The sequence below is a fragment of the Lolium rigidum genome, chromosome 6, assembly GCF_022539505.1.
Source record: "Lolium rigidum isolate FL_2022 chromosome 6, APGP_CSIRO_Lrig_0.1, whole genome shotgun sequence".
NCBI classification, from domain to species: Eukaryota; Viridiplantae; Streptophyta; class Magnoliopsida; order Poales; family Poaceae; genus Lolium; species Lolium rigidum.
Window position 1 is genome coordinate 6,681,567 of NC_061513.1, and position 72,089 is coordinate 6,753,655.

General features: G+C 46.7%; 2 protein-coding genes across 2 annotated transcripts in view; one reads left to right on the forward strand and one right to left on the reverse strand.

Moving 5' to 3' along the window:
- Positions 1-4,003, reverse strand: part of LOC124659448 (wall-associated receptor kinase 4-like) — a 5,336-nt gene extending 1,333 nt beyond the window's left edge. Inside the window, exons 1-4 of the mRNA XM_047197319.1 lie at positions 3,676-4,003; positions 1,681-2,214; positions 1,113-1,577; positions 43-88 (exon numbers count right to left, since the gene is read on the reverse strand). Of these exons, the coding sequence (XP_047053275.1) occupies positions 43-88; positions 1,113-1,577; positions 1,681-2,214; positions 3,676-4,003 (1,373 nt within the window). The remainder of the gene's footprint in view (positions 1-42; positions 89-1,112; positions 1,578-1,680; positions 2,215-3,675) is intronic.
- A 22,461-nt stretch (positions 4,004-26,464) lies between these two features.
- On the forward strand, positions 26,465-31,718 carry LOC124665357. The gene is made up of 2 exons (XM_047202768.1): positions 26,465-26,528; positions 31,235-31,718. The coding sequence occupies exon 2, from the start codon at positions 31,244-31,246 to the stop codon at positions 31,451-31,453; it is 210 nt and encodes a 69-aa protein (XP_047058724.1). The 5' UTR covers positions 26,465-26,528; positions 31,235-31,243; the 3' UTR covers positions 31,454-31,718.
- The last annotated feature ends 40,371 nt before the right edge of the window (positions 31,719-72,089 follow it).

Sequence of the window (72,089 nt, forward strand, 5' to 3'; positions counted from 1 at the left end):
AATCTTACAGTATTGTATTCAGTTCCACGAGGGCACGCGGTGCAATAGTAAGTTCCATTAGTGTTTTCGCATATGCCTTGACATTTGCCTGGTGGCTCACACTCATTAATATCTACAGGACAGAAAATAATAAGTTAGAAAAGATAAAACATGAGATTTTTCTTCACAAGCCAAGAAGAACAATGCTACTGTTCAGTACGTAACACATATGTTGAGTAGAGTGAGCAGGACATATGGCTACCGAGGTATAAAGAGCTCATTATTAAAAAAAGAACTCAAAATGAAATTTAAAGTATACAAAATCAGCTTTTATACACATAGTGGTGATCTTTTCTATGAACTTGAAAAATATAGTTGAAAAATACATCTTATTTTAGGCTACACAAATATCACAAAAATGTGCCTCTATGTAAAGTTTAAAGAATAAGTTTTGGTCTTCACATTTGTCTTTTTCATGTAGGTCACAAATCAAAAAATAATTTGATGAAATTTTACACGTACGTATGTACATTTATGGTTTTTCCTGAATTTTTATGTGAAAACAAGATGTTTTGATTTTCTTAAAGGCTACATGGAGAACAGTTCCAGCTGAAGTTTTAGTAAGATGTACTTGACACTTGCTTCAAAAACAAAGTACTAAATGAAACAGTTTTGTACATTTATACTACAACTAGTTAAGAATAGAAAACTTGACACTTGCTTCAAAAACAAAGTACTAAATGAAACCGTTTTGCTGGAAATCAAGAGCCTGGTTTTTATTAAGTCGCAGTCAACTATTTTAGCCTTTAGATTATCCTCGTGATTCATGCTGACAGATGCAAGTGGGTTGCAACTCAAAATTGTTTACACAGTAAAAACTAACTGTTCATGACGTAAAAAATTGGTCATCCAAATTTATTCATGAGGTAAGAAAATGATCGTCCAGTACAATTTTTTCTTGTTCACGAAAAAAGTTCAACGTGTCACAAATAAAGTGAGATATCTAGGTGTGCCCTAAACCAAAATATATTGTTAAATTTCCCTTTCTATGCAGATACGAGATAGGAGTATAACAAATGGTGTAATCTGATGGAGAACAAGACGAGAGAAAATGAGAGGGGAGGTGGGCATACCATTACAGCCACCGGGGCCAGTAATATATGGATTTCCATCATATCCATCCCTGCATTTACAGTGGTAACCCATGCTTGTGCCACTGGGGAACACACACTTGCTGTCGGAGCTAACACATGCATATGTGGATATATTTTGACGGGCCTCTTCGCAAGTAAGATATGCGACGACCCATTGCGCTCTGACCAAGTCTCGAAAATCAATGAAGATTGGACGATTGCCAGCGATTCCATTATTTACATCAGAGCTCTCTCCCGTGTCCATGTACCCCTCATTTGTTCGTATGTATGTGATACACACATTTTGTTGTTCTTGTACTAGCTTCGAAGTTGACGGGTCTGAGCAGTTCAGTGTAAGTTCCTTCCTTGCAGAACAGCCATCTTCCAGGCCAAATGGAAATGGAACTTCGATCTTACCACAACGGCGAGAACATGCCACATTTCGTCGAGCCGATGGATTGTATCCTATTTTTTTTTTGACCCAAAAAGAGTGTAATACAAGTTAAAATGGTCAAGAAGTGAGCATTATTTGTAGGTACTCCTAATAAACAGGAGAAAAGAATATTACCGTAATCACGCGAGCAGCCATTGAGTACATACGGATTACCCATGTACCGACCATCACAATGGCATGAATAACCAAAACTGAAGGTAGAGTATGAGCAGGAGCTGTGGTTGCTGGTGCAGGCAAAGGTGGCCTTATCTAGGGAAGCAGCCGCGCATGACGGTTGGTCATATATACTCCAAGACACCAAACCCGTCAAAGTGAAGACCTCCACGTTCTGGCGCTGCTGCGCCTGGGCCTCCTTGTGGCGGACAAACTTGAACTGGAGCCTACTGCTACCAGAAATTATGCCATCCGACCCGTAGCATCCCTGCCCGTACAGCGTGTCCGAGCCTAGGCTATCGCAGCCAGTGCAAAAAGGAATTTCTGGATTTACGGTCGGATCTCCGATCAGGTGGGTGTAGAAGTCACACGACGTGAAGCTCATGCCGGATGAATGATCGAGCAAGAAATTCATGGCGGGGGCCTTCCACGTTGCACTGTACACATCAACAGCCGGACTTGTTGAGATGGTCCATGAGATGCTGACACTAATACCTGTAAGGATTCACACAAAAAAAAAACACTAATACCTGTAAGGAAAAAAAAACTTGTTTGTAAGCAACAGTTATTCAACACATGAACCTGTGAACAAGCGTTTGCTTGTACATGTGGAAAAAAAAATTCTTCTAGACCCTAGTTTTTGGAGCGACCCTCTGCCCCCGCATCACCGTAACACTAGGCGGCTCAGGCGGCGATCACCTCGCCGGCGTGTGCTCCCCTACCCTCTCTCGCCCCATCTCTCCGCCACCGCCAGGGTCACGCCGGGCAAAACCCTGAGGATGACGCCGGCGGCGGGGCCCTCTCCCTAGCGCGACGGTGGCGAGCTTCTCTGTGGCGGCAACGCTTGGGTCGGCGGTGGTGCGGGGGCGTGGGGCTAGACACAGGCCCACATATCTGGCGTTGTGGCGACAGGAAAGCGCGGTGGTGCCTGTCAACGCCGGCTGTTTGGCCCCGTGGTAGTGGCGGTGGTCGACTAGCGGCGGAGAACTGGATCCTCACCATCTAGTCACGTCTGATGGTGGTCTTAGTGGGCGGTTGTCGACGCCTCCGGCTTGCCTCTCAGCGCGTGTGTGGCCATCTGCTGGGTCCATCTGCTCGGTTTAGCCGAACCTTGGGGCTGACAGTCGGGCCGAGAGAAATCCTCGCCTTTTTCCGACAACGGCGACACCCGTGGATGTTTTCTTCCTCCTTGGAGGCTTCACCTTGGGCCATCAAAACAATTAATATAACTATCCTATTTTAAAAAAAAAAGTGCTTTCTTAGCAGAAGGTCAGGGCTTTGTGATATCAACCGGTTTCAAACCCCCGCTCAGATGTAGTTATTTTTCTAGATTTAGCCATAAACTGTGCAAAAATTAAATATGTTGCGAGTTGAACTCGAATCCGCGCACATGTAGGCCGACCCAGATCCACTTACCACCAGAACAGTGGAATACTTGCGTAGTAAAGTGTACTCTACATAACCTCGTTTCTGAGGTTTAAATTTCAATTTTATTTGAGGTTGTTTTGACCGGTAGCAATGTTCATCAAAGGGGGACAAGAATTTCGGTTTTCAGCGTGATTTTGTAATCTCGGCCGAGAAAAAAAAAATCCTTGGGTGAACTATGGAAGGTGATGGAGGTTGGTGACCTACCGACCTAATTATCATAGGATAGCCTAGAACTCCAGATGAGAATACAATCATGAGCTGACTTATCATACAATAGTCTAGAACTCAAGATGAACACAAGCATAAACTTATTAACCATCTTCCACAAGTTTTTCACCTCTCATGCATCGGTGCATGTAACTCCAGATGAACACAGAGCAGTCATGAGAAAATAGAGAAGCCCGTCAGAAATAACAAAGAAAAAGATAAAATAGCAAAAGCGAACCAATTTACGAACTAATAAGGGTGTTTAGTGAATTAAGCCAGTAGATATGCAAATACATGTAGAGAAGTAGTAGTAGCTCTTACTTCTATATGAAGCTTGGATGCCGCCATCAACAACCTCGGTGAGGCCGTCCTTGAGAAACAGCCTTGGAGGGCTCGTGGTTTTGTTGCAGATGACGGCCAAGTCAGGGTGCCGGAAGCAGTCCGGGCCAATGCCAAAAGGAAACTCGATTAGCAGATCACCGCATTTGTTTGGACATTTGGCAGATGGGGTTTGCCTTAGCCTAATGCCCTGTTTGTTTCTTGGAGCTTCCAAACTGGATGGTCGCCATGCTAATGGAGTGGTAGCCGTGATTCTGCTGCTGCTGCAAGCAAGCAGCAGGAGCAGCTGAAGCACCGTGTGGAAGGCCATCTGCCAACCGAGTCTGAAACTTCAGCAAGCAAAAGCACAAGCAAGACAATGGCGTGGGTGTGCAACGCTGGTTTTGCCTTTGTACGATAGCTGTGGCACTCCGGCTACCGTTTGGTCCGTTTCCACGCTCCTCCGCGTGAAATATTCTACCTGAAGCATGTCATCACATGCTTCCTCACAATTTGCCTGTCGGGCATCATTGCAGCAGCCCTTAGTTTTCACAGGTGAGTACATTTGTGTTCTTTTTTTTTTTTTGCTGAAGGGCGATTTTATTAGACTCATTAATTTACATCAAGTTGATACAATTAGAAAGCTCATGTCTAGCCTCTGCATAACAGTTATGCACACAACTGCTGAAAAAGAAACAGAGGAAAATTACCTCAAAAAAAAACAGAGGAAAAAAAAGAAAACAAAAAGATCCCATATGTCGAAGATACATGTCATATATATGAGACTAAGAAAACACCTCTCTGATCTCTAGAGTGATAGTGTACCAATTCATTGACTATGCCATCATCCATGCGGGATAAAAATATCATTCGCCACTTGCTCCAACCGCGAGCATACCTCCAACAAGATGTGGTGTTCCCGTCTCTCAAAAATTGACCACGACTAGAAATAATCAAAAGAAAATAATATGCATAGGAGAAAATTCTTTAGCAATAAAAACCATGTCAGTTCTACATAGCCATAGCGGCCATAATAAAGGTATTGCTCCCCTAAATTTGGATTATATACCTGTGATCAAATCGTTCAACCAATTACCAAAAATATAAGCAACAGAGGATAGCTAATTTAGGGTCCTAGCCACTTGAATGACTGGCCATATAGAATGCACGAATTGACATTGGAAGAACAAAGACTTCATATTCTCGAGAGGGTGAGAGTAGTAATGTTGTGTACTACCTTGGTAGTTGTGCTTCGCCAGGTAATATTTTCGTAAAATAACACCTCAACGAAGATACCAAAACGATTTTTATTTGAGCTTTCATTTTACATACGTGTTTTATTGTTAATTACTGGAGCATCAGAATGCATTAGTGGTTTGCACATGAAATCCACATAAAAAAATTCATTCTCATGTAGGTGCCATCCAAACTTGCTAGGTTCCTGCTATAGGTGGACAACAACCAACCGCTCATGTAGAGTGTGCCATGATGCAAGTCGCATACCAACAAGATCCTCCCTAATTGTCACGTTAGGTGGGTATGTTCCTAACACCTTTGTGATTGTATCACTTTTATTGCGTGCAATGTTGTACAAATTTAGTTATTGTTCCTGAAGAGGAGCATTTCGAAGAAAAAAATTCCTTCCACAAAGGAATCTCATAGCCATCCTTAATGAGGAAAGATCCATAGCGGAAGAAATGATTCTTTGACTCCATTAGATATACCCAAAAGTGTGAAACCCATGGTTTCCAATGGAGTTGAGAGATTGCCTTTGAGCCCACATGTTTCGTTCCTAGGGTTTTTTCCATACCCCAACTTCATTAAGTAGGTTGAATAGCCATTTTCTGAGAAAAGCGGTATTTTTGGCCCCGAGGGGTTGATATTTCTCTTTTCAATATCCAATGCCAAAAGAAATTTACTCCTTTTAGACAAAAGGCGCAATCCTTACGGAGTCGAGCATCGAACGAGAAGATGATCCCAGCAAAAAGGCCTCCTTGGAAAACCCCACCCGACAACTAGTAGAGATATGCTTTATAGGGGACGGCTGATTTGTGGTGTGCCAACTTTGTACCACGCCACTGGTAATATCAGCGGCGTGCAACGAGGTATTCCACGCCACTATTACATGGGGCACATGGTGGAGACTTTAATCGTGGTGTTATATTGTTTGGCACACCATTGGTAGGCAGCTAGTGATATGTTCCACTCGAAACAAATATCAGTGGTGGTACATTAGCGGCGTGCCACTAATAGCAATTTTTTCACGCCAGTGGAAGGGTATTCTCTACTTGTGGGATGTACATCCACATGAGAGCTAGGGGCAATGACAACTACGAGGACGCTTCAAGGTGATGCGTTGCCGCACAAGGAGGGACATGACAAGACATTGCAGAAACGACCCAGAAATGAAGGGGGTGACAGCGGTGAGATGTGTGGCGAATTCGACAAAAATAACCTAAAAGTGGAAGAAATTTAAAAAATGAACCTTCTGCGAAACTATTTCACAGGAATAACCCCTCGATGCCGCGCCTGCAATGGGGGCGTTGCATACATTAGTGCCACGCCGTGACCCTCGGCGCGGCAGAGGCGCCAGCGTGGCCAGGTGGGCCCCAGTGCGTGGTAGTGTGGCGCCCCTGCCTAGGGCGCAACACTACAGAGTGTGACGCCGGTGTCGGGGGCGCAGCACCGCGACGCCTTAGAAAAGCATGGCCCGCCCAAGCCAGCCAGTCTAGGGTTCTTCGGAGGCGCGCGGCGCGGCAGGCACGCGGCGGCGGCTGCTGGCCCTCTCTTCCTCCTCTAAACCTCCCACGAAACCGCCCAAATTGCTGAATATCTTCGGGATCTTGCGCCCCAACCCTTCTCCAAGGTATCCCCCCTCAATCCCTGTCGATTTTGTCCGAAAAGTTCAAGAAATTTCTCAATTTTTGCTATTTTAGGGTAACCCTAGTTCATCAAAATTCTAGAAATCTGAACCCTAAACCAATTTTGTAGCATGGCAACAGCACATGTGTGACTATTGTTTAGTTTTTGTGTGGCCTAGATTTTGAAGTCAAATGCTCACATATTATATTAGGGAAACCCTAGTTCATCAACATATCTAGAAATTTATAGCCATGTTTAATCTTGTAGGATGTGAATAGCATTTGTGTTACTATTGTTTGTGTCTTGTGTGCTAGATTTTGTAGTGACATGGTCACATATTATTTTTATCTTGTCATATTTGCTCACATATTAGTTCTTATATTGCTAGTATTTTTCACACTATCCTTTTGATATGCTCATATGTGTAGGATGTCGCTTCTCGAACCTCATTACGATGCTAGACACCGTGCGTACTTCATGACCGAGAAGAAGCAGGTAATAGAAATGACCCTAGTAGTACATATTGTTTTCCAATGCTAAAATGCATATGTAATAATGAAGCTTGCATATTTGTAGGTCTTTGTACCCCTCCGACTTAGGTGTCACGAGGCCTCGTCCTCAAGGAAGATGTCATACGATGAGCGATACACGGAGCACATCGAGAAGCTAGGTCTCCTCCCGTTCATCCATATGGTTACCCGGTCGACGCCGAACATGAACCCTTCCGCCATCATTGCTCTTGTCGATCGTTGGAGACCAGAGACGCATAGTTTTCACCTCCGAACAGGGGAGATGACCGTGACTCTGCAGGACATGTCGATGATACTTGCACTCCCCATTGAGGGGAAGCCACTCTGTATTGACACATCTTGTGAAGACTGGGCGCGGCAAGATGTTTGACCTTATTGGCAAGGTTCCTGATGATATTATAAACAAGAAGGATGAGAAATTAAGGGTCTCCGCTGGGGCTACTTTCACTTGGATCTCACAGAATTTCAAGACATGCCCGAAGGGAGCCAGTCGGGATGTGATTCAGTTGTACGCACGTGTGTATGTGTGGTATGTTATCACCCGAACTCTATTTCCTGACAGCAGTGGGAATACCGCTCACTGGCACTGGCTGAAGGCGTTAACCAATATGGAGACTAAATGTAGTTGGGGTTCGGCGGCATTGGCCTTCTTGTACCGCCAGGTAATCACTTGTTTCTTTTTTGCCCATTTCTACATGACATCTCCAACTTGTACCATGACTAATATTTGCTCCCCTTTATGTGTAATTGGACGAAGCTTGTTGTAGGACTGGTAAGGACGCTTCCGTTGGTGGTCCGTTGCTTCTTCTGTCCATCTGGAGCTGGGAGCGCTTCCCTGTTGGTAGGCCGAAGGTTTTCGATTAAAAGGATTACGAGGATCACGGCAACCAATTGCGGCAACCCAGTTGGACTTATAAGTGGGATGTGGTCTCCGAGTTCAGTGGCGACCCAATAGCGGCCTATCAGGCCTACACCAACGAGTTTGATAACCTAACCCCGGAGCAGGTGAATATTTCCACCCCATAAGTTGAATGCATGTTCATTATTTGAACTCTATGTTGATATCATTGTGCTACGATCTACGTGGAGTGGAAGCCGTATTGTCCTCGAGCGAAGTTTGGTGACGCTTTAACATTCACACTTAACCACGGGTATGACCCCTTTTGTAGCTCTTTTGTAAATTGATGTATTTTCCGCGGGTTATAACATGGGTTTCTCCATTCGCAGCTTTGATAGGAGGAGGAGCAAGAAGACGGATTGGCACAAAATTCATAGGAAGTATGTGAAGAAATTCGTCATGCGAGTGGAGGAGAAAATGAAAGAAAAAGGAATGCAATATGTACCTCCACTGGTTTCGTGACGACACTCGTGTTTAGATCCTTCCGAAAGCTTATGGGCACGAGATTTTGGAAGAGCCGTTGATATTCGACGATGTTGCCACCCTCGAGTACAACAAGCTTGTTAGGGAAGGACGCCAAACCTCTTTTGCTCCTATGATGTGTTGAAGTGTATAAGTAGATTGCCTAGCCCTTTCCATCAGTTCGGACTTTTGGTTCAAGTGGCTAGTGCATGAAGCTTAACATGGTATCAGAGCTCCAGGTCTCGAGTTCAAATTCTGGCTTTCACAATTTATTCTAAATTCCCCGCAGCCTCCTACCGCGTCCGGCCTCCCGCTCTAGCCACTTGAACCAAAAGTCTGAACTGATGGAAAGGACTAGGCAATCTACTTATACACTTCAACACCCCCTCTCACGTGTGACGGGAAGACGAGAAGACAAGTCAACACATGTAGAGAGGCAAAGAGGCAGCGGGAGGCTGGGCGCGGCAGGAGGCTGCGAGAAGAGGGGGGGGAGAGGAGATAATTTTTAGAATAAATTGTGAAAGCTAGGATTTAAACTCGAGACCTGGGCTCTGATACCATGTTAAGTTTCATGCACTAGCCACTTGAACCAAAAGTCCGAACTGATGGAAAGGGCTAGGCAATCTACTTGTACACGTCAACATGCTGAACTTTGTGGTAAGATGTCGTAGTTTACGTTTGTCCATTCATATGGGTACCTCTTTTGCTCCCATGCTCGACGAGTTCATCTTTTTTTATCACAACGCAGTGAGATTCAGAAGCAGGCAACTGAGCATGAGAGCGCATTGGAGTCGTTCCAAGATGGTGAGAAGGGCGAGAGTTCATTTTGAGAATTTGTGAAGGTTTCGTCCATAGAATCACATTCTATAGTTGCTCTTTGCATCTTTCATGTCCACATGTTGACTAGTTGTTGGTTTTTCAGCGCCAGGGCCAGAAGTTACGTCGGTTATCTAACCTACTTGGTTGCCGTGATCCTGAGATTACGACACCGCCCCATTAATTCAAGGTCCGTCTCTCCCTCCGACCATGATGATGAGCCCAACTCCAGCTCTAGTGCCCGTGACAACGAGGTTTTCGATGAGGTATCACATCGCCGCTCTTCCCATGTGTCCCTACTTGCTTGTTGTGCATCCATTCATTACTTGTTCTATTTGAAGGCCGAAGGTGAACATGAGGTCGATGAGGTCGTGCCATTGGGCAAATATGTCAAGAATAAACGGTCCGCGTACAAGTTAAAGCCTAGAAAGGAACGGCAAGATAGGTTCACACCGGATGCATACGAAAAAGCGTCCGCAAGGAAGGTGAAGAAGAAAGTTGTCATCGAGTCTAATGAAGAAGAGCACATGGAGCCGCGTGAGAAGATTCCGCCTCGGAGGGGAGGCAAGACCAAGCGTGCAAGGAATTAGATGTTCTACTTGGTATCCAAGAATATAGCTATTGTGGTGCTAGTTTTTGTTGTAAGAACTTGACTATCTAGAAGATGTTCCCTTCACATGGTATGCATTATGAAACTACTATGTACAATATGACTATCTAGTAATTGTTGGAATCTGGTGTGGAACTATATTTTTTTGCTGTTTGGCTTGTGTTGTTCCTGTTAAAAATGTTCGGCATGTACTGCCTGATGGAAAGATAATTTGGCTGAATTTTAGAGTGCTGCGCCGGTGACAATGGCGTTGTAGCCCTCACTGCAACGCCGGCAGCTGTGGCGCGGCAGATATGTGGCGCCCTGGACAGTGGCGCTGCACGCCTGCAACGCCGAAGCCTGGGGCGCTGCACGACTGCAACGCCGAAGTCTGGGGCGCTGCACGACTGCGGGGCACAGCACGCTCACAACTCTGGCTGGAACGTGACGATGTCTCGGTGTGTTCGCATGTGTTCGAACTCGTGCCTTAGCGTCGCGGTGCCACGCCCCCGATACCGGCGTCACACTCTGTAGTGTCGCGCCCCAGGCAGGGGCGCCACACTACCACGCACTGGGGCCCGCCTGGCCACGCTGGCGCCTCTGCCGCGCCGATCGTCACGACGTGGCACTGATGTATGCAACGCACCCGTTGCAGGCGCGGCACCGAGAGGTTATTCCTGTGAAATAGTTTCGCAGAAGGTTCATTTTTAAAATTTCTTCTACATTTAGGTTATTTTTGTCGAATTCGCCGAGATGTGTGGTGGACATTTTCACCTGCTGTCCTTGGGGGCAGGGGGCTCTCTCTACACCGTGAGACATCGCCATCTAGTAAAAGAGGTTGATGGTAGGGACGATTTTCAACAGCTATGAAGATTCTCTGGGTGAAAACTGTAGAGGCTGCGAGAGCAGCTCCTCTTGTTGGGGATGGGAGTGCGGCCACATGAATCAAGATTAAAATGCTAACAAAAACTCATAATCTGGCTTCGGTCTCGCAGCCCCTCTTGTTGGGGATGGGAGTGCGGCCACATGAATCAAGATTAAAATGCTAACAAAAAATCATAATCTGGCTTCGGGTTGGACCAGACATTTCGACGCGCGTTAGTCATGTACAACTTGTGGATTAGCTGAAAGATTATGCATGCCTCGGCGTCGATGATCCCTAGTACAACATGTGGTTGAACCCGTCGTCATAGGCAAACCTGCATCTGTCACCTCTTGAAGGCAATGGCATTTTTAGTTGGGCATTTGTTGTTTTTGTGGGTTATCCTGTCAGAGGAGAATACTCCATGTTATTTATAATTACTAGAAGCTGATTTTTTCTCTCATGAAGAGGAGACAATAAAACATCCTTTCTTACGGTTTGTTAGGTCTGCATGATCAATCATTCAGATAGGCTCTTTCTTATACGCCCACGTAGCGTTGCAAATATTTTTTGCCCACTGGCTAAATGGGGTGGATCCTAGTTTTAAGATTCTTATCAGAGTGGGAGCGATAGCCGTTAATTATATGATCGTTTTGGCTATATAGAAATGACAAGGATTTTAATAATTAAAAATCTTCTCTCCATTTATAGTGTCTATACGATTGGAGAATACGGTTAAGAAATGTATCACCTAACATGGGTGGCTACAAAATTGTAGGATTGCGGCTCCTATGGCATTATTGGCTCCTTACACTTTTACGAGTGTTCTTTTGTAATGTTTTTTTATGGTAATGTACTTCTTTAAACGATTGTGTGCATTTTAGCTATTTAGATGCCGTGTGTATTGCTTAAACATTAAGTAATAAAGTGTCATTTATCAAAAAAAGAAGCCAATATTTTTTTACCAGCATCATTGCTTGTATTGCATAGATGTAGAGACCGCACTCCTTTTATAAAATATAAAAAAAAACCTCGCTCCTCCATTTCGAACGTCGATGCAGAAAAGAGTGGAAGCCTCGCAGGAAATGGTCGCCAACGTGCTCGTTCAGGGTAATCGATTGCATTTGCTGACACGGCTGGACTGACCTTGGTGGATCGGTCTAGGCCGAGGAGAATATTAGCTGGGTGCAAATATGCCCGACACACACGTATACGTCGGACCCCCATTGCAGAAGAAATGAAATGAGGTTTGAAGAACACGGACAAGCAGGTACTCTCCGTGGTGACTTTTGGACGCGCATTTGGTCAGGGCGTTATGGCGCCAGGACTCTATCTTACACCGTCGATTGCATCAAGATTGGTGAGATGTTTTTCCAAAAAAGACCCTAGATTTTAACGGATTCATATCAGATAGCCCATGTTGTTCATAAAGTTCTTCACATAATCCAATGTGGATCAAAAGTGTCATTATTAAGTTAGATCTCTATAAACCTGTTGTGTATCCATAGTTGCCATTATAGGTATCATTGGTCAGATCTCTATAAACTTCCTCACGGATCTTTATACAAAAACTACTTTGGCATGAATATCTAGCAGAAATCAAGAAAGTATCCACACAAAAAGATCTAGATCCATTCTAAGATCCATATGAAACATGCGTTGGATCCATTTATCTACAAGATCCTAACAAACACTGGATCCAGTGAACTCAATGAGATCCTAAAGGTTTACAAAAAAAAAGAAAAAAAAAGGAAAAAAAGATGGAGATCTGGCGGAATGCGCCGCGCCCGTCGGGATGGTGCGCCGGCACCGCACCGTCGGGGACCAGCCGCCGCACGGCGCAGCTCCATGACGACGCGCCTGGGAGGAGAGCGGCGGATTGGCCGCCGAAGACGAGGCGGAGGGGCCGACCGGAGAGAACGGCGGCCCGCACGAGGCAGCGCCGTGCCGGCCGTGGACGAGGAGGCGGCGCGGAGAGAGCGGCGGCCCGCACGAGGCAGGGCCCTGCCGGTCGTGGACGAGGAGGCGGCGCGGCCGGCCGGAGTTCCCGCGCGCGGAGGAGGCGCTTGAGGTGGCCGGCGGCTGGAGATTCATGGGTGGGAAAAATGGCTAGGGTTTCTTGCCCGAGTTGAGCTATTTATACCGCCCCTTTCTTTGAACTACTTCCTTATTAGCAGAAAGTTGAGAGTTTTTTGTGCAAAAGAGCCGTGCGCGAATCTCCAGCCATAAATAACGGGAGGGATTGAGTGCGGGCGCCGTAACGCCCGCGCGCGACACTTATCGTTTTAGGCTTGGCTTCACATGCTTCCTCATCCGAGATTCCACTTCAGTACAACCTCTGGGCGGCTGCAGGGACTCGGCTATATATGGTAGTGTTATGCATGTGACATCAACAGAAGAATTTGAGACGGGAGTGGATTGCGAATATATTCTGCATGTGTTAATTGGCAACTAAAGAACGCTTCTTCTTCTTCTTCTTTTTCTTTCAGTTTGTTTCTTTCAGTTTTGCCGCTAGCTATGACCCAGCTAAATCTCACGAAAACTATTCGACTAAACAAATAATGCTCAATTTTATCACTACTCTTTTTGCAGGACGTAAGCTTTTCGTTTTCCGTTAAGGACTAGGTTTTTAGTTTTTGCCGTTACGGCCATCAGCTTTTGCGTGTGCTAGAGTCGTTTGTTTAAAACAATGAACAGTGATGACCACCTATATAAACCAAGCAGCTTAGCAGCACCCGCATTTCACTAATAAAGAAAGTTTTTTTACGAAAATTTCGTCAATTTATTAATAATGATCAATAGCAGTACAAACAGATCCAAAAGTAATAAAAAATACAAGTAAATTTTTGGATCACCTACCGACGACTACAAACACTGACGTGAGCCGAAGACGCGCCACCGTTCCCGCCCATCCATCGGACTTGTCGTATTAATAAAGAAAGTTTAATGCAACCTAGGATAACTATGTCGTGTTAACTAATGTGCTTGGGTTGAGTAGAGATGGGTTTGCCATGCATGATATGACGTAAAGGAGGATTCGTCGACAACACAATGCATGCATACTGACCATGTCGGCTGAAAGACTATATGCGCACGCGAGGTAGCATCCGTGCTCTGGAGGTTCACAAGAAAGGGGCTGAGATGACCGGCGCTATCATCGCTCAATCCGTAAATGATTCTGGCATTGACGTGAAATTTCATGGATGAAACCTTTAGTAATTCAACAAATGACTGCTCATGTTTGAAACATTTTCCAGGAAGTACAAGACCGCAGACGCCACCTTTACAGTATACCAAGCTCGTCAGGAGAACAAAACATCGGCCAGAATGATTATAGTGCGGCGCCACGGCCCAATGCAAGTTCTGTGGACTTGCCATATGAAGCAAACTGGATCAACCGTGATAGATATATTGGCTGTTTATAGCATTTCCTATATTCCAAACACCAGGCCAGGGCTTTCTGTGGTCTGCAAGACGACTCGCCCATCCGTAATCCCTATTTGACGCTTTAGGCGAACCTTATCCAGCTCACGCGTACATCCTTTGTCACTAGAGTTTCAAAATGAACCGGCCCAGTGCAAATTATGCAGTTTTTTCCGGTTTTGGGAATATTCTAGAACCTTTCGGTCTGGGTTTCCTGGTTTCTGGTTGGTTTTTACTGGTTTAGTTAGTTTTTTTTTATTTCTGTTTTCTTTCCTGTCTTTTTAAAATATGGCCATTTTTAAATCATGACCATTTTTAAATATTTTTCTATTTACGCGCGGCCTATGACACCTTGCCTGCAATCAACTCGCATGCTCGTCACATCAATCGTCAAATAGGGGCGCCCGACAACATCTGGGAAAGCGGTTCCCTCTCTGTAGGGGTTTGGGCTTCTCTCGTAGGCGCCGCCGCCATTTAGCTGACATGTTCAATCCCGGCTAGCACCTCCCATCGGAGTGCCTCGGGTATATCAAGTGGGGCTCATGCACCCCTTCATATCCTTGACTTATGCGTTGTCTCAGCTATGAACTAGTTTTTTTGTTTCCAATTGAATCTACTCGATGGGTTATGGGTACGATGACAAAGAAGACCCCTTCTAGATCGGGAAAGTGGAGGTGGATAGATGATGTGGAGGGCAAGACGATGTTGTGTCCGATGAAGAAGAAGTGCAAGCGTAGCTGTAACCACACGCTGGTTAGCTGTGGAAAGGTACATATGAACATAAAATTTAGTCAACATTGGATATGTGGCTCCATTCCTCCATAGAACGAATATTTTCCCGAATACCCTAGTTTGCCAAGCAGAGAAGGAGATCCGGGAAAGAGAGCGTGTATGATTTCGAGGAAATGGTGCAAGATGCGGTGGCACGTGAAATATGCACAAAAGATGTCCGGCACAAGGACTTCCACCGGTGCATATTGTCACTAGGATCATGCATAGGTAGCCCAAGGCGTCCCCCTCCCCTTTCAAGGCTTGGCCCATGGGTTGCCAAGTCCAATCAACGACATTGTCGTAAGTGTTGTCGCCTCAATCCATTGCTAGAATAGCACTAGGTAGTTGTTAATGAAGAGAGTATTGCGGGATGGATATCATATTCTAGCTTCTTCCTACAAAAATTTCTATCGATTGTTTACAACTGTGGCTGGTGTCTGCTGATCATTTCCCTACTGTAGCTTGTTCGGTTCCTAAGTTCCAGCGAAGATTTAATCTTGCCTCCATATGTCAGGAGGTGGGCAACATGCCAATGTCAAACACACAATCCAGCTCGTACAAGTACAAAATAGGCTTGTTAGGGCATGTACAATGGGGTGACATCAGCTTTTCTTTACGGTTGCCACGTCAGATTTTTTCAGTTAAAGGAGAGAGATCGAAGAAAAAGGATTGCCTTCCCTTAGCTAAGGAATATAGCTAATGAATGATCTCTTGTGAAATAAGAGTACGTCATTGTACCATTTGTCTTCTCTTAGAAACCAAATTTTCTCCTTAAATTTAATTGATTTACAACTATCGTTGGGGATAACAGTAAGACATAATGCATTGTAGCACTTATATTTTGTTCCTTCTGAATTGCTAAGAGATGGGTGTCTTTCCTACCATTATACATGTCCTTATATCCTTCTGCTGCTGCCGCAGTGTGATCCACTCACCAGGTACTACTACATGGGTTCACCCAGGGATATATTTAACCAGTGGCGGAGCCAGGAATAGAGCAAGCCCCGGGCCAAAAACTAAATAAAATAAAACTATGCTAGCATAAAGTTTTTTTATACGATTGTAAATATGAACGTACAATTTTCACTCAAATATCCACCAAATTACATGACAGCTGCATTTTTTTTTTGAAATACTAGTATGGGAATACAAAAGTCAGAAAATAGTACCAAATCAATGGTCAATATTTGCTGATTGGCTAGGCGTTAAGAAGATAAATAAATTAATTTCATCTTCTCTCCTAAAACATGAGGTCAGTATTTCTTGTCCATAAATCAGTGAATCGGTTCAACTCTGGTCAGTCGGCATACATAAATGAATACAGTTGGAGAAAACGAGATGAACATGTATCACCTGGCTCGGAGGAAGGCGCAATTGAACCAGGAAACAATGGAGTCTTGACTGTCTCTGGGTGAGACGCAGAGCCAGAGAGCTGAGACGCAGCAGGCAACACTCTAGCAACGACACTACATCAGCTTGCAAGAGCGGGCGGAGGGCTAGCGGCGCGGAGGAGGCGGCTAGAGGGGCGGGTAAGCGGCGGCAGCACAGGAGCAGCGAAGCAGCATCGTGGTGAGCCAGCGAGAGGAAGGGTTTGCGTTAGCCCGTTTCAGTCTCGTTTTGGTTGTGTTGGGCCAGAGAAGAGGGACTAGTACTGAGTTGAACCTGGGCCGAACCAGAAATCCACATGGGTAATAGGCTGGCCAAATTGCTGCGCCCCGGGCCATGGCCCTTGTTGCCCGGGGTGTAGCTCCGCCCCTGTATTTAACGTCCGGGCACCCTGGGCATGTGCCCAGGCTGGACACAGGCGCTTGAAGGCTCTCCTTCGAGGTCCCAATGCGACCTATTTGGCTGGAACTACAAAATTCTGCTGAAAAATATGTGGTTGGGTCAGTATGGGGCTCTTCGGCTATTCCTTGGAAGTACAGTGTACTTGGAAGCTCAACTCTGTCCATTTCATTCCGTAGTCCATATTTAGGCCATTTCTCACGTTCATGAAGGTAGACCGAACTAGAATCAATCGATCATTTTCATCTGTTCGTCAAGTTGCGAGACGATACCGGTGGCATTGGACGGCAGCTAGCTGGCGACAGCGTGCATGCCCTCCTAGCTCGACTAAAGTGAAGTCTTTTATTTGCAGTGTGTCCAGGTTCTGAAAAATTGCTAGGTCCGCCATTGGGTTCGCTGCAGAGCCTGCGCGCGGATTGGCCATCTCGAAACGTACATACACGTGGTGTGCGTCCCTAAAAAAACGTACATACACGTATACACAAAGACGTGGTCGTTTCCGTATCCATGACGTACGTAACGGTTCCGAGATGTACTCCTTTTCACGACAGAGTACTCGTTTCGTTTTCATAAGCAAGCCGAGGACACGCACGCAACGTACGAACAGCAGTATGGCTGACATCGAGAACCCCTGGGGCGACTACGACGACGAAGAGGTGGCGGCGCAGGCGGACACGATGAGCGGATGCTTGGTCATGGGCTGCGTGGCCTGCCTGGGCGCCGTGACCCTCGCCGCGTCGTGGGCGCTGGCGACGTTCTCCGTCCAGGCGACGGCGACGTCCGTGCTAGCGCAGGCGTTGGCCGGCGTCGGGGCCGGCGTCGGGCTAAGTGGCCTTGTATACGGCTGCACCTGCTGCATCATCGCCGGCAAGTTGTGCCTCCGCGGCAACCAGGATGGAAAACAGCAGGAGGACCAGCCTCTGATTGACTGATCGACGTCTTGCACTCTCTTTGTAAATCTACTATCCGTGTATATGTTTTTTTTGTTCATATTATTTAGATGTTGATCCGCGGAATAAGATTGTTTTTTTCTTGTTCGTTACATCTTCAGGATGGCGACTGTTAAGTGTTAACTTGTCGTTAATCGACTGTAGTCTTAGCGTTTCATAATGTTGAGATTCAGCTTGTGCACTCATTTAACAGGTCTCAGTTGTTTACATCTAAAAAATCATACGACTCTCTGAATTTCGAACAAAAAGGGACCTATGTAAGTGTCTGCAGCAAAACTCAGGGCTGAACACTGTTGAGTTCCGGATTACTCCGTCGGCGGTTTTCACAGATTGGTGTATGCTGCTCTCTAGCCTCTAGTGGATGAGACCTCCTGCATACGCCAACTCCACGAAGGTCCCCAAGGTGTGATTGAGTTATGAAAGAACTTACCATCGTCTGATCCCAAGGGTATTTGAGGTTTCCCCTGGAGCTCTCCTAGACGGAGGAGCGAGCGATATGCCTCAACAACGCCTTGAAGAAGGTTGTGATGGCATCGAGTGTGTCAACGTCGTATGTCCTGGTGTTATCACCAGAATTTAGCCGAGTCAGAGGTGGGCCGCAATCAAGATGGGCTTAAAGGAAGTATACATGGAGGATTACGTGAATCGGCCTGTTATACCAAGTTGGGTTTAATTGCCCTTGTATCTGTAAAATATTAGATCGCATCTTAGTTTAGAAAGTAGAGTCTTACTCGTGCACGGTTTGGTGCACGCCCACATTAGAAAGTCCATTCGGACTATAAATATGTACCTAGGGTTTATGGAATAAACAACAACTCACGTTCAACCCCAAAACAAACCAATCTCGGCGCATCGCCAACTCCTTCGTCTCGAGGGTTTCTATCGGGTAAGCGACATGCTGCCTAGATCGCATCTTGCGATCTAGGCAGCACAAGCCCCACGTTGTTCATGCGTTGCTCGTACTTGAAGCGCTTTTGATGGCGAGCAACGTAGTTATCATTAGATGTGTTAGGGTTAGCATTGTTCTTCGTTTAAGCATGCTTACGTAGTGCAACCCTTGCATATCTAGCCGCCCTCACGCCTATCTCAGGTGTGGGGCGGCACCCGCTTGATCATTATTTAGTAGATCTGATCCGTTACGATTGCTCCTTGTTCTACAAGGATTAGTTTAATATCTCGCAATAGTTAGGCCTTACAAAGGGGGAGGATCCGAGTGGCACGTAGGGTGGCGTTCGCAAGTCCTAAACGGGATGTTCCGAGGATCAACTTCATGTTGGTTTTTAGGCCTTGTTTAGGATCGGCTTACGAGCACCGTGCGTGGCCGCGAGGCCCAACCTCGGAGTAGGATGATCCGATTATGCGGTGAAAACCCTAAATCGTCGTAGATCTCATTAGCTTCATCTTGATCAAGCAGGACCACCAAGTATTCGTGCACCCCGTACGAATCATGGGTGGATCGGCTCTTTGAGCCGATTCACGAGATAACCTCGAGAGCCGATCGAGGCTCGTATTTAATGTTTACATGTATGCCCCGGCAGAAACTAAGCGAGGCATCCCCATCACCTTCCCGACCGGGTATAGGTCAGGTGGCACGCCCTTGCACTTCGCATCGCCGCGTGTGACCGGAAGAGCATTGTGGGCCGTCGCTCGGAGGGGTCTCGGCCAGCCGCAGCTCTAGGCTCTTCCCGGCTCTACGGTGTTGACAAGGCCGCCGCCCGCCGGTGGGTTTTGGCGATCAACACATTCGGCACGCCCGGTGGGACAACGTCTACATCAACCACATCGCCATCTACATCTCGAGATGGCGGACGGCACGCCGGTCACCTACGAGGATCCGCTCGACGACCTCAAGAAGCAATACAACGAGATCAAGGCCACCCTCGAAGCCGACCTCATCGGCTCTTTTCAGAGAACCCGTTCCCATGGCATCAGATGGAAGAGATTCTCACCGCAAGGTGCGCTCGATGGGATAGACCTCTCTACCCCGTCGGAGGAACGCACCGGGGGTCCGCGGCGAGGAGATCAACTACACTGGTGGCTCACTCGCTACACCGCCACTGCGAGAACTTGGTCAACGTGTTGGAGCGTGTCGCTCCGCGCGTGATCCAGGAGATCATGAGCCACCGTACTCGCCGTCGGGACCAGCTCTCGGGACTCATCAAGGAGAGTTGCCACTCCGAGTCCCGTCCACCGCTGCCATATGCGTTGGCAGCACTCTGCTGAAGTGCCGACTACACCGGCATTCCTCGTCTACGAGGATTGGTGGCGACCCTAGTGACTACCGAGTTCTTAATGGAGGCGCCTAAGGAGACCCCTCAAGGATACGCGTGCATGTATGTGCCGGATTGTGGTGGCTGGGCACTCACAAACCAGGCCACAACATCGGGGACTCCGGCGAAGACAGGAGGAACGTCGGCGACAGAGCTTGAGAAGCAGACGTGGCTAACAAAATGCGCCACACCGACGAAACTCCCGAGCCCAGCTCCTGCGGATGGCTCGGAGCTGGAAAAGCACACATGGCTGGCCAAGTACGCCACCCCGGCGAATCTTCGGAGTGCAACTCCTACGGCCAGCACAGCGGATCGGATCGGTACCATGCCGAGAGACCGGTTCGGCATGATGCCGAAAAGAAGGGCGATCGGCTATTCCAAGCCGTACCCCGACGATTACGAGATGATCCCGCCGCCACCTAAATATCGGCTCCATGACTTCTCCAAATTCGGTGGATCGGATGGCTCCAGCTCCATCGAGCACGTCGGCCGATATTTGGCTCAACTAGGACCGGCTTCGGTGTCGGATCGGCTACGCGTGAGGCTCTTTTCACGGTCCCTCACGGGATCGGCTTTTGGATGGTACACCTCTTTGCCGGCAAACTCCATCCGATCGTGGAAGCAATTGGAAGAACGAGTTCCATATGCAATACCATTCGAAGCTTCCGAGTCCGGCATTGCCGATCTAGCACAACTACGTCGAAGCGCGGAGAAACGGTGACAGAATACATCCGGCGCTTCAGGAATCTTAGGAACCGATGTTATTCGGTTCGTATAACCGAAAAGGAAGCGATCGAGTTGGCGATAGCGGGCCTTGCAACACAGCTCAAGGACATGGCCTCCCAAGCAGATTATCCCTCGCTGGCGCACATGGTTCAGAAAATATCAGCATATGAACAGCGCCACCCCGACCTGTACCAAGACAAGTTCAAGCGTGCAGTAGTTATGATCGATACAGAGGAAGATGAAGTGCTTGCGGGAGACCAAGAAATAGCGATGGGCGAGTGGACTCGGGGAGGAACCCCGTGGCCTGCAAATGGGTAAAGCCACCGGGGCCGCCCGAGGGATTTGATTTTGACATAACCAAGACTCGAACAAATCTTCGACCTCCTGCTCAAGGAGAAACGAGTTGACGATTCCCGAAGGTCTCAAGTTCCCCACGGCGAAAGAGCTAAACGGAAAGCCGTATCGCAAATTCCACAACTCGCTTTCCCATGCCACCAACGACTGCCGGGTGTGGCGTCAACACATCCAAGCGGCGATAGAGAAGGGGCGGCTAATTTTCAACCGAGTACGCCATGAAGGTCGACACCCAACCCTTCCCCGCCGTTAACATGGTAGAAATCACCTACCCGAAGGTTGCCAGCCGGGTCCCTCGTTCGAGCATCAACATGGTAGGACACTGGAAACCACTCGGCAAAGATGGAGATGAGGGCAGCTGCTCTCATAGCAAGGATACAGAGGAGGCCGCTCCACGCGATCGGCTCCGTCATGATGGCAAGCGCTATGTCACAGAGGGAGAGGTGAAGAATATAAGATATCAGCGACCCCTCTTTGATCACCTCCTCAACAAATATGTGAGTCAGTATGACCAACGCCGACGGTCCAATTACGATGATAGAGGAAATCGTCTGGCTAGAGAAGCCAGAAGATATCGTCGGCAGGATCGCGATGAGGAGGAGCACGAGCGCCGTGCCACGGAAGCATCAAGGGAGCAAGATGACAACGCCGGACATTGGGACTGCCCCTTCTTCGGACACTTGCTGGGATTCGGGAATGAGCCGATTGCCCACAATCGGCAATTGCCTGAAATGCAACAAGAAGAAGAAGGAGGCAGCCAACGTGTCCGTGTTCGAGCGCCTAGGGCCTCTCCCGCCACAAAGCAAACGCGGCGAGTCACCTCGTTGGGCAGATCTTGAGGATTCGGAAGACGAGGGAGAAGTAGAAGAAGACAGGTACCACCGGCCAAGGTGGTGCCCCGACGGGCTCGGCCGTTCCCAAAAGCGCAGGGTTCGGCGATTGCGCGGCTCGGAGGAAGCCGAAAGGTTGTACCTTCATACGCTAAGGGAGGCCCGGCCTGATCCGGCTGCAAAGGTTCGGCGAACCCTGGATGAAGAGGGTCGTCCACGGAAAATGGAGTGGCGCCCCAAACGGAGGAAAGCCGATAATGAGACATCGGCCGGCACAAACATGGTACTCGTCTTGCCGACGAGCTTAGCGCTCCACGACTCTACGGAGCACTCAAGGTGGACGACAGCAAGCGCATCAAGTCAGAGGTTGGGTTGGTTTTATCCAGCCTGACCAAGTAGCAAGACTAGACCAATGAGCAAACCAGGCGAGGCTGATCCTTGTGATCGGCCCCAAAAAAAAAAAAGTTTATGAAGGGACATTACAGGACCTTCAGTCAGCTCTCCAATGAATATGGAGGCCGATTCCAGCAATCGGCCAAAATTACTTCCACCACATGTTCTGCTTGCATTCAGCACCGATCTACTGGACAGTGACCACGTCGGCATACGAGAGTCAGCGCGGATTTTTGCAGAGCCGACGTACAAGTACAGTGCCCTGGCTAACCATACAAGCCGATATCTGCAGTCATCCAGCAGGTATCGGCTCGGGGGGCATATAATCAGATGAACATGTGCAGATAAAAATGTGAGAACATACGTGCAAGGAGACATTGGGGGCCGATTAAGGGAAATCGGCCAAATAAAAAAGATATATATATGAAAATTTGAAAATTTTCGAACACAGCCGATGCAGCAGGCATCGACTTAAGGATATAACAGCCGATGCATGGCCATCGACTCAAGAGCGTAGTCCAAGGACTTAGATCCTCTCTTCAAGAACAATGCCAAGAGCAGCCCGGACATGCGGATCAGGTCAAGGGTGGAGCGCATCAGGTCCACCAGAGGGAAAAAGCCGATCTGGCCGGCAAGAACTGAAGAAAGCTCGGGGGTAGCTCACCTTGAAGGCTTTCTGCTTAGAGAAGCCGATTTGTGTTCAAATCGGCTGGCTCTGCATAAGGAAACTTCCCCACACACGATCAAGCCCAGGTCTATGCAGCTCATTTGCGTATCCTTATCTCTGTTTTGCCTTGGCTGAGACTCGGGGGGCAACAGGCCTGGTAGATGCTCTATTGAGGAACCGATTGGGGTACCATTGGCTGATCTCTGTTGCAACCTTCTTCACACAACGATGAACGCTCGCTAAGGAGGATCTCTGAAACTGGTGGGAGAATTAAGGGCTCTCTTGGAAGTCCCACAGTATCTACTGGAAAGAGAATCATCAGTTGAAGGATAGAAGGGTGAATGTCAAAGGACCGGTGCGTTGCTATCGGCGCATTGCGCATTGGCAAAGGGGACGAATCGGCAGGGTCAGCATAAGAGAGGATCGGCTAAATTAAGCTCAAAAAGAAATCAGCGAAATCGAATTGGGGAAAAAGTTCTTTATTAATAAGGCGGGATTTCTTACATCAAAGAGCTGATTGCTCCCAGAAGGAGATACTAGGGGATACATCGCCCCCATCTACTACTACTGACCCTATGCTAGAGGTCCTATCTACGGGCCGTCGCTGCCTTCATCGTCATCCTCAGAGCTCTCATCGGCACTGCTGCCGATGGGCTCCTCGTCGCTACTCCCGTAGCCCTCCACGGGGGCTTCACCCCCGTCTTCATCGTCGCTGCTGTCGTCGTCCCACCACATGCGGAGGCGCTTCGCTGGCGGGTAGCCCTCGAGGGAGTCGTCGTCGTCGTCCTCCTCCTCCTCTTCCTCCTCCCCCACCCCTTCGGAGGAGGTGAAGTCGTCCCAGGAGAAGCGATCGTCATCGCTCTCCTCCTCCGATTCCCCGTCGGCGAGGAAACGGAGGTCGCTCTCCCCGTCCGTCAGGGACTGGTCGTCCTCGGACCAGATGGAGAAGTCATGGTCCGACTCCTCCCCGGCCGCAATGGCGCGACGGGTGTTAGCCGCATGGACCGCCGCCGGGTTGTGCTCCGGCGTCGGCTCACGGGACATGGAGGACCGGCTGGAAGGATCCGATGGGGCGAGGAGGAGGAAGAGGACATGTTGGCGCGAGAGGACTTTTTGGACTGCTAATGCGAGGAGATGCGGAGCGAAGCTGTTCATAGCGGTTAAATAAAAGGGGATATGGTGGAAATTCAATGCCACGAGCGGTTTCCGAGGAAGTGGTGCTTGAAAGAAAGAGAAAAGACTGCCAAGTCACGCGGAGAAGTTGAGAAGGCAAGTCATCATGGTGACGGATACTCGCGACGGTTACGCCACGACATGACCCGACGAAGGAAAGCGAGTGATTTTGGAATTACCAATTCCAAAACCAGGGGGCATGTGTTATCACCGAGAATTTAGCCGAGTCGGAGGTGGGCCGCAATCAAGATGGGCTTAAAGGAAGTATACATGGAGGATTACGTGAATCGGCCTCGTTATACCAAGTTGGGTTTAATTGCCCTTGTATCCGTAAAATATTAGATCGCATCTTAGTTTAGAAAGTAGAGTCTTACTCGTGCACGGTTTGGTGCACGCCCACATTAGAAAGTCCGCTTGGACTATAAATATGTACCTAGGGTTTATGGAATAAACAACAACTCACGTTCAACCCCAAAACAAACCAATCTCGGCGCATCGCCAACTCCTTCGTCTCGAGGGTTTCTATCGGAGTAAGCGACATGCTTGCCTAGATCGCATCTTGCGATCTAGGCGGACAAGCCCCACGTTGTTCATGCGTTGCTCGTACTTGAAGCGCTTTTGATGGCGAGCAACGTAGTTATCATTAGATGTGTTAGGGTTAGCATTGTTCTTCGTTTAAGCATGCTTACGTAGTGCAACCCTTGCATATCTAGCCGCCCTCACGCCTATCTCAGGTGTGGGGGCGGCACCCGCTGATCATTATTTAGTAGATCCGATCCGTTACGATTGCTCCTTGTTCTACAAGGATTAGTTTAATATCCGCAATAGTTAGGCCTTACAAAGGGGGAGGATCCGGTGGCACGTAGGGTGGCGTTCGCAAGTCCTAAACGGGATGTTCCGAGGATCAACTTCATGTTGGTTTTTAGGCCTTGTTTAGGATCGGCTTACGAGCACCGTGCGTGGCCGCGAGGCCCAACCTCGGAGTAGGATGATCCGATTATGCGGTGAAAACCCTAAATCGTCGTAGATCTCATTAGCTTCATCTTGATCAAGCAGGACCACCAAGTATTCGTGCACCCCGTACGAATCATGGGTGGATCGGCTCTTTGAGCCGATTCACGGGATAACTCCGAGAGCCGATCGAGGCTCGTATTTAATGTTTACATGTATGCCCTGCGCAGAAACTAAGCGAGGCATCCCCATCACCTTCCCGACCGGGTATAGGTCAGGTGGCACGCCCTGCACTTCGCATCGCCGCGTGTGACCGGAAGAGCATTGCGGGCCGTCGCTCGGAGGGGTCTCAGCCAGCCGCAGCTCTAGGCTCTTCCCGGCTCTACGGTGTTGACAAGGCCGCTGCCCGCCGGTGGGTTTTGGCAGTCAACACCTGGTCATATGAGGAAAATAAGGCCTTAATTCGACATTGAGTCGCAACCACCGCCGGAGCTAGACCGACTATACCACTATCACCTTCCCACGTTCGATGCCCACTAGCCCCATGCACACGACCAGGACCACTGCCAACTAAAGATCCACGCGACGAGACCTAGAGCTTACCAATAGCTCGCCATGCATGAGACAAACTTCATCGCATGCCTAGGATAACCACCTCTAGAACCAACGCCCGGAGCCACAAGTCCAACTTCTGGGCGCCACTGCGTACCAGTGCCCATCAAGTACACATGCCATGCTTGCTGATGGTCTTCAACATGTGAGTCTGCCAGCTGCAACCACAATGTATGTACACCACCACGATCCTCCACCAACACCCTCCTTTAATCCCACCACTTCACGCGCCTCCTTCACCGCGTCATAGGAGCCGACCTAGAGTATTGGCCTACCAACCTACACAAAGCTCGCACGAAGAGGGGAGGTCAAGGCCACCACCTCGTCGCCAAGGAGAATTGTCCTTGTCGCCACCTTCGGCTCGATGGATTTGTCCGCTGACAACCTTTGGCGGCGTGAAGAAGACTGGGGGAAGGGCGAGGAGCTTTGGGCCGGCTAGGGCACCCTTGTCACCGAGGATACCACTTTATTCTTGGGGTTTAGCTAACACATGAATCTCAATCTTGGATCGGTAGTTCTCGGCATCAACTAAGACCTAAGCAATTTTCTGTTGGTTAGCAAACCACAAAAATAAAATGAATAGAAATTAAACATATATATTGAGAAAATAATTACTGTAGATCTTTGAGAAACGCTGCGACACTTATTTTTAGAACGGAGGGGTATTAATTTAGAAAATAGATAAATCTTGCACCATTTAAAACGCTCAAGCAGTTTCGGCTCTCTCCATAGATCCCCTTTCTCTTCCTTCCCACCCCACAACCAGACGCCGCCGCCTCCGACGACGGCCGGCGAGAGTCCGCTCTTGTAGCCCCCTGCCCGCGCCAACACATCCCCAGCGGCGAACGCTAGCCGCGCTCGGGTCGTTCGCGCGGCCGTGCCGTGGTCTCCCGCGCGCCTCCGCCTCCGCCTCGACTGCTTCCACGAATCGGGTAGGTCCCTCGGTTCCTCCTCCCCTGCTCTCTGTGGCGCTCGGCCTGGGTGATAGGGCCGTCTGTCCTTGTCGATTTAGGGTTTGGTCGGCGGCGGCGGTCGTCTGGCTAACAACGTGCTCTTGCTATGTGATCGATATATCATGTTCTACCGTTTTCCTAGTAGAAAAATGGCTACTGATTGTTCCAGAACGTCGATCAATAGTCCCGTGCCATGTGTTTTGGGATGTTTCTGGCTCATGTGTTCGAACCTTTATGGTGCTAGTTCAGCTTCGGTTCCAGTTCATCTGGTTATGCCATGGTCATCTGGCCTCTATATCTATCTATTCGGCATTCTTAAGAGTCTCTGGTTGCAAGCAATTGTTGTGCCCCTCGGTAGTTATTACTGGCCACCGAGTTTCCTCACTTAGACTGCCGGACGACAATTTCTGGGTTCTACATATTCCGTGCGTACCAGCATAATTCTTTTTGTTGTTGACCTCATACAGTTATTCAGGGTGGTCCGAGATGTATGCCGTGAGATTTATTGTTTGATCCAGATGCTTACTTTTTCTATGCAATGTGAAGAAAATTTGGACCCTTGAATTCGAAGATATGTAGGGCATCTCTAGCAGCCCGACGCATTTCGGACACGATTGTGTCCGATTGCACGCGCCAGGCCGCAGACATGATGAAAATGACTCTTTTTTTTACAGCTTGTCCGTATACGGCTGCCCCAGGCCCAGCGGTACTGCCTTTTCTTTACCGCGAAAGGCAGGTCAGTATGGACGATGCATTGATTAGGGAGGAGAGAGGGGGAAGATGTCTTTTGTGTGGCTAATAGTGGCCTGCACATGGGCCATGCATTAATTAGGGAGGAGAGATAGGGTTTAGTCGGGCCATAGGGATGCGCCGACTAACCCCTATCTCTCCTCCCTAGTTAATACATGGCCTATGTGCTGGTCACTGCTGGCAACACAAAAGGTATCTTCTCTTCTCTCTCCTCCCTAATTAATGCATGGTCCATACTGGTCTGCCCTTTGCGGTAAAAAAAGGGCACTATCGCTGGGGTAGAGGCAGATGCATACACACAACTTGAAAAAAGTGTCATTTTCGTTTCGTGGTCCGATGCAAACCGACCGAAACGGACACAAATCGTGTACAAAATGCGTCGGGCCGCTAGAGATGCCCTTAGTGTGTTGATTATGGAAAATGTGGCATAGCTGGTAAGATATCGCAATGCTGCTATGTAGGGTGGATGCTTGATCTTATCTATTCTCCCAAGTGGATGTGGTATTCTTATCATCTTATGTGAGTGGCGTTTTGGAGACCGAGCTACATGTAGCTCTTTATTTTCAAAGACTCAAAATTCGTATTTCAATGTTTAAAAAAAAATCGGAAAAAAAATCCTAGAGGTAGCCAATGATGTATGCTACAATGGTGCAAAATTTCAATGCAAACTGATTTGTTTTATAGGCTGCACGAAATTGAAAAATCTGACAAAATTAGTAGTCTTGAAATGTGTACTATTCACTATAAAATTTGTTAGAATTTGTCATTTTTGTGAAGGCTAGAATATAAAGTAGTTTGTATTTAGATTTTACACCAGTGTAACATTTGTCATTTTTGTGTAGGCTAGAAATTGACAAATCTCAATGCAAACTGATTTGTTTTATAGGCTGCACGAAATTGACAAATTTGACAAAATTAGTAGTCTTGAAATGTGTACTATTCACTATAAAATTTGCCAGAATTTGTCATTTTTGTGTAGGCTAGAATATGAAGTATTTTGTATTTAGATTTTACACCAGTGTAAAATTTGTCATTCTTGTGTAGGCTAGAAATTGACAAATCTCAATGCAAACTGATTTGTTTTATAGGCTGCACAAAATTGACAAATCTGACAATATTAGTAGTCTTGAAATGTGTACTATTCACTATAAAATTTGTCAGAATTTGTCATTTTTGTGTAGGCTAGAATATAAAGTAGTTTGTATTTAGATTTTACACCAGTGTAATATACAACATTGGCTATCTTTAGAATTTTTATTTGGAATTTTTTTTTAAATTTGGAAATACGAATTCTGAGTGTTTGAAAATAAAGGGCTACGTGTAGCTCGGCCTCTGTTTGAAGTTTTCCATTCTTATGTGTGCTACCTAGTGTTAAGCTAATAAGTATAAATGTGAACTTGGTTCAGATCCATGCGTATGTGCTGTGAATTTGTGTAGAGGATAGATAGATGATGTACTATTTCTCTTAGTTTGCTTGTCATCTACTCTCTCTAGTCTTCATTCTCTATCCAATCTGATAGCTAAGAGCAGATTCTACTTTTGGACGGTGAAGCCATTGAGTTAAGGTTCAAATTGGTGAAACGCAGAACATTTCTGGCTAGGTTGGGCATTACTCATCTTCTTGTAAAATTGAAGTATTCCTTTTTTGCAATTCTGACCCCTCTGTCTAAGTATCCACTCCAGTAAGAAAGCATAGCAAAAATCTATCTCATTGTGCTGTGCGCACATGCTACGTCCACTCCGCAGCGTCATAAACGCTGAGCACGTAACCCTTTTTTGCACAACATGCACACCGTCTTTAGACTGGCACCTTCAATGTTGGTGCCTTTCATGTGGTGACGTGGGACATGTGATCATCTATTGCCGTTCTAAGTTGGCGCAGGTGGTTTTCAGGGAGTTGGTGGAGGTCACTAAGCAATCCTTGTTCACAGCCACTAGTACTAGACAATCTTTGAGGAATTTCTACTATTTCCTTAATTTTTTTTCTGTCAAAGCAAAGAAACTGCAAAGGCAAGTCTAAAATTGATCGCATTGGAGCCATGTTGGTAACTTGGTTCTTGATTTCTGCCTTTTCATTGACTAGTCCTTGATTACTGGAAGGCAAGGAACATTTCCATGTGTACGTGTTGTGCTTTTGTGTAGAGAATAGATAGATGTTTTCCTATTCCTCTTAGCCTGCTTGTCATCTACTCTCTCTAGTTTTCCTTCTCTATCCAATCTGACAACTAGAGCATTGTACTTTTGGCTAAGCCATTTAATTAAGTTCAAATTGGTGAAATGCAGAATATTTCTGGCTTGATTGGGCACTTCTCATCTTCTATTAAGCATGAAGTTGCCTGTTTTAGAAATTCTGACCCCTCGAGGATGGAAAGTGAAATTCTATCTCATAGTGCTCCAACCACACCCTACCTCCACTCGATAGAGGCTCAAACCCAGAGCACGTCACCCAATTCACACAACTCGCACACCCTCGTCGTGTCCGCGGGTTCCATGCCGGTGCCCTCCACGTAGGACATGCGATTGTCTCTTTCCTTCCAAGTTGGAACAGGTGGTGTTCAGCGTGTTGGCTGAGGTCACCTAGCAATCCTTTTTCACAATCACTGGGATTACGCAGCCTTTGGATAATGTCTGCTATTGTTTTTTGCCTTTTCTGTGGAGGCAAGGAAAACTGGGAAAGCAAGTCTAAGAGTCAACCATTTTGGAGCCGGGTTGGTAGTTTGGTTCTTTGTTTCCCCCATTTGCTTGATTAGTCCTTAACTGCTAGGATCCAAGGAGCATTTTCTTTGATGCCAGTTCGTCAATTCTGATCGTTGCAGCACTCGTGTATGTGTGCATCTCTGCCTTCCCTAGTGATAACGTGTGCAGACAAGGCCCACCAGGATGGCATGAAATGACTAAGACCATCATCACACTTATAATAGATACTTCCACCAATTCCAAATATGCTCTTGTTGTTTGTCAGTGTCGTTCTAGAGTGATGTGACCAAAAAGGGAAAATTTATACACGTGTGCTGTGTGTGTATTTTTTGTGTCTGACAAACCTGAATCTGTGTAGCACAGTACATTAGACTGGAAAATATTGAAGGTTTATTATTTATGAAAATTCCCAAGTTCTGTAATTGAATTCCCAAGGTTTATTATTTATGAAAATTCCATATCTGGCGTTCAAGTTGCGAGATATTCATATTTGTGTCTAATTGAGCGAACATTCAATCTGTACTCACATTCGACTAAGATCCAATCCTTGTTTGACAAGATCAATTTGAAAGAAGTAAAAGTGTACTATCTGATCTGTTCCCACCCCTATGAGTAGTAAGCTGCAGTGTGTATATTTTGCGCGGTTCAAATAAAATTTGACTTTGCCCTGCCTATTGGGCTATCAACTTGCATGATACTTGAGCTGTATTTGAAGTGATTTATTATTATTACATTATTATTCAGTAATCTCAGTATGTTAGTTTGATGGTTTAAATTATTTTAGTGGAGATCTCCCTTCCAGCATTTCTGATTACAATCTTTGCTGCAAGTTTTATATTCTTGAGTTCATAATGACTGATTAGTAATGACAGATTGGATTTTAGTTTCGTTCGATTCTACTAGAATGATGTATCTGCGGAAGTCATGCTTCTTTGACCAAGTGTTCTAGCGACCAGTAAAGTATTTAAAGTTCCACCGTTTATAATTTTTTAGTTATCATACAACCAAACCTTTTGCGCGATGTGTTACTCTTACTATACTGGAAACTTGGTATACTTGTTATGATGGACTGATAATGGCAAGGTCCCACTTTCATCTTGGTCAATGTTGATCATGATTTTTATCTTCCATGTTTCTGTTGAGGAAGCGGGTGTTTCTTTCAGGGTTAACATCTGGAAACCTGATAACAGATATGTATTAAATCTCTTTTGTTAGTTGACCTTGCACCCTGATTCCAGGTGGGAAGGATGAGGAAGGGACTACACCCTCAGATGCAGTGGATCTCGTACGTGACACAGAGCGGCAGGCTGATCAACGTGATGATGACCAAGGTCAACCACACCGGCAAGGTGTACCACATGAGGGCGAAGCGCCAGATGGCACAGAGCCTGGGACAGATCGCAAAGTTCAAACGCCGGTACGAGCAGGAAGCAGCGGAGGAGAGCAACAGCAAGTAGGGTGCGCTGTATGCGAAGCAGCTATAGATTTTCTTTAACAGCCATAAGGAGATTCTGTTGGCTGGATCGAATTTTAGCTGAATGAGTTTTGTTAATGGAGTGGAGTTTTTGTTCTGGATGGGACAATTCAGCGTTACCTCCATGCTCCTTTGTTATTTACATACTTACATGCTGTCTGGAGTATTTGTTATGTGTGAAACAAAAATGCTACCAATTCAGTTTCTAACTTCTTTTTAGTTTTTCTCTGGCATGTGCCATTTATGAAGGAGATGTGGGCTTGCATGCTTTCTGCAACTAAAACTTCTGGTACCAATAATCGTCTGTATTCTGCCTGAACTCTGCGCTATCCACCTTAATTTGGTTACTTCTCCCGTTTGCTTATCCTTCACTAGCACTACCTGAAGAAACAAAAACTCTAATGGCGCTAAAATTCTGCAGATCCATCTGCAATAGTTATCTGTACGTGTCGGCAATTCTCTTGCTATGATCTGTTCCGATTCTGTTATGGTCTCACGCAGTAGTACTTGTTGCAATTGATTCAGAGGATACAATCATCGTCTCTGCAAACACATCATATAGTTCTACAGTCAGCGGTAGACCTCACAGGCCGGAACAACAGCAAAAAAAACCTTGTCCAGGTGTGACCATCCGTGCAATTGGCGCTCTTCAAGCAGAAATGCACTTTTGAACTAGAGGTCATTTGCTCTGTTTCAATAAAAAGTTGCAAAAAATAGCAAACAAACTAAAAAAAAAATCTGAATTTTTTTACACCGAACATGAGAATGTGTTTTCATTGGAAGCAACTTTGTGGTGATAAATGACATGGTCTATGCAAAAATAACAAAAATTGGTTCTGTTTGGAGCATTTGGATTTGTTGTTTGCAACAATCAGATTTGTTTTTTGCACCTTTCTAGGAGATTTTCGATATGCTATTAGACCACATATTCATGTTCATTGAACAAAAATTTCAGATTTTATTTGCTACTTTTCTGAACATTTTACTGAAGTAGGAGCATATGAGCTCGGGAGCAGAAAAGCCATGTTCGTTTCCAAGTCCCTATTGAACTGAAGAAGAATTGAGTGCAGTAGCGCAGGGTTTGAGCGACACCGATCAGATCACGTCAGTGAGATTAGGAAACCAGGATTCTGTTATGATATCACGTCGTAGTATTTGTTGCAGTTGATCTCCTTTACAGCAACGCGCCGCACAAGTTACCCACGTAATCGGCGTATATATATTACTTGAGCTGCCCCAGTTTAGGGTTGCAGCAAATTTAAGCCCGCCGGAGGCGCGCGTCCAGGTCCAGGATGGGGTTGATATTCCCCCCGCCGACGACGGAGCGCGTGGTCGGAGCACCACCGGCCGTCGAGCCGAATCGCCGCCACGCCGTTTCCTCCCCCGCCACCTCAGGTCGTCGAACCGAACCCCAACGCCGTTTCATGCCCCGCGCCAAGTCGTCGAAGCGGAAGCCCCGCAAGGTTTCGTTCTCCGCCTCAGGCCGTCGTCCTGGTCCGAATCTTGCTTCCCCGCCGCCGGTCGCGCGGGCCACGGCGGATTCGACGACGTGCTGGTCGTGCCTCGCTGGCCCGGTGGTCACGGACCCCGACTCGGGCGCGCTCGTCTGCACCTCGTGCGGCCTCGTCCACGACCTCGGCGCCGCCGAGTTCTTCCACCAGGCCGCCGACGAGGTGGCCTGCATGGTCATCCACGGCACGGACGAGCCGGTCGCGGATTTGACCTGTTGGTCGGACTCAGACTCGGGCATGCTCGTCTCCGCCTTGTATGGCCTCGTCCACGGCCTCGGCGCCGCCGAGTGTGTGCCGAGGAGGCGGACCTTGGGCTTCCGTGTCGCACCGCTCGTCCGCCACGAGCTGTCGAGCATGAAGCAGCGGAGGAGAGTAAAGAACTCTAGAACTGGGGGAAATATGCCTCGTTTCCTTCTTTTCCTTGCTTCTGATGATTAGTTCATCAAGTCGGATTTCTTTATCCAAAAAAATCAAATTCGGAAATGTAGCTAGTTCTGAATTTATCTAAATTCAGTGTAACCTCTTTTCGCTTGTGATGAACGGAAATGTAGGATGATGTATCACATACTCCATCCGTCCCACCAAAAGTATCTCAACTTTATCAAAATTTAGATGTGTCTACCGATTAGATATTGTCTAGATACATCTAAATTTTAACAAAGTTGAATACACTATTGGTGAGATGGAGGAGTACTTTCGTTTTAAACTAAAACTTATTCTCGCCTCAAGTGGTAATTAAAGCAAATGATTGCTTTGGAATCATCTCTGCAACCATATAGCATGATTCACTATCACTCGCAAATATTACAAAACCTTTATGGGTTCAAGCCGGTCTCCGGAAGCTTCCATCTTTAGTCGTGACGCGGCCAAGCCTCCTCACCACTCTTGGCAGAAGATGGTGCAAGGTGTGTCCATGTCGCTCGGTTGTAAATCGTGTGGCATCGTTTTTATATCGTGTAGCTGCTTGGCGCTGTACCTCCATTTGTTTGCCTCTTCTATGAAGTTTGACACCCCTTCCAGTATGGGCAAGCCATGCGGGCTCGCCTGGATCTCCACGAGGCCGCAAACCTCACGCCGCGCACAAGGACCACCCAAGGCAAGGACGCGTAGGGCAAGCGATTGGGAGCGCACGCTAGGCCCGCGCTCACCTCGACGCTTATTTTTTTCTATTCTGCGCTCCACCACGGAGGTGGAGAGCTTCGGGCCAGACAAGCATCGTGCATAACCATACCTCTTCGATAACCCTTCGTCCTTCGTCGGCGCTGCCGAGGCCAGAGAAGGAGGAGCCGGAGCCAGAGGAGGAGGACTAAACTTTGTTGGTCCTAAGGCCGAAGAACAAGTGATGTGGTAGGTTCTCGTGCGGTGGTTGCACAAGGGCGCACGCGAGAAGATGCGCCACCGTGAAATCTAGACATTCAACAACGAGTAGCCAGAGCGGGGCCTCCACCCTGCATGAGGCGATGCGTCCCTTCTAACGCAGGCAGGCCCGCTTCCATAACTTTGTCAACTCGGCGTTTCCTCCTTCAATTTAAACTACAATGTTGTGAATCACCTGGCGGTCTGTATTATTTCATTTTGCAAAAAAAATATCGCATAAGAGCTAATAGTGCAAAAGAAAAAAAAAAGATAACCCTTTGGTTTTTTTCGTGCTTCCGCCGGCGTGTATTTTTGAAAACAAACACAAGAGGCAAAAAATGTACTACTTAGAGCATCTCCACCGGGGAGCCCCAAAATTTGGGGGTCCTAGTGACAGAAAAGTGCTCACACCGGCGGTCTCTATGCGTTATCATGGGCCCAATAAAAACGCCGAGGAGCTCCAACTGAACCCTGTGTGAAGGGAGGCTATCGGAGACGCCATCGACAGAAGCAACACAACTCCATGTTGGAAGATTCCTGCCAGCCCGCGCGTTAGTCTCTCTCTCCACCTACCACTCTCTCTCACCTTTTTATTTCCCCACCTACCATCTAAACACACTATCTCTTGCGGCTAATATTTGCTACCGGCGGTTCCAATACGTAGCCGGCATATGTGCTGCTGGCTAGTATTTTGGGGTCATCGATGGAGATGCTCTTAGTTCCATCCATCCTTGGTTGCAAAGGAAGGATATACAGCTGCTGCCGTGGCCTGAAGCACCCCTAGACCACAGTCGCATTAGCTATGCAATTACTACCAGTATCTGTATCTAGGCCGTTAGCTAGGTCTTGACCAGTCGGCCTGTGTGGCAAAGCTTGGTAAAGAAGGATAGGAGGAGTCTTCGTTGCAAAGGAAGGATATATACAGGACCTGCCGAAAGCCATATTTTGCATGGTCAATCCAGGTCTTGCCAGTCGGCCTGTCTGGCAAGCTAGGTAGCTACGCGCGGTGCAGGTCGTCTTGCCCGGAGTGGCTTCTGACGTTTGTGGCGTGCAGCTGTACGCATAGAACACGAGTCGGGCAAGTAGCTCTACCCTCTAGCTAGCTTGCCACTCCGATCGACTGGCCGATTAAGATGTGTCGCAAAAGAAGGAGAAAGGACATTGCCGAGAATGGCAAGTGATGAAGTTAATGGAGACAAATGCCCGTGCTTACATGCCTACACTTGTATGGAAGGTGTGTCGCTTCCGCGAAATTTCTTGCAACACCATCTATCTGATCCTTGGCAGGTACTAGCTAGCATGGACCGAAACAAAGTTGGGTCTTGTGTAGACATTGGCTAAGGGCATCTCCGGCGACGCATTTTAGCGTCCGAAAATGCCCGCGCGCGTCCGTTTGCGTCAGCCTAAATGGTCGAAATCGACCGCGCGTTCGTTTGCGTCGGGGGTGGCTCCAGCGGCACGACGCAATTTTCTCTCGAATTTCCATTTTTTTAATAACATGAAAATATAATTTACATAGTTGAACACATGGAAAAAACCCTAAACGCCTGCGCCTACTGCTTCTCCCCGTCACTGTCGAACACGACGAGCTCCGGTACCACCCACGGCCAGTTGGGACCGCCGGGCGCGCCGGCGGTGCTGGAGGTGGAGGCGCCCAGGGCTGTGGCGGAGGTTGAGGAGCCCAGGGCTGAGGTGGGGGCCCCCACGGGTAGTACGGCGGAGGTGCAAGCGGCGGTTGTGGCGTGGCCGAGTCCTGTAGCGCCAGTCGAAGGGCTTCATCCTCCGACAGGCCCGGCGGCATGATGCCGGTGCCGTAACGGGGCAGCGGCGGCTGCACAGGTCGGCCGTTCTCCGAGACGAGGATGCCGAGCCTCGCGATCTCGTCGTCTGTCATGTTGTCTGGGTACTCAAACTTGCGGCCCTCCGCCATGGCTAGCTGCCATTCCTGGAAGACGACCGCGACATAGTCGTCGCTCTTGTCCTTGACCTCCTCATTGTGGTACGCCAGCGCCTCGATGTAGTCGTCGTCATACTGCGCAGGCGTCGGCGCCTGCTGTCTTCGAGCACGAGGCGCCGGTGGACGGTCGAAGGGAAAATCCCTGTCGCCCATGAAGCCTGCCCTCCTCCTCCGATCCCTCCCGGACACGAGATACGTGTGCCAGCTGTCGGAGTCGATGGCGTAGGCGGGATTGGCGCGGAGGTCCGGCAGTAGGTACCGCCTCCTTCACCGGATCTTGGCGCTCCTATCTGGCTCGCGCGCAGGCACGGGAGGGACGGGCACCCGGCGGTAGCTGAGCTGCCAGCCACCAGGCATGTCCACGTCCCCCATGCCTCGTACGACGTCCAGTTCCGGTGCATCAGCCTCCCCACGCTGACGGGCAGCGGCACCCTGTTCGGCCGCTCCTCCTTCTTTGTGCCGCTGCCGGACACCTCGAAGTCGTTGTTCTTTTTCCCCATGGTGTTGCGGTGGTGGTGGTGGGGGTGGAGGTGTGGGCGTTGGAGGATCGATGCCGGTGGACTTTTAAGGCCGGCCGCGCGCGGAAAACGATGCCATTGAAGGCGGCACAGAAGACCAGCTGCCGCCCGCCAGTGCGCGCGCAGAAGAGGCACTCGTGACATGGCGAAGGCTGGGGCGAAGACGCGGAAGCGCTGACCGCGGAAGCGAGGGCTGCGGAAGCGATGCCCTCGATACAGGCTCGCTGCCAGGCGGGCCCGGTGGAGATGCGAGCGGTCACTTGGTGCGTCCGCGCAGCTTCCGCCGCGACGCATTCCAGGCGCAAATATGCGCCGGGTTTGCGTCGCTGCGGACGGCCCGGTCAATTTGCGTCGCCCCGCTGGAGGTGGTACCGGATGCAATTTTGGCCCGGGCGGACTCAAACGGTCGCTCAGCGTCCATTTGTGTCGCCACGTTGGAGATGCCCTTATTAAAAAGGTTCATGAGAATCTTGGGGGCAAATTCATAAATTTAAAAGAAAGGCAATATGATGGTGTCATTGAAAATTCACCCAGTGAGAAATGTAAGTATAAATTGATATATCATATCTGAAAACTTGTGTATATTATCTCATTATAAACCTATTATGAGAAACCATTTGGGAAAAAGAGTATGATATATATAATCTCATGATCATATATGTTATGATTGGGAGTTTTAAAATTTGCCCGCATCGGTCCATACGGGAGAACCCTAGCCGCTGTCCCTCCTCCCTCTTCTCCTCCAACCTCCGCCGCTGCCCAGATTCAGGTATCTCTCTCTCTCTCTCTCTCTCTCTCTCTCTCTCTCTCTCTCTCTCTCTCTCTCTCTCTCTCTCTCTCTCCCTCCCTCCCTCCCTCCCTCCCTCCCTCCCCTAAAACCTAAGATTCATAATGAACAAGAGTCCTACCCCGCGAACGGTGGCCAATGACCTCCTTACCTACAAGGGGGGTTACCACTGAACATGCAAGGACAAGACATACATGACCGGTTCTCTCTCTCTCGCCAGCGCCATCCATGGAAGCAGCGCTAACGCATCGGGAGTTGATGACCACATGGCGGTGCGGACGTGACACCCTGTTCCGGGACCACAGGCGAACGTCACTGATGGCGTTTTATCCATGGAGGTGGAGAGCTTCATGGCCAACGGGCATCACGCATAACCATACCTCGTCGATAACCCGTTGCCACCCCCGAGGCCGGAGGAGCTAGAGCCAGAGGAGGAGGACTAGGACTTTGTCGGTCCCAAGGCCGACGAGCAAGTGATGTGGCGGGTGCTCGTGCGGTGGTTGCACAAGGGCGCACACAAAAAGATGCGGCGCCGCAAAATCTAAACATTTAACGACAAGGAGCCAAATCGGGGCCTCCACCCTGCATGAGGCGAGGCGTCTCTTCTAGCGCAGGCAGGCCTACTTCCAAAATTTTGTGAACTTGGCGTTTCCACCTTCAGTTTAAACTACTATGTTGCGTGAATCAACTGGCTATCTGTGTTATTACATTTTGCAAAAAAATTATCGCACAAGAGCAAAAGGGAAAAAAAGATAACGGGTAGTTTTTTTCCTGCGTCCGCCACACCATCCTGGTGTGTATTCTTGAAAGCAAAAACAAGATGACAAAAAAAACTGTACTACTTGGTTCCTTCCAACCTTGGTTGCAAAGGAAGAGGCTCTGCTTCCGTGGCCTGAAGCACCCATAGGCCATAGAACACACAGTTGCATTTGCTATGCTATTTCTACTACTCCCTTCGTTCACTTCTATAAGAGTCGCGTCCCTCAAAATGACCCCTAAATCGTGCCGGATTGATTGGGGGACGCTGTTGCTTGGTTCTACGTTTGGGCGCATCTCTCCCCAGTCGCGCCCCCCAAACAAGACCCTAAAATTTGTTTTTTTATTAGGGTATTTGAAAACACAAACAATTCATAGTACACAAATAAATATATTTGCTAAAATTATTTCCAAATTAAAACACAACAAATCAACAACAAGCCAAATGAGTTGGGCTAGATCAAAGGCCTCGCAACATTTGCTGATAATTCTTTGACCCTCCATAGATGCTCAACGAGATCATGTTGCAGTTGATCGTGAACATTGTTGTCACAGATTTCTACGTGCATGGCGAGAAAATCAACAAAATCTGCAGGCACCTCGTGATCAACCTCCGCAAGAGAACCCTGACACTCATAGGGACCAACATGTGTCCTGGTCCGATTTTTGCAGTCATCCTCGATGATCATGTTGTGCATGATCACACAAGCTTGCATCACCTCTGAGACCAGCTTAACACATGGTACTGTACAATAGCAAATTGAGATTGCAACATACCAAATGCCCGCTCGATATCCTTCTGGCAAGCCTCCTGTCGTGAAGCAAAGTGACAATTCTTATGACCTGATGTTACGGGGATTGTTTTGATAAAAGTCACCCATTTTGGATATATACCATCGGCTAGATATTTGGTATATTGGTGGTCATTGATCTCATAGTTGCATGGTGGAGCATGACCTTCCACTAGTTTGCTAAACATCCGAGACCGCTGCAACACGTTGATGTCATTGTGAGATCCCGCCATGCCAATAAAAGAATGCCAAATCCATAGGTCATAAGCAACCACAGATTCAAGCACCACCCTCCAATATCCACGACGCTCTTTGTGTGTCACTCGTGCGAAGGTAGTCGTCATGTGTATCTGCATGTGCTCCGCATGCAAGCAACCTCATGGCGGCGGTGCACTTCTGAATCGACGAGAATCCAACCTTGCCAACAGAGTCGTGCTTCAGCTTGAAGAGGGGTGATGTCTACGCACGCTTCTATTCCTGTAAACAGTGTTGGGCCTCCAAGAGCAGAGGTTTGTAGAACAGCAGCAAGTTTCGCTTAAGTGAATCACCCAAGGTTTATCGAACTCAGGGAGGTAGAGGACAAAGATATCCCTCTCAAGCAACCCTGCAATTACGATACAAGAAGTCTCTTGTGTCCCCAACACACCCAATACACTTGTCAGATGTATAGGTGCACTAGTTCGGCGAAGAGATAGTGAGATGCAAGTGATATGGATGAATATGAGTGGTAATAGCAATCTAAAATAAAGATGGCAGCGAGTAAACATGCAACATAACAGTAAATAAACGGAGTTTCAGTGCTTGGAAACAAGGCCTAGGGATCATACTTTCACTAGTGGACACTCTCAACATTGATCACATAACTGAATAAACAAATACTACTTTCTCTACACTCTCTTGTTGGATGACAAACACCATTCATTGCGTAGGGCTACAAGAGCTCCCTCAAGCCGGAGTTAACAAGCTCCACAACATTCGGTGTTCATATTTAAGTAACCTTAGAGTGCATAATAGACCATTGCAATCATACCGAGTACTAACATAGCATGCACACTGTCACCGTCAGGCTATGAAAGGGGGAATAGATCGCATCAATACTATCATAATAATAGTTAACTTCATAATCTACAAGAGATCACAATCATAGCTTATACCAAGTACTACATGATGCACACACCTGTCAACATTACATCATGGAGGAGGAATAGACTACTTTAATAACATCACTAGAGTAGCACATAGATGATATTCAACTAGATCACAAAGCTCATGATCACATAAAGATCACATGGGAGAGAGAGATGAACCGCATAGCTACCGGTACGGCCCTTAGCCTCGGGGGAGAACTACTCCCTCCTCATCATGGGAGACAACAACGGCGATGAAGATGGCGGTGGTGATGGCTTCCGGGGGCAATTCCCCGTTGACATAGGCATCCCAAATGGGCCTGCCTAATATAGTACCCGGGGTTTATTGAAGGCCCACTACCCGAAGAATAAAGAAGACTCGAGAGCCCAAGATGTATTTAAGGAAAAGATAGAGTTGTAATAGGAAGTGTTATTTGTAATTTGGCAGGATGAGTTAGAAACCATCCCGGACTCTGTAATCCTTGTATAGCACGAATCCCTCGGCTCCACCTATATAAAGGGGGGGTCGAGGGACGAGAAGATCATCGAATCATTGTCTGCAAACCCTAGTTTTCATATTCGTCGAGTACTTTTCGGTTGAAACCTTCGAGATCTACTTGCCCTCTACTTCTAACTAAACCCTAGCCTACAATCCATAGGCATTGACAAGTTAATCCCTTGTCAATTGGCGCCGTCTGTGGGAATTAGAGGCGTAAGGATCTGATCTCGATGGCACGTTCAAGATCTTCGACATCGTCAACCGGAAGCAACACTATGGATCGAGGTAAACAGATCGCTACTGGTCCTGTTGATTTTGTTCCTCACTCACCCTCCCGTTTGGATGCATATGCGTATCTGGCGAAGCCCTTGGAGATGACGTTCGGAAGGTTCCACTTTCGCGTCGAGAAGGAAGGATCGTATCGTGTCGAAATTCCGATTTCGTCGGGATCGTCGGCGGTCGATTCTGAATTTTCAAGCTATGCATCATCAACTGAGTCAGAAGAAGAAACTTCGGCAACACGCTACGTCAGCATCAGAGCAAGAGAGAAACTCGCCAAGATCTTCAGCAACGCATCGTTTGGGTCATCTGCGGACTCATATATAAGCGATGGCTCAAGCGATGTCGACAGTTACGACTTCGTCGACAAATCTCTCACAGTGGGCAAGGTCTTCATCAATCTCAACAATGATGTCACCGAACCCAACATAGATCTGAGTACAAAATATCATCGGATTTATGCTATCGAAGATCAAGAGGAAACATCGGAGGCTTTCGACCAATTGGGAAATCCTTTTGTCGATCCCTCAGATCTAAGGAGAGGTATGGGCACTAAATATGTCGGGCCCACACCACGCGTCAGAGTTCAACTTCCACAGGCAGCCTGGGATAGAGCGGCAAAAGCCATAGATGGTTCAGAACCAATGACGACAACAGCTACAGCTCAAGAACTGCAAGCTTATCAATATATGCTCGCACGAACTGCCCGAGAAATAGAAAAACAGACAGTTGAGTTGAACAAGAGAAAGGCGGCAGCTTCTGCATCCAGCAGGAGAAGGGCAGATCTAAGTGGACGAGTCTAGAATTTCGGGTGATAGCCACGGGGAGGCTCGGAACGGAGGAAGATCAAGGCTACAACACATACCCGAAGCGAGACAGAGAGTACTTGGTTCAAAACCTCGACATGTCCTTTATGTCGATAGATACAAGAGGAAATATTATCCCTAGGACACCAGAAGCTGGGTATATGGCGACACAAGCTTACATCCTCGCATCCAAGCCGCCCCCGGGAGATCCAAGGGAAACATTATACAACATGGCATTGGCAGGAGTTGGAGCTATGGGGACGGCGTTCGTAGCAACGCCTCCCGAAGGAGCAGACAAGGCAAAATAGTCCACGACCTGCAGCGATAACGGCGGCAGCTCCGGAAGGACCAAGTGGAGCAAGAGACACGGGAGTGCAAGCAAGGGTCGACAGAGCAAGGCAAAGCGAAGAGATCATCGGCGGTCCCGGAGCTTAATGACGAGGATATGTGCGGTCTACCGTGCTTCACGAGAAGAGTCCGAAAAACTCGAGTCCCCTCGGGATTCAAGTTACCCGATCACTTCAAAAAGTTCGACGGCCCGCAAGACCCGGAGGACTGGTTAATTGATTACCTCGAGACGGTGAAGCTAGCCGGAGGAACTAGAGCAACGGCGATGCAAAGTATTCAGGTGCACTTAAGTGGAGCCGCACGATCTTGGATCAAAAAACTTCCGCCGAGGATCCATCGACAGCTGGGAAAGTTTCCGGGACGTTTTCGTCAAGAACTTTAGATCCACATGCAAGAAGCCCGCATCGTTGGAAGAGTTGAGGGCGTGTCGACAAAAGCCGGATGAGTCAATGAGAAAATACATCCAAAGGTGGAACATCATAAAAAACTCGGCGAGAAAATATATCCGATGAGAGAGCAATAGATGCGTTTGTCGCGGGAATCAGAGCGCGGAGATTTTGTCGAGGACTTGGGAAGGACCAATCCAAAAACGAGTATCCGCGTTGATGGAGATAGCAAATAGATGGGCAGACGGAGAAGACGCTGTCCACAATAAACGACACAGGTCGCCGGAGGAGGACCGTGGTCGAAATTATCGAACGAGGCGACGATTTCCTCGGCGGTATCCGAATTACGACGCCCCGGGGCAAATTTCGGCGGGATTTCGGTCAAATACGGGAGCAAGCAACGAGAGACGATTATCGGAGAAGCAATGAGCAGCGAGGCGATAATAGGGACGACTCCCGTAACGAGGCAAAATAATGGGCCAAGGTTTCCACGACCTTTTATGTCTCCCGAAGAAATGCTGAACGGACCGTGCCGGATGCACTTCTTCCTCGACAGACAATGGGAAAAGACAGTCGAGGACACCTGCGAGAAAGATTGTCGAAATTTCCAAGCAATGTTCAGATGTGCGGAAAACGCTCACGCACGAGCAGCACGGAGAAACCCTCGGGAGCCTAGGAGCGAAGTTCATCTACCGCCACCTCCCGCGATTACAGAAGGCAATCAACACCAGCTCCAGAATAGCGGCAGCACCTGCACCACCACCCTATGTTGATCCTAACTCCAACGGAGCAGTGTCGATGATTCAGAAGGGAAGGCCATCTAATAGAGCTCAAAAAGTAATCTCACGACAGGTGTTTATGGCAGAGAAAATGCCTCCACCAACAGTTGAGTACCTCAATTGGTCAGGGCAAGACATCGGCTTCACCATAGCGGACCACCCGCAGCAAGTTCCTCGACCAGGGCAGTCGGCACTCATTTTGCCGGCGGTTATCGCAGGATTTGACGTTTCTCGAGTATTCATAGATGGTGGCAGCAGCTTAAACCTCATGTATGCGAGATACATTGAGGAAGATGAACATATCCTTAGCAAACCCGAAGCCAACGGACACAAGGTTCCACGGAATCACACCGGAGAAACCAAGTTACCCATTGGGGAAGATCAACCTCGACGTTCGGTTTGGAACCCGAGAAAATTATAGAATCGAGAAACTGGAGTTTGAAGTCGTGGATTTTCCATCGCGAGTACCACGCTTTGTTGGGACGACCAGCATACGCTAGATTTATGGCAGTACCACACTATACATACCTGTTATGGAGATTGCCTGGACCCAAGGGACCAATCACGGTCAAAGGGAGTTTTGCCTTAGCGGATAAGTGCGACAAGGATTTCCATCGGTTATCAGAAACCTTCGGGATGCAAGCTGAATACTTGGCGTCGAAGAGCATGACTGATTACGACGTATTGCCAGACGTCGGAAGGCCAAATAAAGAATCAACTTTCAACAAAGAGAAAAATTCTAAGGAGGTGCAGATTCACCCGACAGATCCAAAAAGACGACATCCATTGCAAACAACATGGATATCGCATAGGAAAGCGCGCTCGTCGAGTTCCTCCGTGAGAACTGGAAAATCTTCGCATGGTGTCCAGCTGACATGCCAGGAGTACCCGGGGAACTTACCGAGCACCACCTAAATTTGGATCCAACAGCGAAACCAATCGAACAACCTTTGCGGCGTTTTCGGAACCAAACCGCAAATCCATGCTATCGAAATAAATCGACTAGAGGAAGCTGGTTTTATCAGAGAGATATCTACAGAAGCCACATGGGTAGCTAACCCGGTGATGGTGCCGAAGAAAAACACGACAGTCCTTCGCATGTGCGTCGACTTTACGTGTCTCAACAAACATTGCCCTAAGGATCACTTTCCCCTCCCAAGGATCGATCAAATTATCGACTCCACGGCAGGTTGTGAACGTCTTTCCTTTTTGGATGCATACTCTGGTTATAACCAGATCAGATTAAAAGAAGATGATGAAGCCAAAACAGCGTTTATTACACCTTACGGCGTGTTTTGCTACAAGACAATGCCCTTCGGTTTAAAAAATGCGGGAGCAACATATCAGAGGATGATGCAGAAGTGTTTAGCAACACAGATTGGGAAAAACGTGCAAGTATACATCGATGATGTCGTCATAACATCAAAAAAGGGAACAACGCTGATCGAGGATCTCAAAGAAACTTTTGACAACCTCGACAAATTCTGCCTCAAGCTGAACCCGACGAAGTGTTCTTTTGGCGTCCCAGCAGGAGAACTTCTGGGGTTTCTAGTTTCAGCAAGAGGGATTGAAGCAAATCCCGACAAAATACAAGCCATAGTAACAATGAGGAAGCCAACGAAGTTGAAGGAAATACAACAGCTAACTGGGCGAGTCGCAGCTTTGAGCAGATTCGTCGCCAGGTTAGGAGAAAAAGCGTTACCATTTTATGCGCTGATAAAACAAGGAGATAAATTCCAGTGGAACGAAGAAGCCGATAGAGCTTTCGAGGATCTAAAGCGAAAAATCTCGACACCACCAATCCTGGTAGCTCCAAAGGAAAAGGAACCTCTCCTGCTGTATATTGCAGCTACACCCCAAGTGGTTAGCACGGTGTTAGTTGTCGAAAGAGAAGAAGAAGGGAAAATCCATGGAGTGCAGCGACCAGTATACTTCGTGAGCGAAGTCTTGTCGCCCTCAAAACAAAGGTACCCTCAGTACCAAAAGCTAGCATATGGAGTGTTCACGACAGACACGAAAATTGCGCCACTATTTTTCGGCACACCCGATCATAGTGGTCAATGAAGCTCCTTTGTCAAACATACTTGAACAACCCGAAGCCACGGGTCGTGTCTCCCTTTGGGGAATAGAACTTTCCCCTCGGGACATCACGTACGAAAAAGAAAAGCAATAAAGTCGCAAATACTACCGGACTTCATCGCGAGTGGATGGAGTTGCAAAATACGGGACCCCAGATTTATCGAGAACCCGGACTATGAACTTCGATGGGTCCAAGAGGCTAGAAGGGGCTGGCGCAGGAGTAGTACTCATATCACCTGAAGGCGACAAGTTGAAGTACATCCTTCGGATGACGTTCCCTAACGCATCTAACAATGAAGCGGAATATGAGGCTCTCATACACGGGATGAAGATGGTGAAAGCCTGCGGAGCAACTCGACTAAAAATCTTTGGCGATTCACAGTTGGTAGCTCAGCAAGTTATGAACCAATGTGACGCAGTCAATGATAGCATGATGGCATACAAGGAGGTGTACAATGAGCTTGAGAAAGTGTTCGATGGATGCGAAGTAAATCATATTAGCAGATTGAGCAACGACGAAGCCGACGTTCTTGCAAACATCGGATCGCAGTGCCTTGCAGTCCCACCAGGTGTATTTTGGGAGGAGATAACGAGAGAGATCCACCGAGACGACAAAATCAAAAAGAAGGAGAAGAAACCCTCGGGGGCTATCAAGGAGAAACAAGAGGAAGAAGAGGAAGAGCAAGATCTGGTCCTAGTAATACAGATACCATGGATGCAGCCATACATATCATATATCCTCAGGAAAGAAATACCCGATGATCCAGTTGAGGCAAGGCGAGTAATTCGACGCTCCAAAGCTTTCACGGTGGTTAAGGGAGAATTATATAAGCGAAGTATTTCAGGCGTCTTGCAAAGGTGCGTTACACCCGAAGAAGGAAGAATAATTCTAAAGGACGTACATGAAGGAATATGTGGCCACCACGCAAGTAGTCGAGCTATCGCAGCCAAGGTTTTTCGGGCAGGATTCTACTTGGTTGACAGCAATAGAGGACGCTAAGGACATAGTACGAACTTGCGACGCGTGTCAAAGGTTTGCCGCAAAACCTCACTCTCCAGCAGCAGAGTTAGCACCAATACCTTTGTCATGGCCCTTTGCACAATGGGGACTCGACATGGTAGGCAAGTTACACAAATCGTCGCCAGGAGGAAAGGAATACATGCTAGTAGCTGTCGACAAATTCACAAAGTGGATAGAAGCGAAGCCAATAAATTCACCAGACGGAGCATCTGCAGTAAAATTCATAAAAGACCTCGTCTTCGGGTTTGGAGTGCCCCACAAGCATCGTCACGGACAACGGCAGCAACTTCACGTCCAATGAATTCAAAGACTATTGCGAAGAGGTGGGTATCAAGCTGAACTTTGCATCGGTTGCACATCCTCAAACCAATGGGCAAGTCGAGAAAGCCAATGGCATCATCCGCAATGGCATCAAGAAGCGCTTGTTAGGACCACTAGAAAAAGCTCGACATACCGGCTCCGAAGAATTACCAAGTGTGTTATGGAGCATCCGAACAACTCCAAATACAGCGACACAGGAAACTCCATTTTTTCGGTACATGGAGCGGAAGCGTATGTGCCAATCGAGATAGAGCACAACTCTCCACGTGTCGCGGAGTATGACGAAGAAACGTCGAGAAAAGCGCTAGAAGATGATGTGGACGCACTTGATGAAGCTCGAGATGAAGTATTGTCTCGAGTAACCAAATATCAACGGGACTTGAAGAATTACCACGGTCGACGTTTGCGGCCAAGATCTTTTCAGTGAGCAGCACCAAGAAAATCGGCATAATGGCCATCGGCAAAAAAGTCGGCATCCATCCGAAGAAGGTCCTCAATCATTTCTTCGGCTATAGGTGTAACCTTCGTGTTAATCCTATCAACACCAACTCTTCGACGCTTTACCTTTTGATGAACCCTCTCGACAACTTGGGCAAGGTCAAGCTTCGAGTGGCAGATCTGGAGCATGATAAGAGCAAATCTGGCACCAGCTACCAGTTGTGCTTTGACAAAATCGTGGATACTGCGAGCATCTTTGAACCTTTCCATCAGTTCAGGAAGAGTTTTTGGTGGGACATTCCGAGGAAACATGGAGTTGTAAACCATGGATAAGGTTTTGGTACAGAAGTGAAGGAAATCACGGGTTTGAGAGGTACGATCCTGAAATCTGGTAATTTGGCGGGTCCTCTCCGGAGTGGCCCAAAACAAAGAACCATGGTCCAAGGAAAGATTGACAAGGAGGTTTGTCCTAGCGTTTACCCTCTCTTCCTCGGCAGCAGCATCAATAAAGGCACCTATCAACACAACGAAGGGACAACCTTTAGGAGACAATAGCATGAAGATGAAAGATATCACAAGACGAGACAAACATACCCGACATATCTGCACTGGCTTCATTCATTAACTCGAGCATGAAATTTTCTCGAGTGACCGCTTTTTCGGCTTCAGAAACAGCAATCTCCTTAGCAGCCACAGCCTCGCGGGCTTGCTGAAGGGCAACTTTTTCGGCTTCAGATGATTTACGAGACTGCTCCATCATCACAAGTGTTTGCTTTTTCGCATACTGAAGTTGCTGTCGAAGCTCATCCAAGTCTTGCGACAAGGTATCATCGACAGGTGCGAGATCAGAAACAGTTCTCTTCGCGCGGAAAGAAGGCGAAGCATTGGAAGGAGTAGGAGTTGGAGTGTAGTTATCAAATATCAACTGAAATTTAAACAAAACAACATCAAAAAACAGGCAAAAGATAGAGTTCTTCATTAATCTCTTGGGAATAATTACAAGGGCACTACAGTGGAGCTAAGGAAATACGTGTCGCCAAAAGACTACTTTGGCGACAAGAGCAAAAGAAGCAAAAGAAAAACAGAGGCATGCAACTAGACCTCCGGCCTTGACGAACTAGGAGTCGACGTTGGCTTGATCCCGAGATACGCCAAGATTTTCTTCGTATTGGGCTTGGCCGCCTTCATCAGTGACTTCCACCTCGATCGCTCTATCCGATCGGTGTCGCCAACCTTCGTCCGGTCGAGAGTCTCGCCGACCGTCGGCAACCGGAGCAACGAGTATTTTCAACGGCTACCTTCATGTTCTCATGGCGCATCTTCAGCCCAAGATCTTCTGATGTATTGAAAAGCTTGGCAAGGTCAAGGAAAGTCGAAGGTTCCTCTTTCTTCGGGAAGAAGTAGGGGAACAACGCCGACAAAGCCCCACTAGCATTGGCCACGCCTTCACGAATTTCGCGTCCATGGAGCTCCAAAAGAGAAAGTGCGTCAAGGAGAGGGTCATTGACGGGATTCTCCAGATCATAATCTTGGCCTGTTTGGGCTGACACACGAGACAACATATTAGTCGAAAATCAAGACACAGGAAATGCAACAAAATAGAAGAAATTGAGGATATTACTCGGCGTACGTCGACATTGCGACTTCAAACGCTTGATGACCCCTTGCTCACGTGCAGCACTGTGCGGTTTTACGCTCGTGTAAGGCGGATTCAGCATCTTTGAGCCTTTGCTGCAATTCTTCGACACTAGCGGCCTTTGCTTTAGCATCATCAGCTTCAGCTCTAGCTTCGCTAGCGGCAAGCTCAGCCTTCTTACGAGCCGTCTCACTTTGCTCGAGTTTTCGAGCAAGTGTCTCGGCACGTTGGTTAGCTTCCGCAAGTTTTTCTGTTGAGAAAGGAAAAGGAAGAGAAGAAAGATCAAAAATAGCGACAAGCAGCAGGAGTAAAAAACCAAGGAAAAACAGCAAGTATAAAAGTCGTTACCTTCGGCTCTGCTGGCATACTCGCGGTACCCAATAAATTGGGACCCGATGCGGATAAGATCCTTGATCATAGGCTGTCAAAGAAGAAGGAAAGAAGGGGAAAAACTTCGGCATTACACAAAGTAAGGGTCCACAAAAGCAAAATAGAGGAAATATAGATCTCGATAAACTTACATCATCCAAGAGCTGCGAGGAAGAGCTGCCCAATTGAGGAGGAGGCTCAACGATCATTTCAACCCTTGCCCTTTTTGGCGAAGGGACAAGGGGGCTTGACGGTGGAGTAGTGGTGACGACGTTTTGTTGAGGAGGCGATGTTTCATCTCCTTCAACTAGCGTGTCTGAAACAAGTACAGTACGTGACGTGCTTGTCCGAGGAGCCACGTCAGTAACTGGTACTTCTTCTTCCTCATCGCTAGTGAACAAAAAGTCGACAGTATAAAAAGCAAGACAATATAAATATTTCGAGTACAAAAAAAAAGGGGGAGAGATAAAAAGTCGACTTACGAGCTGATGAGGGATTCAACATAAGGATCGTAAGCTGACCTCGGATGAGAAGGAACAACTTCTTCAGCCTTAGAAATGCCAGAATCCTCGGCATCAGTCCTTTTCCTTTTGTTCTTGGGAGAGACAGCAGGAGGAAGGGACTCAGTTGATTCACTGGCCTCAGATTCAATTTCTTGCCCATGGGAAGCCGCAGATTTGTGAGAACCCGCGACTTCACTTTCAGGAACAGAAGAGCCCTGAGTATCGTCGGCAACGATGGTCATTTCTTCGACCTCTCCACCCTCAGGAAGAGGAGGAAGGGAAGTTATACTAGGATGGTCCTGAAAAAATAGAAACCAAAGAAAACGTAAAGAGATGACAATACAATGAGATGCAGGGAAAAAAGGCGCAACAAGATAAAAATGCGGAAAGACAAAATACCTTGGGGAGTGGATTGGTGGAGCTGTATGGTTCCACGCGACAAGAAGAAGGAACTGGATCTTTGCCCAGGCGAGAAAGTCTTCGAACCAACTTCTCCAAGTCCTTGGTGGAAAGGTCACCGGAGATTCTGTTGGCGTCATTTTCACCAGAGTACGTCCAAAGGGGATTTTTGCGAGCCTGAAGAGGCTGCACTCTAATCCTAAGGAAGTAGGCAGTGATTTGAACACCAGATAGCTCCTTGCCTCGAGTATTTTGAAGCTGGCGAATGCGAGACATGAGCGCCTCTGTCGCCTTTTTCTCTTCCTCAGAAGCTTCGGCATCCCAGGAGCGACGGCGCTGAATTTTGGCATTCCCGTCGAAGGGAATTATGTTGTGCTCAACGGAGTTGGCGCTTTCTTCGTGAATGTAAAGCCACCTCTTGCGCCATCCTTGGACAGAATCAGGAAACTTGACGTCGAAATAATCGACATCAGTACGAACACAGATAACAACGCCACCTATGTTATAAGTGACGTTGTGGGAGCCATTGCGGCGGATGCAGAAGATGCGTTTCCAAAGAGCCCAATTAGGAGCGACTCCAAGAAAGCATTCGCAAAGGGTGATAAAAATAGAAATGTGAAGGATGGAATTGGGGGTCAGATGATGCAATTGAATCCCATAGACAAAGAGAAGACCGCGGAGGAAATCATGGATTGGGGTAGAGAGGCCGCGGATAAGATGATCAACAAAACTAACCCGATACTCCATTGGAGGCTTGGGATAGCTTTCTTCACTGGGAAAGCGGATGGCGCCTTCCTTCTTCATCAGGCCAAGCCTTTTCATCAGGTTGGCGTCTTGGTTGGAGATTTTGGATCTCTCCCACTCAAGATCTTCAGCGGCCATCGCGGACTCTGGAGTGCTGTGGCGAGTCAAACGCGCACGCGGTGGCATCCACGGCAGCGGATTGAGCAATGTATGCGAGAGCGGGAAATCGGCGAAGATTGGGCGCAGAGGAAGATTTGCGAAGAGGAACAGGTGAGCGGCGCAAGCGAGGGGATGAACGGAGGTTGAAGACAGGTTTATATAAGAATTGGGTGAAGCAGTGTACCGTTGGATGAGGAAATCGTGTGGTGAGAATTGATCTTCTAGTTACAAGGGCAAAAAAGTATTTTTACTGGGATAGGCGTTACCGTACGTGCACCAGAAAAGCGGAGGACGTGTGTCCCCCACTTGCACGACGTGTCAACATGGTGGGAACGATGGACCCACAAAGCAGAAAAATATCGACCATTGATAGAGTTGAAGAAAATTTGACAAGGGAAAATATGTCGACAAGAGAAAGGAGAATGGCGACAGGATAAGTTATTTGAATGCATCGGGAGCCTTTGGTCGAAACAAGTTTTTGCCCAAATGCTCGGGGGCTACTTCGAAAAAAGAAAAATTTCGACAATGGCAAATATAGAAAATGTTGAGCCTACAGTCAAGCACAAGTTCTTGGCTGTAGCCTCGGGGGCTACTCCCATCGGGAGCGCTGTTCGCGCACCCGACAAATAAAAAAAAAAAAAAAGAAAAAAGAAAGAGAGAAGAAGAAGGAGGAAAGAATATCAGGAGATAATGGCAATATAGTGACAAGGTGGACTAAAATGTTGAGCCTACAACCAAGCACAAGTTCTTGGCTGTAGCCTCGGGGGCTACTCCCATCGGGAACGCTGTTCGCGTGCCCGATGAAATTAACAAAGGAAAAATAGAACAAGCAAGAGAGTATATTTCGAGTTATCATTAACTCTCCATATACTCCCATCGGGAAAGCAATATAAGTCATATTTGACTCGATAAAATGTGCCATTCCAACAGCCGGAAAAGCACTCGACAATATATTCTCGAACGCCGAAGTTGCGATCAATTTCTGAATGCCGCAAAATTGCGAAGGTAAGACCCCGGACCTATTCTGCTGGGCGTGGCATCGCCGAAGACTGCGCTCTGCTACTTTTATCCGTATCAACAGATACGAAGAAAAATCCTAACGGACGCGTTAGGTACTCGATAAATTTAACTGGGACTCGACAGAATGGTAAGACCTTAAGCGGCGCCTGTCGAAGTTTACACCAGTATCCCGAAATCATGTCCAGGGACGTGATTTTGAAGTAGGTTTTTGCGGATTGCCACTAGAGCAGTTAACTAGTACCTGATCCGTCAGATGAACTAGCCCCAACTACCAATATCCCTGTACAATATAGAATTTTATGAGAAAAAGTATAAAAGTTAAGAGCTTTCGAGTAAAAATAAACAGTGGAGATTTTCCCTGATTCTACGATTCAAGCAAAATCTCGGGGCTACCGACATAGGCATCCCAAATGGGCCTGCCTAATATAGTACCCGGGGTTTATTGAAGGCCCACTACCCGAAGAATAAGAAGACTCGAGAGCCCAAGATGTATTTAAGGAAAAGATAGAGTTGTAATAGGAAGTGTTATTTGTAATCTGGCGGGATGAGTTAGAAACCATCCCGGACTCGTAATCCTTGTATAGCACGAATCCCTCGGCTCCACCTATATAAAGGGGGGTCGAGGGACGAGAAGATCATCGAATCATTGTCTGCAAACCCTAGTTTTCATATTCGTCGAGTACTTTTCGGCTGAAACCTTCGAGATCTACTTGCCCTCTACTTCTAACTAAACCCTAGCCTACAATCCATAGGCATTGACAAGTTAATCCCTTGTCACCCGTCCCGGCGGCGTGCCGGAACAGAGACTTCTGTCCCCCGAATCTTGATTTCGCGATGGCGGCGGCTCTGAAAGGTTTTCCGTATCGTGGCTTATTCGTTTAGGGTTTTCGAGGCGGAGAGAATATATAGGCGGAAGGGCAGCCTCGAGGAGTCCTGGGGCAGCCAGACCATAGGGGGGCGCCCCCCTTGGCCGCGCCGCCTTGTGGGGTGGGGCCCCCTGGCTCCTCTCTGGCCCCTCTTCGGTGCTCTGGAACCTTCCGGGAAAAATAAGATATTGGGCGTTGATTTCGTCCGATTCCGAGAATATTTCCTTTCTAGGATTTCTGAAACCAAAAACAGCAGAAAACAGCAACTGGCTCTTCGGCATCTCGTTAATAGGTTAGTGCTGGAAAATGCATCAAAACGATATAAAGTGTGAACAAAACATGTAGGTATTGTCATAAAACTAGCATGGAACATAAGAAATTATAGATACGTTGGAGACGTATCAAGGGGTTGAACTCTCGAACACCGTGGATGATATTCATGAACAAATCCTTGTTCATCCTATACCGGCGCTAAAAATTGGAAAATGATAGAAAATTCAAAAAATAAAATCTTTTGAGATTCATGTATGTTACACAACATACTATTAGGGGAAATTAACAAATTTGAATTTCGAATTTTTTTGCATAAAAAGTTTAGAAAAAGGTAAAATGGCATTAACTTTTGCATACAATGTTGGGAAAAATGTATAATATATGAAAATGATCATGGGAGAAAGTTACATCTGAATTCACCAGGGTTTACTCGATTAGATAATTTTTAGATTCTCAAAATTCCAAATGGAAATAAGAAAGCACGAAGATTTTAGTTTTTGCGAGAAATTCAGGATTTTATATTTTTATATTTATAAAAAATAAATTAATAATTTCTTCCTGCATAAAATCACTATTACTTAACCATAAAGGTCAGCCAATTTTTAGATTCTCAAATTTTAGGTTTTAGGTTTTGCAAAAAAAAGGTTATTTTTTTATTCAAGATTATTATTACATCATTATTTTTGTTTTTTAAAAGAATGATTTTTAATTCAAACAATAAAGAAATATGATATCGTGACCAACATGTTTATAGGATTGATATGATACTAGTATAAAAAACATGCGCGTGTATCACTTGAAAGTGGGATGGAAGGAACTCAGAAGTTAAGCGTGCTAGTGCTGAAGTAGTGGAAGTATGGTTACCAAGCAAAAAAGTTTGACCTGACTAGAGATTAAGTGTGGCTAGAGAGTAAAATTTTCAAATAAATAAAATACTAGAAATCTAAAAAAAATAGAAAAAAGAGAGAGTGGGAAAATAATTAGAAAAAAATTGGATAAAAAATGGCACCGGTAGCGGGTTCTACCGCGACAACGTTTTGGAGCATTTTGCTGTCGCAGCAGACCCTTTAGCACCGATTCGTGTTGCGAACTGGTGCTAAAGGTCCTCCCATCTGGGCGCTCGGCCGTCTCCATGTGGTACCTCTTTACCACCGGTTCGCAGAAGAACCGGTGCTAAGAGGGAGCCTTTAGTGCCGATTGTTTTGCATCGATTGCACAACCGATGCAGTCCCATTTTCTACTAGGGAGAAAAAAATCGGTACGATCAATCAATCAAGGCCCTAGGTCTTTGGCCAGTCGGTCTGTCTGGCAAGCTAGGTAGCTACGGTGCAGGCCATCTCGCCCGGAGTGGCTACTGTCGTGTGTGACGTGCAGCTGTACGTAACATAACCATTTAGAACACGAGTCGGGAAGTAGCTACCTTTGCCTCTCCGATCGATCGACTGGCCGATTAAGATGTGTCGTAAAAGAAAAAGGACATTGCCGAGAATGGCAAGTGAAGTTAATGGAGACGACGCCCGTGCCTACACTTGTATGGAAGGTGTGTTGCTTCCACGAAATTTCTTGCAACACCGATCTGCTCCTTGGCAGGTACTGTGTTTGGACTGAAACAAAGCTTGGGTCTTGTTGGGTTGACTTGACGGAACCAGTTCTCCGCGACCTTCCCACCGGATGAACAAGCGGATCGGCCCCACCCTCAAGGCCCTTTGCATGCCTACACTTTTATCGACCCACGCTGAGCTTCCTCGAAATTTCTCACAACCATACCGGTAATACTCCGCCCCCCCTCCTAAAAAGATGTCATGAATTATGTAAATTTATGCATGTATCTAAACACTAAAATAGTCAAGTAGTCAAAAACAAAACGAAAAAAGTAGTCAAAAAAACACTAAAATAGTCGGATACATGTCATCTAATATATAGGTTTTATGACAATCTTGGGGGCAAATTCATAAATTAAAAAGGAGTGCAATATGATGGTGTCATTGAAAATTCCTCTGAAACCCACTGAGAAATGTAAGGATAAATTTATATGTCATATGTCAAAACTTGTGTATATTATCTCATTATAAACCTGTTATGAGAAACCATTTGGAAAAAATAGTATGGTATATATAATCTCAGGATCATACATGGGTTATAATTTGGGAGTTTTAAAATTTGCCCACATGTCTATAGGGGAGAACCCTAGCCGCCGCCCCCGCTCCCTCTCCTCCACCGCTGCCGCCTCTCTCTCCCTCTATCTCTCCCCTTCCCCCCTCTCCCCCTCCTCTCTCTCTCCCTAAACCTAATATTTAGAATGAACAAGGGTCCACCCCCCCGTCACTGATGGTGTTTTATTACCGAGTTCGTGGGGAGTTCCCAAGAATCTCCATCCCGTGTAGCCGCTTTGCGGGTTGCCGGGCATGGCCTTGACTCGCGATGGCGAAGGAAAAAAAAACTCCAGCTCCATAAGGCCATGGTGGGTGCCAATGCATGAGTGTCTCCACTCGAGCACCTTGAAGATGTAGGCCTCTACTAGAATTTTATACAATACCTACGCCTTCAAGGTGTCACATCAGTGTTGTTCTTCTTGTCCTTCTCGGAGGAAGCGCGTGGGTTCCCCGGTCCTCACATGGCTGACAAGTGGCGTGGGTAGAGGAGATCCCACCGCGAGCAAGCACCGCCGGGCTAAGCCTCGACGGGAGGGTAGGAGGAGAGGAAGTTAGCTTGGAGTCGCCTCGACATGTGGGGCCCCCAAGTCGCCCACGGAGCGGGCGGAGCAAACTGGTTTTTAGCCGTCTTGTTTGTAGCTTCGCATATTTATTAAATTTATGATCGATGTTACTCCCTCCATTTCATGAAAGTTGTTGTGAATTTGTCAAAATTTGAATGTATCGGCATACTAGTTAGTCTCTAGATGTATTTAAATTTTAATAAATCTAGGACAATTTTCATGAGGGCATCTCCAGCGGCGCGACGCAAACGGATGCTGAGCAACCGTTTGCGTCTGCCTTGACCAAAAATGCGTCTGGCACCCTCTCCAGCGGCGCGACGCAGAGTGACCGGGCCGTTCGCAGAGACGCAAAACTGCCGCAAATATGCGGCAGGTTTGCGTCTCTGCGGCCGCTGCGCGGACGCGTAAAGCGTCCGCTCGCGTCTCCACCGGGCCCGCCTGGCAACGAGTCTGCATCGAGGGCATCGTTTCGACGGTCAGCGCTTCCGCGTCTGCGCCGCAGCCTTCGCCATCAATGGCGCGACTGCCTGTTCTGCGCGTGCACTGGCGGGTGGCGGCTGGGCTTCTGCGCCGCCTTCAATGGCATCGTATCCCGCGCATGGCCGTCCTTAAAAGACCACCGGCCGCGTTCCTCCTTCGCCCACACCTCCACTCGCACCACCACCGCCGCAGCGACATGGGGAAGAAGAACGACTTCGAGGCCTCCGGCAGCGGCAGCAAGAGGGTGCCACTCCCCGTCACGCTGGGGAGGCTAATGCACGGCAAATGGTTGCCGTGCGACGGCTGGCCCGGCGTGCAACTGCCTGGTGGCTGGCGGCTCAGCTACCGCCGGGTGCCCATCCCTCTAGTCCCTGCGCGCGAGCCTGATCGGACCGCGGAGATCCGGCGAAGGAGGCGGTACCTTCCGCCGAACCTCCGCGCCGATCCGGCGTACGCCATCGACTCCGACAGTTGGCGTACGTATCTGTCGACCGAGACGGATAAGAGAAGAAGGGCGGGCTTCATGGGCGACATGGATTTTCCCTTCGCGGCTGCACCGCCGACTCGTCCACGAAGACAAGAGGCGCCGACGCGTCATCAGCAGGCGCCGACGCGCGCAGTACAACGACGACGACGACCGCGACGACCGCGATGACCACGACGACGTCGCCTACGCCGCCTACGACGACGAGGACGACTACATCGAGGCGCTCGCGTACCATAACGAGGAGGTGAAGGACGACAACAACGACTACGTCGCGGCCATCTTCCACGAATGGCAGCAGGCCATGGCGGAGGGCCGCAATTTCGAGTTCCCGGAGAACATGATGGACGACGAGATGGCGAAGCTCGGCGTCCTCGTCTCCGAGAACGACGCGCCTGTGCAGCCGCCGCTGCCCCGCTACGCCACCGGCGTCATGCCGTCGGGCCTGTCGGAGGATGAAGCCCTTCGACAGGCGCTACAGGACTCGGCGGCGCCACAACCGCCGCCGTACAACCCCTGGGCTCCTCCTCCACAGCCGCAGCCCTGGGCGCCTCCTCCACCACCGCCACAGACGTATCCCTGGGCGCCTCCACCGCCGCCACAGCCGCAGCCATGGGCGCCTCCACCGCCGCCACAACCGCAGCCTTGAGCGCCTCCACCTCCAGCCACCGCCGGCGCGCCCGGCGTACACTCCCCCGGATGGCAACTGGCCGTGGGCGATACCGGAGCTCGTCGTGCTCGACAGCGACGACGAGTAGTAGTAGGCGTTAGGTTTTTTTTTTCATGTTTTAACTATGTAAATTATGTTTCATGTTTAAAAAAAATGATTCGGCCAAAAAATGCGTCGTGCCGCTGGAGCCACCCCCGACGCAAACAGACATGCGGTCGATTTCGACCATTTCCGCCGACACAAACAGACACGCGCGGACGCTAAAATGCTCGCGCCGCTGGAGATGCCCTGAGAGGAAGAGAGTAGTTATGATAACCACTAAATGACAAATGTTTAGTGTGGCATCTAGTGATACTCCTCCACGAGTGGGGCGTCGCATTTTAAAGCCCCGATCCTCTATTCTTTGACACCGCGGCGCGGCAACAGCAGCAGGCGGTAGCTAATAGCATGCAGAATGGACATGGCGCGGCAGCAGGAGGCAGCAGCTGCTAGCTTTCCGGCCGGCGACGGATGGATGGCGAATGTGCTTTCCAGCCCTGTGGACGGGCGCTCGTCCACATCAACCTGGCCGACCCAGGTAAGTTCCTCTGTTTTCTTGCATATTGTTTTGTTTCTCGCCTCTGAAGAAACTACTCTCACCTTGTGTGGAGAAGATGGATGTTAATCTCCCAACCTTTTCTCCTCTTATTTTGCTTTGTTTCCTATGCCTTTTAGCTTTCGGTGTTTCAACTAGTTCATGTGCAGAAGTGATGCTTTTCTCTGGAACCATTCCCTGCAGCCATCTCTGGTGATGAACGGGAATCACTCTGTTTTGGCAGACCGTCAGGGCTTGCTTTTTTGAAAATTATCATATGCATTATCTAAGCCAGCTTTCTTTTTCTTTTGTATCCGCTGGTTCCAAGACTTGCTTTGGACCTGCATTGTTGCTTGGCGTTACGATGCTGTCTAATGGACAGCACCTGCGGTAGTGCAGCCTGGTCTTTTCAAGCGATGTTTTCCTACACATCTTCATCTCCCTAACTGCTGTTGAGGGGTAATATCTGTGTGTAATCTTCAGTGGCCATCTCCCTAACTGATGGCCACGACTGCAGTGCCTCTACTCATACCTTGTACTGAATGAGGAGCTGCAGCCTGTAGCAGTATTGCTTCTCCTCAACCTTGATTGGCAGTGAATGTCACCAATTCTCGCCGGTCTTCATACCAACAACTATTTGCTTGTTCTTGGAGGGTGCCGCTTCTAAATTTCAATCTTCTCCTTGATTTATATTTCTCACATATGAAAGAGTCGTTGCAATCTGTGGCAGCAAATTCTTCTGTTGCGCACTTGTGCTGCATTGCTCTTTGTTCATTGGTCTCAGTGCTTAAGGATTGATCGGCCGAGGTGCCAGGAGAAAAATGTTATGCAAAGACAACATTATCTTCCTATTCCCTACCTGAGTATCTGGAGTCGAGCATGTCCTGTGATTGAAAATTACCTGATGTTATCGAATAGCTTAGGGGTAACAACAAGATATCATAAGATTTTTATTGAACTGTTGTTTTTTCCTTACCTCTTCGTCTCTTTTCTTCCAATCTTTTGTCAAGAAAAAAGTGACGTTTTTTTTCCTACTCCATCTCATAGCTGAGGAGTATGTTTCACACCATTATACTACCTCCATGTCAAGTTTGACTTAGCTTTTACCAAAAATCATTAACATGCAAAATATAAAATTAATTAGATAATAAATATATTTTCGTATGGTATCTACAAAATATTATATTTGTTGATAGATTGTTCGAAAAATTTGGTCAAACTTTACTTGGTTTGACTTTTCAAAAAAATATAAGCCTTAAACTTTGGGATGGAGGTAGTATTGGACATGAGGATGAGGTGGCATCCACTTGTACAATCTGCCATGCATCTAGTGTATGAAACAGATCCCTAGATGCAGTTTAGCTATTTATATTTAGGACTCTTGAGTAACCTCGAAGAAGAGGATAAGAAAACCAAAATGTTCAATAAAATGTCTGAAAGCAGATTCCCTGATTTCTTCAAATTTCAGTTTAATTGGATGTAACATATGTCGAGTTGTCGAGCATAGTTCAAATATTATCCGACTTCTTTCCATATTATCAAATATGAGTTGGTTATATAGTTTGCAGCGGGCTAAGCAAAATCCTAATACTAAATGAACATATACTTTTGTGCCCTTGATGGCAGATAGCGTTTGAGGATTATTCAGAATATGAGTATTCTTACAGATCTGAAATCCAAGGACCCCGAGATGAGCGTGATCTGGGCGAGGTTTTGGGGAGTACAATGTGTAATTATTCTGGTCTATTCCAAACTTTGTTACACAAGTGAACAAATTTATCCATGGTTTCGACTTTCAAACTAATGTATGAAGCTTTCCTTGCAGGTACATTCAGTCCTCTCACTAATATGAAGGAGGTGAGCTTAACTCCCGAGGCATGATTTGGCACATGTAAACGTATAACTTGATAACAAATTAATGTTACAAATAGTGTTGAAATTATGTTTCTTCATGGCAGATTGAATATGAATCTTATTCACCAACTAGTTATCATGGCATGACATTACAAACATATGTTCCCGTGCCACCGGAGACCTGGAAGGTGAGGGAGAGGAGGCATATGCCATCGGCTTTGCTGCCTGAGAAGGGGGAGGCCCCTGCCACCATGGCCCTCCTGGATGAAAGAGAAGGAAATGAGGAGGAGGAGGAGGAGGAGGAGGAGGATGAGGAGGGGAGAGAGGGAGGAGTGTCCACACAGCCGCTAGGCTGTCACTGGAGAACGAGGCCAGCACCCGCCGCCACACCGAGGGAGGAGGGGGGCAGCACCTCCGCCATAGTAGATCTACTAGGTATAAATGATAAAGTCACCAAGTCACTTATTATAGACTCAGGTAGTTAAATACATATGGTATTGTTTCTTTAGATTACATGCGAAAGAGCGGTAGTGGACCAAGACGACCACGCCAGAAAGGAAAATGGTGGCCTCTGCCTGACAATTTTGGGGTAAGAGTTATGTGTACTATCAGGTAGAAGTACAACAAATCATAATATTTGCAGTGACTTCTTTAGATATGTATACAGTGCTCTGTATTGTGCACTCTTTGAGCTCAAATTAGTTATCTTTCATCCAAAAGGAGCTACGTAACTTTTTTGTTGGTTTAACAGAGCGCACCATGCTTTTGGGACTTGTGTTCTTCAAGTAAAGTCGATAAACATGGACCCAGAAAAAATAATGAACATTGGACACCTGAAGAGGTGAAAGTACTAGTTGATGGCGTATCTGAGCTTGGGGTTGGAAAATGGTCTAAGTTGAAGAAACGATGGTTTTCAGATTCAATTCGAACGGCTGTGAATCTTAAGGTATGGTAAATTTGTGATATATGCACCACAAAGCAAATGCATTCTTAGATGTTGCTCGGATAGAGCTGCAACCCCCTACTCTTTCTCAGTTCATCTTCTACTTATCTATATTTTAGAAGAAAAGATGATTAAATTCACATATGGTACCTGAATTTCATGTTACCACTGTCCTAGGTCCTGAACTGATACCAATATGTTTCATTTTGTCTAATCTGAAAACAGGACAAGTGGAGAAATTTGTTGATAGCTTATACAGTTAGGCCTACCTCCAAAAAGAAGGTGATATTCTAAAATTTCTCGAACCCTCTCAGGAGCACCACTGATTTCCATTCCTTATATTACAGGGAAGTGCACCTCTCGATAAGGAAGTGATTAAGAAGATTCAGATGCTAGCAGTTAATAACCCTTCTCCAAAATGAAGCTGCAGTTATGAATGACCCAAAAAACATATTTTAGGACTTTTGGTGTAGCAGTGATTAAGCACAAGAGTTGCGCTTATTCATAGTCCACCAAAGCATAGGCAATATAATACTAGTGTGTAGATTGTAGATTGAGCCATCTGGAGGCAGCAGCTTGTATCTCCTGCGTAATAGCCTTTTAAAGTGATCTTTTGTTGATGAAGTAGAGGGAGATCTCCTGCTCCACCACTTTTATGGCCCAGTGTTAAGCAAAAATTTCAAAACAAGAATGGGCCCCATTTCAGTCGACATGTCTTATCAGTGCCTACCTACACATCCTGAGTGTGGCTTCCTTTCTAGTCTTATTTCTAATTGGTAGTCATCTTTACTGTTATGTACAATCATCCCTTAATTAATCAGAATGTCTAATGACCGTGCCTGATCTTAATTTCACTTTGATTTTATCAATGATGAGTCCAAATTCCATGATATGAAATTATGAATCCTGCGGCAACATGCGGGATATCATCTAGTATCTGAGGTGCTATAAATAAAAGTCCTCACAGCACCCCCAGGCGTTTTGCAAACTCCGCTTACATATACACATATGCAGTTATGCGGTATATATGCCTATGGAGACTTCGTTGCATTGAAGGCCAGTACCCGTTTTTAACAGCTAGACAAAGCACAAGTGCACACGCGCACATCTTGACTTTAGGTAAAGGAAATGTGATGCGTTCTGGTTGTTTTGGTTTTGCTTATATGAAAATTCTAATGAAAAGAAATATTCATTCAAAATGGAGATTCTTATTGTTGCAGGTGATATGTACCTGAAACTGAAAGGCCTATTTTACTTAAAGCTCTTTAAGTCCAGTTTTATCATCATTGAAATATTCTCCGAGTTAAACCAAGGGGAACTTGCCAAACGGCTATATGATTGGTACATAAGTCTAGTAGTAACAGTTGTTCCTACTGCAGCAGCTTGTGAATCAGAGGAAAAACAATAGCTACAGTATTGTGTAAGACAAGAAAAATCAGAGGAAAAGCGAATGCACTGCTTTGTCAATAAACCAAGATAGGAGACAAAAGGTTGTTGGTACCTTATCCTTCCTGGGGTCATTATTAGTCGGAGATCAGAACCGATTTTGGTCAGCTTAGTCACTCAGTGCCAGTAGAGTTCAATTGGGGTTGCACCTTGCTTGAATGATCAGTTTCCGCAATCATAAGGATACCTTAGGATTGTACCATGCTTGATTGTTCGCTCTCCACACCTGAGCATAATCCATCAGGATCACTAAGTCACTGGTTCTTCCTTGGATTGCTGCCCGACTTATTTCTTTGTAGCCAAGAGGCCGCAGCTGTGAGGTAGAGAAAAGGCAATCTGTACATAATAATCTGTGCAATCAAATGCAAAAACGAATGGATAGCCCACTGTCGAGAAACTGATGGTGACTAGCCATAACCATGTTAATTTCATTCAGTAGACATTAAGTTTGGACTGTCATTTTACTACTAGTGAATGAACTCTATAGTTTGCCACTAACAAACTGAAACAGTATGTTGGTGGAGTACCTATAAGGAAACAGATAAAATTGCAAAACCTTTATTCAAAATCAGCTAAGGATATCTGAACTATAGTAGTTCCACATTACTAGGAAGGTTCAGCTCTGGAGCCCATTTGGCCAATTTACAGTCCACGATGCATCTTGTGGAATCCTTTCTAATATCTGGTACTGTATTATGATTTCTGTGATCCCCTGAAGCAGTTCCCACTGCCTCCACAGTTTCTGTGAACGCCTGAAGAAGTTCTTCAGAATAGCAGTATTAAGTTTTGATTTCTGATCCGTCAGTTCGAAATCATGCAGCAACAATGCAGTCTACTCCAAAGTAGACAGCAGAATGCTGACTTTCTTTTAGGAAAAAAAAGAAACACAATCAGAAAGTAGACAGCAGAAGATGCGTCTGACACAGTAACTTAACTAAAGAAGAAACCATATTAACCGGCATGACAAGATCTAACAAACCAATCAATTTTTGACCAAGGCAGCGCAGATTTTAAACGAAGGAGCCGCTGCCAGTGGAGTTAATCATGTTACTACTGTCATAGTTTTTTTTTTTTGTGCAGGGACTACTGTCTTGTTACATATATAGCCTACGCATTAACACCTGCTGTGTGGAAAAGGAGCTTAGTTCAAAATAAAGATGCCCTTGATCCTCAGTCATAATGCAAGTTGGCCAACCAGTTTCGCAAGCTCTACTTTGCAGATTATAGAAGAGTCGACCGCTGCCTTCTGACCAATCAGCATTTCAAGTAAAGGTAAAAGAAGAGAGCGGAATAACTCTTTCTAACCTGACATGCCCACATCTATAAATCATTTTAAGATGAGTGTACAGACATTAGCACATGATTATGGTTTCTCAGGATTTTCCTTCTTTGGGATGTGGTGTTGATCTATGCTACTGTACCACCAAATTAATTCTCAGTCCTAAAGAGTTAACTTACTGTTAACTCGTTTCTCAAATGCAAAATGTGGAGAACTGAAGCCGGGAAATTTCACCTATACTTATCAGGACTTCGATGGAGAGCGCACGCGAGAGCCTCCGCCTCCTTCACCCCAGCAGCCTCCCGGCGGTTGGCCACCGACGGCCACCCACTGACGCCCTGGATCTGGGTCCCAGGTGCATTGACTCCGACCTCAGCCCGGCCTCGTCGGACGAGTCTGTGTCGCAGCCGAGAAGGGCATCATTCAAGGTACGATGCCCTCCTATCCGGGGCGGACAAGGAAAGAGCTCTCCTGCCGGTGCAGCGGCGCCTACGACCTCTCTCCAAGGTACGATTCATGGTGCCGTTCCGTCGAGCCGGGACCTGCCAGGGCCTCCTGTCGTGCAAGACCAGCCTGCGGCCTCTGCTGCCGCCGAGCCGGCATGGATAGTGCAGCGGAAAAGGGGTGGTGGCGCAAGGAAAGGCTCGCCGCGCGCCTTCATGGCGCCGCAGGTGGCTTTCAATGGAGGGAGGACGACGAATGCCATGGGCGAAGGCAGTTGGCTCAGAACTCGAGCGTTGGCAAGTGCTTCAAATGCCTTCCCGTTCTCAGCGTGTCTCCGACTGTAGAGATCCACCTGCTTTTAAATATTTGTAAAAGTAATCTACATCTACACTACTTAAAAAGGAGTAACGTGTTCCCTATTCTGCCAACCTCCCGATACGTCAATTTTCGTCGTCGTCGTCTCCCGTTCCGCTCGCGCCAACATGGGCCGCACCAACTTGGGCCGAGACAGGATCACCTGGGAAAATCCGCCTCCGCTCCACAAACAAGGAACGTTTCTCTCAAAAAAAAAACACAAACAAGGAACGCACCCCTAATCACTTCCCTCAACCTGCTCTCAGCCGTCGCCGCCGCCGCCCTACCCCGCCCTCCGCTGCGCTGCATGCAACCACACGAGTGTGCCTGGGACGACGCACTTCAGGTCACCACACGGACCAACACTGCCGCCGCCGCACTACTCTCCTCCTGGTTCCTCCATCCGCAAGCCCTATCCAGATCTGCCCCTGGCCGGAATTCGCGTTGTTGCACGGAGGGGAAATAAATGGCAGTGTTCTCTCGCATGGATCTACACCAGGGTTGTCGACCCCATGATGCCCGTGATCTGAGGTAGGCTAGGCAGTTGCTTGGTTATGATTGAACCCTATTGTGAGATGTTACAGCAATTTAACGCTTTTGTGATGCCATTGCATGTGGCGCTGAGCAGAAAACTGGTCTTCTCCACCGCGCTCAGCCTCACCATCAACATCATCCGGATCTGTGGTATGGGGGTGCTGTTGATTGTGTCTTCACTCTCCATATAGTGGCGTACCTAGAAAATTTTCAGAGCCTGGGGACAAAGTCGAAGAGAAGGACAGATCGAGCGAATGAATTTCATCTCTGTCTAGGTTCCTCAATGTCAGCAGTCGTCAAGTATAGGCTATGGAACAATTGTGGGCCAATTGTTGCTGCTAGGGAAACAGCCGAACATGTCCAAGTTCACCCAGTTAAAGTCACAGACGAGACTACTATGTAAGTAGGGAGATTGCTGGAGTCAGAACATTAGCCATAAAAGACCCAGTTATATATGTCGCCAGGGAACCGCAGCCTAGATAAGTGTGAAACCGGTGCAAAAGAATCTACACCAATGACTATCCTAGGAGCGGTTAAAATTGGAGAACAGCAAACAAGTCTCCAGAACATGTTTGCAGTAAGTTCTGTTCAGGTTTGTTCTATACTGAATTTATCACACCTTTCCTACTTCAGATAAGAAGAGCCAGGTAATTTGTATGGTAGCATTCTTGTTGCATCGCTAAACTGCTGGTGAGATTCTGAATATGTCTATATTATATACCATGTCCTTGTAGTATGGTCGCACCATTGATGCTGGCTTAAAGATTCCTGCAAGGCTCTCTGGTTATGTTTCTTTTTGTTGAGGTAATCTTGTTTAATGGTCACACAAAAGTGTGAGAGGTAATTGTTCCATATGCTCATATTGTGAGATGTATTGTTCTTCTCATGATTTTCCAGCAAATTTAAAATTGAGGCTTATTGCTCAAAATAACAAGATATTTATTTTAGCTTGTGATATTATGTGTTCTTTGGAGAATAGAATTAGAACTGACATCAGATAGACTTGTTAAATGTTGAAATTGTACCAAACAAAAGATGGTATGTAACTCTTCAAACTAGCAATTCAGCATAACATGCTTTATAAATATATTCATATCTGTTGCAAAAAGGAGGAACACCATTAAACCTTCTACTGTAGTAGCCCCAAACTTAGGAGAAGGTGACAAATAGTTTTTTACAGAGCCCTCGCAGGTTCACATGCTGGGAACTACGTTGGGTGTGTTTATCATCAGCAAATATGTTAAGAATTTCAATAACCTGTTATAACATCTCAAGATTACTTGTTGTTTAGCGCTGATGCGAGCAATATATTGTATTTTATTTTTTTCTCAACTTTAGCTCGATTGCTTATCCGGTTCATTGAGTATATGAGGTGTGTCATTATAGGATTATTATCGTGTGTAAATGTGTGTATGACTACATTATATTGCGAGCAATAAATTAGAGCTGTAAATGTGGATGATGCAAGCATTACTGATGCAGTTCACGGCCACATCCACACTAGATTGTGAAGTCCATAGTGCAGCTCTACAAACTATTTTTGTGTGAAGCATGTTTTAATGTTCAAAATTCTATATATGAGAAAATTTTATGCCCTTGGTACATCAAAATTCTATATATTGATCTGGTTGTTTCCATGTGACAACAGCTCAAGTACTTGATACTCATCATATCAATAACCTCTACATGAGCTGTTCGTGAGTACTCTGATTTTCATGATAGGTTTGGCATGCTATTAGAAGTTATAATCTATTTTGGGTATAATCTCTTAAGAAATGTTAGGAAGAAATGCTTCGTCAACAACATACTAATTATTGACAAAACTGGAAACCAGAGTCTATGTTATCTCAAGGAAAACATAATTCTTTACTATAACTAAATGTATGGATATTTTTTTCTATGATATTTTTCATGTTTTCCTTTGACGACATATTAGTGGTAAAATTCTAGGTTCCCAAACTAATGATGTAAAGGAAGGACCATAACCATGTCCACCTACATAAGGTCAACTTGTGATGTGTTTCGTAATTTTCGTATTAAATGTTTAGTTGAATCTGTGAATGTGTGAGATGTTTCAAGTCAAATTATGCTCTGGAAGGGATATTCATCTGAGGGATGTTTAAGTTGGAGAGTTTTTACGATTGATTGTTTAGTGTTCAATGGTTTCTTTGACTGAGTCGGTGAATGAGTTGATGATAGAGGCCAAATGAAGGTTACTCTATCCAACAAAACCCATTGCAACATATATTGAAAAGAACAAGAAATGGTTGATAGTGAAAAAAGAACCACAAAGGTGAAGATTTCTGCGTTGGCCAATAATTTGACCGCATGTTTCAAAAATTAAGTTGTTTGTTTTTATAATTAAAGCTCTCCTACCTGGTTATGTTCAAAGCTAATTAATTTGTCCTACATCCAGATGTTTGTGTTTTTTTTTTGTAATTTCCCTAAAAAGGAAACATGTGAGTAAGAGGGGATATGAATGATGTTGATTCACTTCTATACTTTAGTTTATAATGAGTTCTATCTTCTACAAAGATACAAAAGTTAGTACCAAGACGAGTTACTTTCTGCTGTAGCATAGCACCAACTTTCCACAAAGTGTGTTTTGATTAATAGATGTTGGGTTGCTATTATCAGAGGTGCTCATCTTACCAAGTTTTGGTTAAATTTGGTCATCTCTGTATCTCTTTGTAATTTTAGGTTAAGAATTTTTATTCGCAGATGAAGTTTCTGGCACATGGATCAACTAAAGGCTGCTCCCAAGGATGTGTTAACTGGAAGGCATTGTAAGTAAGACTTTTTGTAGCATCTTGAACATGCACCTGTATGCAAAACTTTTGTAGGGATGTGTTTAAATTGGGCAAGGGCATGTTGTATAGATCATACAGATAGGCTTGTAGAGGTTTAGACATTTAGGAATCATAAGCGAGGAGTTATCAAGCAGAATTTTTGGGAACTTTTACAATCTTGCTAAATAGCTTATATGATTCGCTGTGATTCAGTCTATAATAGTTAAATTGGTGTTTAGGGTTCTGAATGCAGCACTGAACTACAGCTTGACTGACTAATAATAATTTACTGCCATTAGACTTATTGTTTCCATACATCCTTATTTTGATCGTATATTCAAATGAGATGGTCATTGCTTTTCATCCTTTTAGTTGCAGTTATGAAGCCGAGCATGCTGGCTGCTACTGTGACACAAACATTGCCTGATGACGATGAGATCTGATCAAGTAGAGGATATGGTCTTGAGTCTTACCATACTCTGAAATGGAAACTGTGCAACAACAATCATTTTTAGAGAGATGATGCCACAGTCTGCAACTGGGTCAAAGCCCCTAAAAGCTATGCTTTAGCTTCATATTGTAAACATCTCGCAAACCACGGACATCTCCATTGTTATTTTGAATGACAATTCCCAATCCACTTGTCCATTCCTTGTGGTAAAAGCTCCATATATATTCAGCTCCAGACTATCCTCTACTTGTTTGGCAAATATTTGTTGTGATCTTCCACCATTTTTTAAATTTACCTCCATTTTATTGCCAGAGATCAGGGTGAGTTTCACTACCGTTTGGGAAGATGAAAGTTGATGGGGCAATGTGACATAGTTGGGAGGTCCATATAGAAGAATGAAGGGATTATGAAGATGGCCTATTTCTCTACTTATTACTTAAAAATAGTAAACTGGCTCCTTATTCTCCCAAGGCACGATACGTCAAACCCTTTCCTCGTCTGATTCGTCCATCGTCCCACCAAAACGGGTTTTCCCATCGCTCCTCCCACACGCTGGTTTTCTGTCAATTGCTCCTCCCAGACTGGGTTTTTTTCTAGACATATAGGATTCGCTGGTTCTCGCCATATTTACTTTCCATGGAAAGTCAATCAAGTCAAGCTGCCAAATAACGCTGCCAAAATCACGCTGCCATAATCACTTTGGGAAATATCAATTCTTTCTCCATGCCACAATCCCGCAATACGCCTGCCGCCTGGGGCAAGAACTAGCACCTCGCCGCCCCATGGTCTGCCGCTTCTTCTCCGATGCCTAGGTTGCTGCCGACTAAGATGGCACAAGAGTCTCTCCATCGAGCTTTCCGCCCCAATGGTCTGCTGCCTCTTCTCTAACGCCCAGCTCGCCATCGACGGATAGTTCACCGGTGCACCTAAATTACAGTTTTACAAGTGCGGTGTGTAGACTATGTAGTAGTTTTTGTTCGCGTGTGTCAACTATTAATTTGAATTTATTTATGGGTTGGTGTTGAGACCAAAATTGTGTGTCATTTTTCCGGATGTTTAATGATGACTGATGTTTGTATTTTCACTTTTTTTTGTCTCTTTACATATTTTTTGTTACCCGTGGCAACGCACGGGCATTTTACTAGTCAACATATATAAGGCTAGCCATAGTGCTAGTATCATAGCTAGTATCATGCACATTGGTCCCACAAAAATGCTGATGTGGCAGCTAATTAAGGAGGAGAGAGGAGATTAGAGTAACATAGGTAGATACTGTATCATAGCGCATGTCACGAGAAAAGTTAATGCCAAACAAATCTTGTGCACAAATTTGCATTGAGATTCTAAAAAGCAATAAATATAGCATGGCTATGATACTACTTCATGATACTAACCACTATAGAGATAGTATCATACACAAGTATTATATGCGTGATACTACTACATGATACTTACCACTATGACCAGCCTAATACTCCCTCTCTCCATAAGAAGATGCCACTAATTTATCCAAATTCTGATGTATCACCGAAAAGTGTCTAGATACCAAACTTTCGATATCTATTTATAGTTAGAGGTAGTATAAAATTACTAAATTTGCAACCTAGGGGTACGTGCACGCCTAATAAACTGTGAGAGAGAGTGTAATTTAAAGTGTATCTAAAACGTAGAAGTACACTTTTTCATGAACAAAATTTCAGGCTAAACGTCAACTTATTTGAGGATGGAGGAAGTACTTTCATGTAGTTGGTATTATGAATACTGATATTTTTGTATGTTCTTAGTTAAACTTTGCACAGTTTAATTTAACAAAAAATCTGAAGGGATACTTGCATCGGACAAGGGACACAAGAGCACCCAGGGGGAACACGGCACCTTCATCAGAGAAGCCCAAAAGACAAGGAAGGCCCAAACCTCTATTCCTCGGACCAGAATTCTTGGCCCAAAGACATACTAAAGCCAGTAGTTGTCTAGAGATAAAGGAATCCAAAATAATCAGGAAAAATGGTGCAGCTTCCTTCCTTCCCTCCCTTGGCTCTAGTTCCCCGGATCCACTTCTTGCTTCATACCAATTAATTTATCAAACTTGTGATCGACAGATAATCCAGATCATGTTGTAGCAACTATTAATTGGTACGGAGTCATTATCAAATTGTTATCGGAACCTCACAATCACCCTTCCTAAATCCACCCACCCACCCGTCGATGTGGCCTTCTTCGTCAAATCCATCATCCCGACTAGATCCGAGAAGGGGAAGCAATCCACCATGGACGAAGATAGAAACACATTGGGTAACTCATCGAAGAACTTACATGTAGCATATAAAGGACATCAAAAGAATCAGTTGAGGCCTTGGGAATCAAGTTATACTCCATCAACATGTGAACTGTTTCCAGGTGCTCGACGTGATGGAGATGATCGACATGGATTGTCGTCTCGAGTCTGACTGCACTCAGCGGCACCTACTGGCAAGAAAACGTTCATGGGAAATCTTCAAGGGTGCAAAAGGCTAGCGCCCCTCCTCGCTCGAGGTCTCCCTCTCCCAGAATCGCTAATGCACGCTTGTTCGCATTCTCTCGTTTTCGAGCAAATTTGATGGTCACTGTCAAACATTTAGAGGTCGTCTGGCTCCTTTCATTTCAAATGAGGATGGAATCAAAGAATTCATTTGTCATTACGAGAATCAACTTGTTTGGCTAACAAAACTTGATTCTAGAATTTAATTGAGAACTCCACGGATTTCATCCTTCTCATGCTTTACCTTTAATCTCTCTCGGTGCCCTATCTTTTTGTGGATTTGCCAAATAAAATAATACTATCAATTTCATTTCATTTCTTTTTGTGGATTTGCCAAATGAAATGAAATGATGGGCGCCAAAGTTTCCAAACGAGATTTTAGATTTTTTTCCAGCAACATTCGTTATTTTATTCATTTAAAAATTTGAAAATAAGAATACTTCGTCGAGCGTGAGTGAGCAAGTTATACTGTTATATATAGTACTGTTGTTACGGAAACCCCAATTGTAGCCCGAGCTACATGGCTCTTGTTTCTTTGCAAAATTTAAATTCAATAATTTAAAGTTTCAAAAAATTCTAAAAAAATCTAGTTGCTGCCAATGATGTACTCTGCCAGTCCGCAAAATCTGAGGATGAAATACATCATATCGAGCCTATAGAAAAATGACAAATTCTGACAAATGTTGGAAGTTTCAAAATCTTCACTGTTCACCTTTTCAGATCCACAGATTTGTGAATTTTGTACAACCCAAAATACTCAGTCTTTCGAATTGCTTTTTTTTCACAGTGGTAGAGTACATCATTGTCTACCTCAATATTTTTTGTTCGTATTTTTTTGAAACTATTAAATGCTAATTTCCAAAAAAATTTAAAAACAAGCTTCATGTAGCCCGAGCTACAAAATGCCACACTCACTGTTGTTAGTCGGAATTCCGTGGTAGTCGTATGCTTCAGTTACCGTGGTAGTCGTCGTAGGTGCTCAAAGTTCAAAAACATTCTCCGCGGTGCGAGCGCAAAAAGGATTTGTAAACTCACCATCCGAGGCGATTTACACAAAAATAACCCAAAACTGAAAGAAAAGCACAGACTGACCCTCCGGCGAAACTATTTCACGGATCTAACCCTTTTGTGTGGCGCCCCTCTCAAGGGCGCCACACATGCCCATGTGGCGCCCCTGGCGCTGGCGCCACACACCCATCCGACGTGGCCCGTCGACGCTGAGCTGGTGACCCCGATCCGACGTGGCAGCACGAGTGGCGCCGCTCTCGCCGGCCGCAAGGGCGCCACACATTCACTTAAGTTTGGGCCGCGCGCGCGCCCCCAGCCCGACCCTTCTTCTTTCTTTCTTTCTCTGT

Excerpts from the sequence above, each read along its gene's own strand:
- LOC124665357 (XM_047202768.1), top strand. The coding sequence starts at position 31,244 with ATGAGGAAGGGACTACACCCTCAGATGCAGTGGATCTCGTACGTGACA.